Raw genomic sequence first — 51847 nt, 5'->3', positions numbered from 1 at the left:
TACCTGAGAATGTGTCACCTGGTACAGAGGTGGGCATCATTAACGTGCAGGATAGAGACTCTGAGAATAACAGACAGGTCCGCTGCTCCATTCAGCAAAACGTCCCTTTTAAGTTGGTTCCTTCTATTAAAAACTATTATTCTCTGGTGACCACAGGACAACTGGACCGTGAACTAGTGTCTGACTACAACATTACAATCAGTGCCACTGACGAGGGCTCTCCACCTCTGTCCTCCTCTAAAACTGTTCAGTTATCTGTAGCAGACATCAACGACAACCCACCTGTGTTTGAGGAACAGTCGTACAGCGCATATGTGAGTGAAAATAACAAACCTGGCTCCACTTTATGTTCCGTTACTGCTCGAGACCCCGACTGGAGACAAAACGGTACAGTGATTTATTCTCTGTTACCCGGTGAGGTGAACGGTGCCCCGGTGTCCTCCTATCTCTCTGTTAACGGAGACACGGGGGTGATCCACGCTGTGAGGTCGTTTGATTATGAACAGTTCAGGAGTTTTAAAGTCCACGTGACGGCCAGAGACAACGGCTCTCCTCCGCTCAGCAGTAACGTGACCGTCAGTGTGTTCGTATCGGATGTGAATGACAACTCTCCTCAGATACTGTACCCCACCCCGGAGGGCAACTCCTTCATGACCGAGCTGGTCCCCAAAGCTGCACACGGAGGCTCTCTGGTGTCCAAAGTGATAGCAGTGGACGCAGACTCCGGACAGAATGCCTGGCTGTCCTATCATATAGTCAAATCCACTGATCCGGGACTTTTCACTATTGGTCTCCACAGCGGAGAGATCAGGACACAGCGGGACATTTCTGAGTCTGACAGCATGAAACAGAACCTTATTGTGGCAGTGAAAGATAACGGACAGCCCTCTCTCTCTGCCACCTGCTCCATGTATTTACTTATCTCTGATAACTTGGCTGAGGTGCCAGAACTGAAGGATATTTCTTATGATGAGAAGAACTCCAAACTGACCTCTTATCTGATCATCGCGCTGGTGTCCGTGTCCACCTTTTTTCTGACCTTCATCATCATCATCCTGGGTGTGAGGTTTTGTCGCAGTAGAAAGCCCAGACTGTTGTTTGATGGAGCAGTTGCCATCCCCAGCGCTTATCTCCCTCCTACTTACGCAGATGTTGACGGCACAGGAACTTTACGCAGCGCTTACAATTATGACGCCTACCTGACAACAGGTTCTAGAACCAGTGACTTTAAGTTCGTGTCATCTTACAATGACAACACACTGCCTGCTGACCAGACTCTGAGGAAAAGTCCATCTGACTTCGCTGAAGCGTTTGCAGATTGTGATTCTTCTCCTGAGGTAGGAACATGTGTCACTTATCGTTTGACCTTTTTTCCTTCTCCCTTGCAGACAATGTTATGCTCTGTAGGTATATTCCATAGGTTGCCACTCGTCAAAGATTTTCATCAACTTTATATGTTGAATTTGGTTCAAGTTAAACGTTACTACTCTAAAGCATTGCTATTGGGTTTCTCTTCATGGTTTATTTGAATGTATGCCTACCTTGAGCGAGACAGTGGACATTTTAATATTTGAAAAATTGAAGTTATTTTTTTTGGCTATTTAGTTCCATATTTAGTAATACTTTCTCAAGTTTTGCATGATTTGTTCATGGATAAAATAACCATCTGTTTTAGCTACACTGAACACATTCTTTGCATCTCACATATGTGAGCACTTTCTTATTGTTTAGGTTGAAACATTAAGGGTTGTCCCTCTACTTTGTTATTATGTTTTTCCTCTTCTCTAGTGATCAGTCCTTGTTGTTTAACTTGATTATTGCCCTCTTACTCTAAGCTATGCACTTAATCTTTTATTTCTTGTAAGCATATATTTTGCATTATACAAGTCCATCTTGCCTTTAGAAGATTGTGATCCTTCTCCTGAGGTCCGCAAACGTCTCCTATATCATGTCTCTGACTCTTTAGACTTTGTTAATAAGGTATGATTCTCTTCTTTAAAAAATAGAAGAAAAAAAGTCATTGTCCTCATACGTTTGGGGGATTTTGGTTTGATTGTAACCATTTTAATATGAAATCTCTCCATCTGTCTTCTTTTCGTGAGGACCTGTTGAACAGCGTTGTAATCATCTGTTTGGAGGTCTTGACCTCAACCCCCCTCTCTTCCCAACATAATAATACATCCACACTCACACACTCTTGTTCAGTAGGCCCACGCTGTAACTTCTTTTGCCAAATGGTTGAAATATATGTTGTCTGTTTTTGTGTTATTGTTGTAGGTGTTTCTATTTGTCCACAAAGTTTCTCTCTTCAGGGGAAAAGCCTTTTGAAAACTGCTCCACGTTTCTCTGTCCATGGTGCTGAACACAGTTTTATCTTATAGTTGCAGTTTTTGAGCCAATTTACCTCCGTTTTCCGTGTCGTTAGTTTACAAACAGACATTGCAAAATTATGTAAAACACATTTTTTTTATTTTAACTTTTTTTTTATTTTTTTTTTTTAATTTATTTTACCCTAAATTACATGTCACTTTCATATCTCGGTTCATAGTTGTTGTATGATTCTTTCCAACGGGATATATTTCAAACCCATCTAAAGTAAACCTTGGATCTCAGTGTTATACCTCAAAAGGTACTCAAGGTGTCAGTGTGCACTAGTAAATGAGATTGCACGTTCATCCCCACCCATTTATGTCGACGAATTTAAAACCAGCAGTTACCACTATTGTGCAGCACTTGACTAAACGCGCTTGGTATTATCACTGCCATGTAACGACTTGTAATATCCAAGGAAATCAGGATTACTTCGTTGATACATTTTGTTGAAACCTTGAACGTTAGGATTTTTCATTTCGCCTTAACAATGGGAGCCTTGAGGTTTGTCCCTCAATGCTACGGCCTTGCTTTTATTTCAATTTTCCTCCACCTCGTCACTGGCGACGTGAGCTACTCTATCCCGGAGGAGATGAAACGTGGATCTGTAATTGGGAATATTGCTAAGGAAATGGGACTTGATGTGGGACGACTGTCTGCTCGTAAGGCCCGTATCGATACGGAGGATAATAACGTTCAGTACTGCAGCGTAAACCTCAACACCGGAGATTTGATCGTACAAAAAAGGATTGACAGAGAGGGGCTTTGTGCTAAAAAGGCATCCTGTGTTTTAAATCAGGAACTCGTCCTGGAAAACCCGCTAGAACTGCACCGTGTTAGTATCCGCGTCCAAGATATTAATGATAACTCACCGCAGTTTAAAGAGGAGTCCATGAAAATTGAAATCCACGAATCAGCAGACAAGGGTGCACATTTTCTACTGGGAGAGGCGCACGATGGAGACATCGGAGAAAATGCTGTTCAGAGCTACTCACTTCAGCAGAATGATCATTTTAAACTAAATGTAAACACGAAATCTGGCGGAAGGAAATACTGCGAATTAGTTTTAGACAAAGAATTAGACAGAGAGGACAACAAAGACATTATGTTGTTGCTTACTGCATTTGATGGAGGCTCTCCTCAGAGATCAGGTACTGTAGTGATACACGTCACTGTGCTGGATGCTAATGATAATGTACCAGTGTTTAGCCAGACCGTCTATAAAACCAGTCTGCCTGAAAACTCTCCTCTGGATACATTGGTGATCACAGTGAGTGCAACTGATGCAGACGAAGGTTTAAATAGCGAAATTACCTATGGATTTGATCATGTTTCAGATGAAAATAGTAACGTGTTTTCTTTGCACCCTACATCTGGAGAGGTGAGAGTAGCTGAAACTATTGATTATGAGAAAGTGTCATCTTATGAAATGCAGATCAGCGCAAAAGATGGCCTGGGATTAGTTTCATACGCAACGTTGATTATTGAGATAACTGATATAAATGACAATTCCCCAGGGATATATCTGAAATCACTGACTAACCCCATACCTGAGAACGTGTCACCTCGTACAGAGGTGGGCATCATTAACGTGCAGGATAGAGACTCTAAGAATAACAGACAGGTCCGCTGCTCCATTCAGCAAAACGTCCCTTTTAAGTTGGTTCCTTCTATTAAAAACTATTATTCTCTGGTGACCACAGGACAACTGGACCGTGAACTAGTGTCTGACTACAACATTACAATCAGTGCCACTGACGAGGGCTCTCCACCTCTGTCCTCCTCTAAAACTGTTCAGTTATCTGTAGCAGACATCAACGACAACCCACCTGTGTTTGAGGAACAGTCGTACAGCGCATATGTGAGTGAAAATAACAAACCTGGCTCCACTTTATGTTCCGTTACTGCTCGAGACCCCGACTGGAGACAAAACGGTACAGTGATTTATTCTCTGTTACCCGGTGAGGTGAACGGTGCCCCGGTGTCCTCCTATCTCTCTGTTAACGGAGACACGGGGGTGATCCACGCTGTGAGGTCGTTTGATTATGAACAGTTCAGGAGTTTTAAAGTCCACGTGACGGCCAGAGACAACGGTTCTCCTCCGCTCAGTTGCAACGTGACCGTCAGTGTGTTCGTATCTGATGTGAATGACAACTCTCCTCAGATACTGTACCCCGCCCCGGAGGGCAACTCCTTCATGACCGAGCTGGTCCCCAAAGCTGCACACGGAGGCTCTCTGGTGTCCAAAGTGATAGCAGTGGACGCGGACTCCGGACAGAACGCCTGGCTGTCCTATCATATAGTCAAATCCACTGATCCGGGACTTTTCACTATTGGTCTCCACAGCGGAGAGATCAGGACACAGCGGGACATTTCTGAGTCTGACAGCATGAAACAGAACCTTATTGTGTCAGTGAAAGATAACGGACAGCCCTCTCTCTCTGCCACCTGCTCCATGTATTTACTTATCTCTGATAACTTGGCTGAGGTGCCAGAACTGAAGGATATTTCTTATGATGAGAAGAACTCCAAACTGACCTCTTATCTGATCATCGCGCTGGTGTCTGTGTCCACCTTTTTTCTGACCTTCATCATCATCATCCTGGGTGTGAGGTTTTGTCGCAGTAGAAAGCCCAGACTGTTGTTTGATGGAGCAGTTGCCATCCCCAGCGCTTATCTCCCTCCTACTTACGCAGATGTTGACGGCACAGGAACTTTACGCAGCACTTACAATTATGACGCCTACCTGACAACAGGTTCTAGAACCAGTGACTTTAAGTTCGTGTCATCTTACAATGACAACACACTGCCTGCTGACCAGACGCTGAGGAAAAGTCCATCTGACTTTGCTGAAGCGTTTGGAGATTGTGATTCTTCTCCTGAGGTAGGAACATCATACGTAAAGTTATCAGAACAAAAAGCTACTCACTCACTTTTTTAGACTTGTGACTGACTCTGTGAAATTGATATTAACTTTTTTTAAATATCAAATCAACATTTCCTCACTCTGGTTAGAAGTTAAAGGGGAAACAATGATGTTATGAGGTTTTCCATCTCAGTTGTTTCAGTATGCTGAATTCTTTCCTGCAGGATTCCCAATTGTTCTCAGAAACATTACCATCTCATATCTCATTGATTTATTATTTGATTCATTTAGTACTTTTTATATTTCTGTAGAGATGTTTATGTGTTTGTACCCATTTCATTATATTGCAACTTACTTATTCAATACTAATTATTGTTTTTGACGCTTTTCAATCTTGGCACATGTATGCTTTCCTCTTTTTGTTAATGCTCATAAAAGGGTTTTTCACTGCCACCATGTTTACAGGAATCACAGACCAAACTTTTTATTGTTGATAATTTCCCTGCTTTTGCTCCTTATGTTGTTTTTGCACTCAATTCTTGTTGTTGTTGGTAAGATTGATCAGATTGGTTCTTTCCATTGTAAATAACCAATATTTTGCAAATGATGTTATGGCCTTTATTTAGGTATCTGAGTTGTCCTTCGTCATGTATGTTATATTTATTCTTCCTTATTCATCTCCGTTACATTTACATGCTCTTCAGATTTGAGGAGTCTTCAAGTCTAAAATGGTTTATTTGTATATTTTTGATTCTATCACAGAATTTACGGACTCAGCTTGGTTATCTATTTCCTATTATCTATATGCCGATTAATTTGCTGGTGGTTGGATTATTTTTTATTTTAAAACGAATCCAATATTAGTTTCATTTTGCAGTTAAGTCTAGCTGTTTGCCCAACTTGTTGAATTTTATAAATACACGAGTAGCCTGTGCAGGAATGTGTTAGTGTTGAGCAAAGTGATGAGTATATTCAAATGAAATCAAACTCTGTTCTTTTTTCATCCAATGAATACTTTCTTCTATTCTCCTCGTTGTTTCTCTCTACACGGTAATGGAATATCAGTTTGATAGTTTCTTATTAGCTTAAGTCATTTCTTACATTATTCAAACAATTTGGTCAGTCATGTATGGAACTATTTCGTTATTGTAGAGGACATTTCAAAGGCTGCTGTTTTGCTCACTCTTAACAAACTTTTATCCAAATCAGTTGCCGTGTATAGCTGTCACTCCATTTCAAGGAACTTTTAAGCACAAATATGTTTTCAATAACATTTATTTTAAAACAAGGATATAAATGTTCAGACAAATATGAGTATTTTTTTCAAACCTAAAAAACATTGCTTAATATAAGGTGCCCTGGTGAAACAATGGTGTGGGTGTTTTTAGAAGTGTCCTTTAAGTTTGATCCTCTTAACATGTCGCAAAACATTTCAACATATAATTTCCCGTGTAAATAAATTTGCTCTCAACATATGCTGTTTTTATAATTGTACGGCTTTGTACTGAGTTGCTGCTAGTGGAAGTATGCAATTTCTAGAAGAGACTCACGATGTCGCTATGCACCAGCTGTAATAGATTGTGTGTCGACATCCACCCACTATTGTCGACGCACAATGTGACTTAATGTGCTGCAGTTGACCGTCCAGAGAGGCAGAGACTCGGTCTTGGATTGTGTACATTTGGTTGAAATCCTTTATTGTTTGGCTTTGCTCCTGCGTGACTACTAGGGGACGTTTACTTTTTCAGATCGGCGTCATGATGGCTATCATGAGACTCACATTACAAAGCTGTGCTGTTGCTTTACTGCTATTTTCCTTGCCTCTTGTCAATGGAGATGTAAGCTTTTCTTTTCCGGAGGAGATGAAACGTGGATCTGTGATCGGAAATATCGCCAAAGATTTGGGCCTTGAAACAAGCAGACTCACCGCTCGAAAGGCCCGTATTGACACCGATGGGAGCGATAAACGTTACTGTGACTTAAACCTCCGTAACGGGGATCTGACTGTTGCCGAGAGGATTGACAGGGAGGGCCTTTGTGGAGACAAAGCATCCTGCGTTTTAAAACAAGAACTCATGTTAGAGAATCCATTAGAATTGCATAGAATTAGTCTGCATGTTAAGGACATAAATGATAACTCTCCGCAATTCAACAAAGATTTGATCGATATAGATATTAGTGAATCTGCGGATAAAGGTGCTCGGTTTCCAATAGAAGAAGCACATGATGCGGATATAGGCACATATTCAGTTCAGACGTACAACCTCCAAAGCAATGAGCATTTTATTCTGGGCGTTGGAACTAATTCTGTGCAACTTGTCCTCAACAAAGAGCTTGACCGCGAAAACTTAAAGGAAATGAATCTACTTCTTACAGCTCTGGATGGAGGTTCTCCTCAAAGGTCAGGTACTGTGGTCATTCACATCACTGTACTCGATGCTAATGATAACGTGCCAGTGTTCAGCCAGGCAGTTTATAAAGCCAGTCTGCCTGAAAACTCTCCACGAAGCACTGTCGTGCTGACAGTGAGTGCCACAGATGCAGACGAGGGACTAAACGGAGACGTTACATATGATTTTGGACACATTTCAGAAGATATTAAGTCGATGTTTACCATTGATCATAAGACAGGTGAAATAAAGTTGACGACTACTGTTGATTTTGAAATGTCCTCATCATTTGAACTGCGCGTCACAGCAAAAGATGGTTTGGGATTAACCTCTTATGCCAAAGTCATCATAGATGTTACTGATGTAAATGACAACGCCCCTATTATAAACCTAAAATCCCTCACAAATCCCATACCTGAGAATGTGTCACCTGGTACAGAGGTGGGCATCATTAACGTGCAGGATAGAGACTCTGAGAATAACAGACAGGTCCGCTGCTCCATTCAGCAAAACGTCCCTTTTAAGTTGGTTCCTTCTATTAAAAACTATTATTCTCTGGTGACCACAGGACAACTGGACCGTGAACTAGTGTCTGACTACAACATTACAATCAGTGCCACTGACGAGGGCTCTCCACCTCTGTCCTCCTCTAAAACTGTTCAGTTATCTGTAGCAGACATCAACGACAACCCACCTGTGTTTGAGGAACAGTCGTACAGCGCATATGTGAGTGAAAATAACAAACCTGGCTCCACTTTATGTTCCGTTACTGCTCGAGACCCCGACTGGAGACAAAACGGTACAGTGATTTATTCTCTGTTACCCGGTGAGGTGAACGGTGCCACGGTGTCCTCCTATCTCTCTGTTAATGGAGACACGGGGGTGATCCACGCTGTGAGGTCGTTTGATTATGAACAGTTCAGGAGTTTTAAAGTCCACGTGACGGCCAGAGACAATGGTTCTCCTCCGCTCAGCAGCAACGTGACCGTCAGTGTGTTCGTATCGGATGTGAATGACAACTCTCCTCAGATACTGTACCCCGCCCCGGAGGGCAACTCCTTCATGACCGAGCTGGTCCCCAAAGCTGCACACGGAGGATCTCTGGTGTCCAAAGTGATAGCAGTGGACGCGGACTCCGGACAGAACGCCTGGCTGTCCTATCATATAGTCAAATCCACTGATCCGGGACTTTTCACTATTGGTCTCCACAGTGGAGAGATCAGGACACAGCGGGATATTTCTGAGTCTGACAGCATGAAACAGAACCTTATTGTGTCAGTGAAAGATAACGGACAGCCCTCTCTCTCTGCCACCTGCTCCATGTATTTACTTATCTCTGATAACTTGGCTGAGGTGCCAGAACTGAAGGATATTTCTTATGATGAGAAGAACTCCAAACTGACCTCTTATCTGATCATCGCGCTGGTGTCCGTGTCCACCTTTTTTCTGACCTTCATCATCATCATCCTGGGTGTGAGGTTTTGTCGCAGTAGAAAGCCCAGACTGTTGTTTGATGGAGCAGTTGCCATCCCCAGCGCTTATCTCCCTCCTACTTACGCAGATGTTGACGGCACAGGAACTTTACGCAGCGCTTACAATTATGACGCCTACCTGACAACAGGTTCTAGAACCAGTGACTTTAAGTTCGTGTCATCTTACAATGACAACACACTGCCTGCTGACCAGACTCTGAGGAAAAGTCCATCTGACTTTGCTGAAGCGTTTGCAGATTGTGATTCTTCTCCTGAGGTAGGAACACGTGTAAATGATCGTTTGACCTTTTTTCCTTTTCCCTTTCAGACAATGTTATGCTCTGTCGGTGTATGACGTTGGTTGACACTCGTCAACGATTTTCAACAACTTTTATTTGTTAAATCAGGTTTAAGTTAAACGTTACTTCTCTAATGCATTGATATTGGGTTTCTCTTTAAATGTAGTCCTACTTTAAGCGTCACAGTGGCTATTTGAACATGTGGAATGTTTAAGTTGTTTGACTTTTTAGTTCCAGATTTACTGATCACTTTCTCATGTTTTGGTGGACGTCTGTTTCCAGTGCTTTCACTTTATTTTTTGCCAAGATTTGTTTTTGAATTTACCAAATATCAGTTTATTAGCTCCACTACACACATTCTTTGCATCTTGCATATGTAAGTACTTTCTTAGTGTTTTGGTCGAAAAATTATGGATTGTTTCTTTACTTTGTCTCGTATGTCTTTTCAGCTCCTCTATTGTTCAGGCGTTTGTGTTTAACTGTATAATAGTCTTCATACTCTAATTTATTCACAAAAATATTTTAACAGCAATATGCCTATATTTTACACCATTTTGTTGGCGTTCGTGTTGAGTCCAAGATCTGATTGAAATGAGTTAATCATCTTTGTATTTGTATCTTGAGTAGAGCTGCATATAGTTCTACGTGTCTCTGTCCTTGGTGCTGAACCTTGTTGTTGCTCCGTTTTCAGGGAAACTGACATCTGTCTTGTTACTGTGTTGCAATTTGAAAATAGAAACATATATTGTTTTAGATTGTAGTTTTCTTCATTATCAGACAAATTCATTATTTTAATTAACGTTGGATTTCTCCATGGTCTTTTATGAGGAAAAAGGGTGAAAAAACACATGAGCTGTCTCGTCAGTCAGTAAAGTTTATTGTATTTAATTGCTTCCAAATCTTCTGCCAATTTCGTCCATTCAAAGTTATCTACAGTTTATGTTGAACAAGTTTCAGTGCTAGGTCAATAATGAGTTAGTTTTCATTTAAAGAAAATAAATCACATTTTGAAAGTGGTTAACCGTGATGGGTGCATCAAGTATTTTACTTTGACAACTGCTGAACAGACAGATAGATAGACATACAGAGAAACAATAAGGCAGAAAGAGAGACAGACAGACAGACAGACATACATACTTCTCTTGGACCATGTCTGGCATTTAACCGCAACAACAAAGCTACTAGACCGGGGTGACTGGCGGTTGAACTTCTTAAATGTATTAGGTGACCGATAATATATAAAGTATTGATTGTGTACCAATACTGAGACAGTCTGTGGTCAGACATTGTTTTTACATAAACATTTAGTGAATGTGTTCTTACTATTATCACGATGAAATGCTTAAACCTGATTTGAGTTCTTGTTTGTAAAGTCTTATAACACAAATAACCACCATCTCACTTATTATTAAAACATAGAACAAAAAACATACTATTTCCTTTATGATACTGTTTAATACATTATTTAATCGTTATTTGTATTCAAACATGAAAGGTGAAATGACAGGACAGTGGATTTCAAAATAAATTGCTATATTTCATGTGTACTCACGGTGTCACTATAGACCAGCAATGGAGTCAAATGTTCATCCTGCTTTGCACACCACCCATTATTTGCATCGACCATCCCTGTCTTCTGAACAGCTTTCAACAAAGACGATACATGCTTGGGAGACTAATGCATTGGTCGAATAACGTTATTTCTAAATCTCGAAACTGAGTTGTTTTGTTTTGTGTAGTACTGTCTGAAGATGATGAATATACGGAGCTTTCTTCGAAGCTATGGCTTTCTATTTTTCTTTGTTACGGTGCAATACGCACACGGGGACCTGAGCTATTATGTGCAGGAGGAGCTCAAGCGCGGATCTGTTATTGGAAATATCGCTAAGGATCTCGGACTGGAGGTGGGCAGACTCTCTGCTCGCAAAGCTCGTGTTGACATGGAAGGAAACGACAGACAATATTGCGAGATTAATCTTCGAAACGGAGATTTAATGGTTGCGGAAAGAATAGACAGAGAGGAGCATTGTGGAGAAAAGCCTTCGTGTGTTCTGAAATTCGACTTGCTGTTAGAGAACCCACTGGAGCTTCACCGGTTGTCGCTGCAGGTGCAGGATATAAACGACAATGCACCGATTTTCCCGAAGGATATTATAAAGCTTGAAATTAGAGAGTCAGCTGTCAAAGGAGCTAGGTATCGCATTAATGCAGCACAAGATGCAGATATAGGCAAGAACTCAGTTGAAAGCTACACTTTGCAACAAAACCCCCACTTTGTGTTCAGTATTCAGACGACAAATGTTGGCAGAAAATATGGTGAGTTGGTTTTAGATAAAGAGTTAGACCGAGAGGAGCAGCAGGAAATGAAATTATCGCTTACAGCTGTGGATGGTGGTTCTCCTCAGAGATCCGGGACTGTAGTCATACACGTCATTGTACTTGATGCTAATGATAACGCCCCAGTTTTCACTGAGTCTGTATATACAGCCACGTTACCGGAAAACTCACCAATGAAAACCCCGGTTATAACTATTAGTGCATCAGACGCAGACGAAGGCGTGAACGGAGAGGTTACATATGAATTTAGTCGACTCTCTGATAAATCACAGAAGCTTTATTCACTAGATGAGAAAACTGGAGAAATCATTGTGACAGGTCACATAGATTATGAAGAGGGATCTAAATATGAAGTGTTTGTTGAGGCCAAAGATGGTTACGGACTTTCTTCAGAAGCAAAAGTGATGATTGAAATCATTGATGTGAATGATAATGCTCCAGTGGTATATCTGAAATCACTGACTAACCCCATACCTGAGAACGTGTCACCTGGTACAGAGGTGGGCATCATTAACGTGCAGGATAGAGACTCTGAGAATAACAGACAGGTCCGCTGCTCCATTCAGCAAAACGTCCCTTTTAAGTTGGTGCCTTCTATTAAAAACTATTATTCTCTGGTGACCACAGGACAACTGGACCGTGAACTAGTGTCTGACTACAACATTACAATCAGTGCCACTGACGAGGGCTCTCCACCTCTGTCCTCCTCTAAAACTGTTCAGTTATCTGTAGCAGACATCAACGACAACCCACCTGTGTTTGAGGAACAGTCGTACAGCGCATATGTGAGTGAGAATAACAAACCTGGCTCCACTTTATGTTCCGTTACTGCTCGAGACCCCGACTGGAGACAAAACGGTACAGTGATTTATTCTCTGTTACCCGGTGAGGTGAACGGTGCCCCGGTGTCCTCCTATCTCTCTGTTAACGGAGACACGGGGGTGATCCACGCTGTGAGGTCGTTTGATTACGAACAGTTCAGGAGTTTTAAAGTCCACGTGACGGCCAGAGACAACGGTTCTCCTCCGCTCAGCAGCAACGTGACCGTCAGTGTGTTCGTGTCGGATGTGAATGACAACTCTCCTCAGATACTGTACCCCGCCCCGGAGGGCAACTCCTTCATGACCGAGCTGGTCCCTAAAGCTGCAAACGGAGGCTCTCTGGTGTCCAAAGTGATAGCAGTGGACGCAGACTCCGGACAGAACGCCTGGCTGTCCTATCATATAGTCAAATCCACTGATCCGGGACTTTTCACTATTGGTCTCCACAGCGGAGAGATCAGGACACAGCGGGACATTTCTGAGTCTGACAGCATGAAACAGAACCTTATTGTGGCAGTGAAAGATAACGGACAGCCCTCTCTCTCTGCCACCTGCTCCATGTATTTACTTATCTCTGATAACTTGGCTGAGGTGCCAGAACTGAAGGATATTTCTTATGATGAGAAGAACTCCAAACTGACCTCTTATCTGATCATCGCGCTGGTGTCTGTGTCCACCTTTTTTCTGACCTTCATCATCATCATCCTGGGTGTGAGGTTTTGTCGCAGTAGAAAGCCCAGACTGTTGTTTGATGGAGCAGTTGCCATCCCCAGCGCTTATCTCCCTCCTACTTACGCAGATGTTGACGGCACAGGAACTTTACGCAGCGCTTACAATTATGACGCCTACCTGACAACAGGTTCTAGAACCAGTGACTTTAAGTTCGTGTCATCTTACAATGACAACACACTGCCTGCTGACCAGACTCTGAGGAAAAGTCCGTCTGACTTTGCTGAAGCGTTTGCAGATTGTGATTCTTCTCCAGAGGTAGGAACATGTGTCACATGTCTTTTCCCGAATTTGCACCTTAACGGTCCAGTGAATACCCTTACACAGTAATATATATATTTTTTTTTCAAACTATGATGTTAGACAATGCACTGTGAGTTGAGGTTAAATTGTGTAAATGCATTTCACGTTACAAGTTACTAAGGCTTAAATGCATAATGTGTATTTCTTTTACATTTGTTGCATCGTAGTTTGCAGATGGTTCAATTTCTGAGGTTGTTGATGTTTTCGTTCTTTTGCTGTTTTATTTACCAACTCTGGCCTATCTTTGAACACAACATCTGCGTCTCTTGAGTTTATTCGTAGCTTGTCCTTTTTGTTTCTGTCCAATGTGCTGAACATCGCTGTTACTCTTGTGATGCATTTTCAGGAGCAATTTAGTCCTGTGTTTTATTGTCTCAACTTGCAAAAGGTTTAGATTTCAATTTACTTATAATTTGTTTTCTTGACACATCTCTGTCCCACTGTCTAATGAACGTTAGGTCTCCCTATTGCAGTCATACTTTGCTTAACGGTAACATACAACAAGGAATCAAATCATATCAGTGGAAATATTTTGTGGTCAGTGATTAATGTTTAAGTGCATTGCATTCATGAATTACTTCCATTTACTGTTATTGACCTATTATTTTTTATCCCATTTAATTTTTGATCTCACGGTAAAGTTAAGTTTTAAAAAAGAATTATTTCCACCAGTATAACCCAAACGGCAATCGGTCACTTTACTCTATGTGTGTTTTGTTAGGATGCATTGTGTCTCTTTTAATTAGATTTTATTATGTTAGTCAAGTATTATATGAAAGAAAACTGGAGGCCGATTTGTGTATGTTTCAAGACAAAATGTTCCAAAGTATTTTATTTAATAGAAGCAGAGAGAGAGAGATTAATAGAAACACAGAGATAAATGCGTTTCTAAGCGAACTTTGAGTATTTAGCTTGCAACACTAAAGGACATGATGTCTGGTTGTAAATTGCGTATCAATTGGGGAGTGTTGTCTGAATATCAGTATGAAGTGCGTGAAGTGTATTTATTCAGGAGACATAATAATGTTTGTAAAGCCATATAACGCAGAGAACATGTATTTTAACTTAAAGAAAGGAACAACATAATAGGGCCTCATTATGCGTTTTAGTAGCTTATTATAATACATTTGTATACAATTGACGGAAGACGAACTTATAATGTGGTAAGAACATTTGCAGCACTTCTGTAAATATGTAATATTTAATGTGTACTCACGGTGTCACTATAGACCAGCTAAGTAGTCAGATATTCAGCCTTGTTTTGCACACCACCCATTATTTCCATCGACCACCCTTATTTTCTGTGTAGCCTTCTTCACCGGCAACACATGCTCAAACGGCTCATACAGTATATTGATCAAATAACGTCTTTTTAATGTTTGCAACTGAGTTGTTTTGTTTTGTTTAGTACTGTCTGAGGATGATGAATATACGGAGCTTTCTTCGAAGCTATGGCTTTCTATTTTTCTTTGTTACGGTGCAGTACGCACACGGGGACCTGAGCTATTCTGTGCAGGAGGAGCTCAAGCGCGGATCTGTTATTGGAAATATCGCTAAGGATCTCGGACTGGAGGTGGGCAGACTGTCTGCTCGCAGAGCTCGTGTTGACATTGAAGGAAACGACAGACAATATTGCGAGATTAATCTTCGAAACGGAGATTTAATGGTTGCGGAAAGAATAGACAGAGAGGAGCATTGTGGAGAAAAGCCTTCGTGTGTTCTGAAATTCGACTTGCTGTTAGAGAACCCACTGGAGCTTCACCGGTTGTCGCTGCAGGTGCAGGATATAAACGACAATGCACCGATTTTCCCGAAGGATATTATAAAGCTTGAAATCAGAGAGTCAGCTGTCAAAGGAGCTAGGTATCGCATTAATGCAGCACACGATGCAGATATAGGCAAGAACTCAGTTGAAAGCTACATTTTGCAACAAAACCCCCACTTTGTGTTCAATATTCAGACGACAAATGTAGGCAGCAAATATGGTGAGTTGGTTTTAGATAAAGAGTTAGACCGAGAGGAGCAGCAGGAAATGAAATTATCGCTCACAGCTGTGGATGGTGGTTCTCCTCAGAGATCCGGGACTGTAGTCATACACGTCATTGTACTTGATGCTAATGATAACGCCCCAGTTTTCACTGAGTCTGTATATACAGCCATGTTACCGGAAAACTCACCAATGAAAACCCCGGTTATAACTATTAGTGCATCAGACGCAGACGAAGGTGTAAACGGAGAGGTTACATATGAATTTAGCCGAATATCTGATAAATCACGAAATATGTTTTCACTCGATGAGAAAACTGGAGAGATAATTGTGACAGGTCACATAGATTATGAGGAGGGATCTAAATATGAAGTTACTGTTGAGGCAAAAGATGGTTACGGTCTCTCTTCAGAAGCAAAAGTGATTATTGAAATCACTGATGTGAATGATAACGCCCCGATGGTATATCTGAAATCACTGACTAACCCCATACCTGAGAACGTGTCACCTGGTACAGAGGTGGGCATCATTAACGTGCAGGATAGAGACTCTGAGAATAACAGACAGGTCCGCTGCTCCATTCAGCAAAACAGTCCCTTTTAAGTTGGTTCCTTCTATTAAAAACTATTATTCTCTGGTGACCACAGGACAACTGGACCGTGAACTAGTGTCTGACTACAACATTACAATCAGTGCCACTGACGAGGGCTCTCCACCTCTGTCCTCCTCTAAAACTGTTCAGTTATCTGTAGCAGACATCAACGACAACCCACCTGTGTTTGAGGAACAGTCGTACAGCGCATATGTGAGTGAAAATAACAAACCTGGCTCCACTTTATGTTCCGTTACTGCTCGAGACCCCGACTGGAGACAAAACGGTACAGTGATTTATTCTCTGTTACCCGGTGAGGTGAACGGTGCCCCGGTGTCCTCCTATCTCTCTGTTAACGGAGACACGGGGGTGATCCACGCTGTGAGGTCGTTTGATTATGAACAGTTCAGGAGTTTTAAAGTCCACGTGACGGCCAGAGACAACGGTTCTCCTCCGCTCAGCAGCAACGTGACCGTCAGTGTGTTCGTATCAGGATGTGAATGACAACTCTCCTCAGATACTGTACCCCGCCCCGGAGGGCAACTCCTTCATGACCGAGCTGGTCCCCAAAGCTGCACACGGAGGCTCTCTGGTGTCCAAAGTGATAGCAGTGGACTGCAGGACTCCGGACAGAACGCCTGGCTGTCCTATCATATAGTCAAATCCACTGATCCGGGACTTTTCACCATTGGTCTCCACAGCGGAGAGATCAGGACACAGCGGGACATTTCTGAGTCTGACAGCATGAAACAGAACCTTATTGTGGCAGTGAAAGATAACGGACAGCCCTCTCTCTCTGCCACCTGCTCCATGTATTTACTTATCTCTGATAACTTGGCTGAGGTGCCAGAACTGAAGGATATTTCTTATGATGAGAAGAACTCCAAACTGACCTCTTATCTGATCATCGCGCTGGTGTCCGTGTCCACCTTTTTTCTGACCTTCATCATCATCATCCTGGGTGTGAGGTTTTGTCGCAGTAGAAAGCCCAGACTGTTGTTTGATGGAGCAGTTGCCATCCCCAGCGCTTATCTCCCTCCTACTTACGCAGATGTTGACGGCACAGGAACTTTACGCAGCGCTTACAATTATGACGCCTACCTGACAACAGGTTCTAGAACCAGTGACTTTAAGTTCGTGTCATCTTACAATGACAACACACTGCCTGCTGACCAGACTCTGAGGAAAAGTCCATCCGACTTTGCTGAAGCTTTTGGAGACTGTGATGCTTCTTCTGAGGTATGGACTCATTTCATATTCCTCAACTCGTGTTTTTTTAATGGGTTTTAATGGGTCTGACAGCTGTTAAGAATTCATGTTAGTGCCGAAAGAGTTTAGACTTCAGCTCCTCTCAGTGCAGTTTTTTGTCATACAATCGATGCTCATACTGAATACCAGCAGCTCCTAAATTAACTTTTATAGGGCTTCCTAACGACCTCCCATCTTCCTATTTCACCCGAGAACACACGGTTATCTAAAAGTGCATATATGCCTATATTCTCGTTGAATAAGACTAAACTATTAATTCTTCGGAATGTTTAACATATTCTCAGATTTATTTTTACAATAACATTAAAGGTTTTAAAATCTATTCGTCACTATCTTGTTGCCCAAACTCTCTTTTTCATTTTCTAGTGAGGGAACATTTTTCGGGTTGCACTCCCTCTTCTCTGTCCTTGGTGCTGAACCCTGTTTGATCTTCTGATGAATTGTTAGTGACCGCTTTCTTCTGTAATGTATGCTGTTGACATTTCACCCTTGCTGAATTTTGTGCAGTAAATGTGTTATTATACAGACTTTACTAAAATAGTTTTTTCTTGTTTTGATGTCGCTTATGAATCTCCCGTTGCTCTAATCTGATGCCATTATATCCTCTTCCTTTGCATCAACTGCTGATCACTGTCAACCCATTGTTAACGTTTGCTAAACTTCATCATTGAATAATGTATCATAGAACAATAGCACACATCATGTTTAAAACTGTATCTCGATGTTTAGATCGTCAAGTTTTCAATCTTTAGAATTACAAAGAGAATAGTTTTTTCTCAAAGGTTTTGAGCACTTCAAAGTATTTACATGTATAAAGAAAATTATGAATTTCATCTTTTTTTACTTTCTCCCATCTTAACCCAGTATGGAATTTAAGAAAAGTAGCCTACTGGAAAAAATATATATGTATATATGAGCACAACTTTACTCAATGAGTGACATAACATTGTTGGACATCGGTTCTCATGCGTGTTTGAGATCAAATATAACAGTAGCAGAAGTAATCTAGAATGAAAGTGGTCCCCTTTGGTCTTCATGACATAGTTTCTGTACTTTTTCTAATTTTTTGGAAAGCTGTCTCTTCCTGAGAAACAGTCAAACAACTTCAAGTTTGTATTACTTAAATCCATCACAAGTGGTCCAATGGTTTTACATCTTGTCTCAGTAGTCATGTTTAAAGTAACCATAAGATATTAAGCACTTTTTATTGTTTCTTTACTGACAAATAAGTGTAATTTAACTGATATTATAAATGTGGAAGAAAAAAAAAACCAACATCGTCTTGTTATACCTAAACTAGCACTCATGGTGTCAGTGTGTACCAGCAAACGAGAGGGCACGGTCATTCTCCACCCTTCTGTCTCAACGAATTTAAAGACTGACTCTGCTGTTGTAGCATAGTTGAAGAAACGCTTCTTGTAGGACTGCGATGTGACCGTTATTTTATTGGAAGACATTACGAATACATCGTTGATATATTTTGATCTATTTCGTAATATTTGTTTTAGTGTGTATGTGTTGATCCTTGCAGTACCAATGGATTACAGCAGATTTGCGCTGCTCTACGGCCTTGCTTTTATTTTTCTTGTCCTCCACCCCATCTATGGAGACATGAGCTACTCTGTCCCGGAGGAGGTGAAACGTGGATCTGTAATTGGGAATATCGCTAAAGATCTGGGACTTGATGTGGGCAGACTGTCTGCTCGTAAGGCCCGTATCGATACGGAGGATAATAACGTTCAGTACTGCAGCGTAAACCTCAACACCGGAGATTTGATCGTACAAAAAAGGATTGACAGAGAGGGGCTTTGTGCGAAAAAGACAGCATGTGTTTTAAATCAGGAACTCGTCCTGGAAAATCCACTTGAACTGCACCGTGTTAGTATCCGCGTTCAAGATATTAATGATAACTCACCGCAGTTTAAAGAGGAGTCACTTAATTTTGAAATTCAAGAATCAGCGGACAAGGGTGCACGTTTTCTTCTGGATGAGGCGCACGATGGAGACATCGGAGAAAATGCTGTTCAGAGCTACTCACTTCAGCAGAATGATCATTTTAAACTAAATGTGAATACAAAGGGCGGTGGACGAAAATATAGTGAATTAGTTTTAGACAAAGAATTAGACAGAGAGGACAACAAAGACATTATGTTGTTGCTCACTGCATTTGATGGAGGCTCTCCTCAGAGATCAGGTACTGTAGTGATACACGTCACTGTGCTGGATGCTAATGATAATGTACCAGTGTTTAGCCAGACCATCTATAAAACCAGTCTGCCTGAAAACTCTCCATTAGATACGATTGTACTTGTAGTGAGCGCTTTTGATGCAGACGAGGGAGTGAATGGTGAAGTTATTTACGGATTTGATCACGTTTCAGATGAAAACCAAGATTTCTCTCTTAACCCTAAAACGGGAGAAGTTAAAGTGGCTGGATCTATTGATTATGAAAAAGAATCTTCATATGAAATGCAGATCAGCGCCAAAGATGGTCTAGGATTGGCGTCATATGCAACGTTAATGATCGAAATTACAGATATTAATGACAACGCCCCAGTGATATATCTGAAATCACTGACTAACCCCATACCTGAGAACGTGTCACCTGGTACAGAGGTGGGCATCATTAACGTGCAGGATAGAGACTCTGAGAATAACAGACAGGTCCGCTGCTCCATTCAGCAAAACGTCCCTTTTAAGTTGGTTCCTTCTATTAAAAACTATTATTCTCTGGTGACCACAGGACAACTGGACCGTGAACTAGTGTCTGACTACAACATTACAATCAGTGCCACTGACGAGGGCTCTCCACCTCTGTCCTCCTCTAAAACTGTTCAGTTATCTGTAGCAGACATCAACGACAACCCACCTGTGTTTGAGGAACAGTCGTACAGCGCATATGTGAGTGAGAATAACAAACCTGGCTCCACTTTATGTTCCGTTACTGCTCGAGACCCCGACTGGAGACAAAACGGGACAGTGATTTATTCTCTGTTACCTGGTGAGGTGAACGGTGCCCCGGTGTCCTCCTATCTCTCTGTTAACGGAGACACGGGGGTGATCCACGCTGTGAGGTCGTTTGATTATGAACAGTTCAGGAGTTTTAAAGTCCATGTGACGGCCAGAGACAACGGTTCTCCTCCGCTCACCAGCAACGTGACCGTCAGTGTGTTCGTGTCGGATGTGAACGACAACTCTCCTCAGATACTGTACCCCGCCCCGGAGGGTAACTCCTTCATGACCGAGCTGGTCCCTAAAGCTGCAAACGGAGGCTCTCTGGTGTCCAAAGTGATAGCAGTGGACGCAGACTCCGGACAGAACGCCTGGCTGTCCTATCATATAGTCAAATCCACTGATCCGGGACTTTTCACTATTGGTCTCCACAGCGGAGAGATCAGGACACAGCGGGACATTTCTGAGTCTGACAGCATGAAACAGAACCTTATTGTGGCAGTGAAAGATAACGGACAGCCCTCTCTCTCTGCCACCTGCTCCATGTATTTACTTATCTCTGATAACTTGGCTGAGGTGCCAGAACTGAAGGATATTTCTTATGATGAGAAGAACTCCAAACTGACCTCTTATCTGATCATCGCGCTGGTGTCCGTGTCCACCTTTTTTCTGACCTTCATCATCATCATCCTGGGTGTGAGGTTTTGTCGCAGTAGAAAGCCCAGACTGTTGTTTGATGGAGCAGTTGCCATCCCCAGCGCTTATCTCCCTCCTACTTACGCAGATGTTGACGGCACAGGAACTTTACGCAGCGCTTACAATTATGACGCCTACCTGACAACAGGTTCTAGAACCAGTGACTTTAAGTTCGTGTCATCTTACAATGACAACACACTGCCTGCTGACCAGACTCTGAGGAAAAGTCCATCCGACTTTGCTGGAGTATTTGCAGATTGTGATTCTTCTCCTGAGGTAGGGACGATATATATTTTTAATAGTGTTCACAATACATTATGATGATGGCTAAAGGATTTATATATCAGTATCATTTCAGAAAGTTTTTTAGGGGATATAAGTCTAAAGATTGCCGTGTATCTGCTGACATGATATCCATTTATGCTCTACTAAAAGGACATCATTTTAAATGATGTTGCCTTTGCTCAGTCCATGGTGCTGAACTCTGATATTGTGATGTATTTTAGCGGCTTATTTACCTCTCCCTTTAATTCTGTTGTCATTTTCTCCTACTTGAGTTGTATTTCATTGAATTTGCATTTTCTAAAATATTTCGGTTTCCCACATTGTCTCTGTTTGAACATGCTGTTGCTCATATTTGATATAGTTGTATCAAGATCTTTAGAATTGACACTCAGATAGAGCTGCTTAGTTTTTATTGATATTGAAACATTGTCAGAGTCTTAGTGACTTGAAGAATTAGCCTCTGTGTCCATTCTGCTTGAGTATAGTTTTCTTTTTCTGTGGTGGCCTTGAGTGATGTACATAAGAAAAACGTCTTATCCCTTTAATTAATATAATACAACTTATTCATATAATATGTATCCTTTGTTATGGTTTTGCATGATTTCGTATTAATGTATTATTTTCCTTGGTACATAATATTATATTGTATTGTCCATGGTCAAACCTACAAAACTGACTCGATAAGTTATACTCACAATCATTTTGGCTTTGAATAATCATTATTCTCCTGGAATCAATTTATAAAATATTAGATGTGCTTTATAAAGGTCTGATGTTTATAGGGCATATTTAAGGCACATTTGTCATGTAGAAATTAAACTTTTCTTGACAGTGATACTGGAGTGCACAAAAGTGCGCTTGAGAGGGACAGAAAGTGTTCAAATCATATCTCTATTCAAATACAAAGAAATGCAACCACTTGTTTGATAAAGCACAAAAGCAGAACTTGATATTTTTTTGGTCAAACTCGGATAAAGTCCTATCTGATGTATTTTACAGTTCCAATGTAATACTTCAAATGGAAGCATTGTTTTCCTGATCTTTGTAAAAGCTGTTGGTCAGCCTGTCTGAAAGTATGAAACATTTCAGATTTATATTAGTGAATATAGCACCATATTTAAAGCTCTTTCTTAAAACACGTTTCTTCTTTCACTGATGTTTACAACAACAACAACAACAACAACAAAAGTACTATTGTGCTGCTCATCAGGGTAGATTCAAGCATTTATACAAATACCTTCTTTTGGAGAGAAATATATATCTGGTGTTTTTGTCTCCATGTCGTCAAAAACATTTCAGGACGATCAATAAACCATTAGACCTGTATCACTACAGTGCATTATTATAAAGTAAAAAACTGTCTGTGATATAGTCAGAGACACAAAATGCTTCAATTTACACTCTTAACATTAAACTTATGGTTGAATCTCTTTAATCACATTTGCTGTAATGCTGAAATAATGTTGTTTACATATGTTAAATCTTACCCATCACAAACTAGAGTGTCAACACAAATATGATACAAGAAGATATCTAATAACAATTTCCCTATTTTACGTGATCCCATCTTTACCCATACAGGTGGAAATTGGAAGGCAAGCACATCAAGGGAAGGGGAACAAATCTGACGTCAGTTTAAGCAGTGAGGGAGGGACATAACATTTTTGGGATATCATAGCTTTTCACACGGCATGTACATATTTTATTTTAAAGGAAACATCTGTTGAAGTGTTTCTCCTCTTAGTGTATGTGCGGTATCTATATTGTCGACTTGCCAAATATCATTTGAAAGTATTGGATTGTTTTGGAGACACCGTTTGATTAGTTTTATGTTGATCCCAACTATGTGTTGCTTTTATTTTACATCACAAGGTGGCAAAGCAATCCTTGTGTCTTGTTATACCCAGAGAAATACTCATGGTGTCAGTGTGTACCAGTAAACGAGAGGGCTCGGACATTCTCCACCCTTCCGTGTCAGCGAATGTAAAGACTGACGCTGCTGTTGTACCGTAGTTGACAAAAAGGCTTCGTGATATGACCGTAATGTGAAGATTTTGTATATAGGAGGAACTCTCAGCTGTATATCTTTGTGATACTTGGTAGCAGTAATGGTCTTACTTCTAGTACCAATGGATTACAGCAGATTTGCGCTGCTCTTACGGCCTTGCTTTTATTTTTCTTGTCCTCCACCCCATCTATGGAGACATGAGCTACTCTGTCCCGGAGGAGATGAAACGTGGATCTGTAATTGGGAATATCGCTAAAGATCTGGGACTTGATGTGGGCAGACTGTCTGCTCGTAAGGCCCGTATCGATACGGAGGATAATAACGTTCAGTACTGCAGCGTAAACCTCAACACCGGAGATTTGATCGTACAAGAAAGGATTGACAGAGAGGGGCTTTGTGCTAAAAAGGCAGCATGTGTTTTAAATCAGGAACTCGTCCTGGAAAATCCACTAGAACTGCATCCGTGTTAGTATCCGCGTCCAAGATATTAATGATAACTCACCGCAGTTTAAAGAAGAGTCACTTAATTTTGAAATTCACGAATCAGCAGGTTAAGGGTGCACGTTTTCTACTTGGATGAGGCAAAAGATGGAGACATTGGAGAAAATGCTGTTCAGAGCTACTCACTTCAGCAGAATGATCATTTTAAACTAAATGTGAATACAAAGGGCGGTGGACGAAAATATAGTGAATTAGTTTTAGACAAAGAATTAGACAGAGAGGACAACAAAGACATTATGTTGTTGCTCACTGCATTTGATGGAGGCTCTCCTCAGAGATCAGGTACTGTAGTGATACACGTCACTGTGCTGGATGCTAATGATAATGTACCAGTGTTTAGCCAGACCGTCTATAAAACCAGTCTGCCTGAAAACTCTCCTCTGGATACATTGGTGATCACAGTGAGTGCTACTGATGCAGACGAAGGTTTAAATAGCGAAATTACATATGGATTTGATCATGTTTCAGATGAAAACCAGGTGTTCTCTCTCAACCCTAAAACATGGAGAGCTTAAAGTGGCTGGATCTATTGATTATGAAAAAGAATCTTCATATGAAATGCAGATCAGCGCCAAAGATGGTCTGGGATTGGCGTCATATGCAACGTTAATGATCGAAATTACAGATATTAATGACAACGCCCCAGTGATATACCTGAAATCACTGACTAACCCCATACCTGAGAACGTGTCACCTGGTACAGAGGTGGGCATCATTAACGTGCAGGATAGAGACTCTGAGAATAACAGACAGGTCCGCTGCTCCATTCAGCAAAACGTCCCTTTTAAGTTGGTGCCTTCTATTAAAAACTATTATTCTCTGGTGACCACAGGACAACTGGACCGTGAACTAGTGTCTGACTACAACATTACAATCAGTGCCACTGACGAGGGCTCTCCACCTCTGTCCTCCTCTAAAACTGTTCAGTTATCTGTAGCAGACATCAACGACAACCCACCTGTGTTTGAGGAACAGTCGTACAGCGCATATGTGAGTGAAAATAACAAACCTGGCTCCACTTTATGTTCCGTTACTGCTCGAGACCCCGACTGGAGACAAAACGGTACAGTGATTTATTCTCTGTTAGCCCGGTGAGGTGAACGGTGCCCCGGTGTCCTCCTATCTCTCTGTTAACGGAGACACGGGGGTGATCCACGCTGTGAGGTCGTTTGATTATGAACAGTTCAGGAGTTTTAAAGTCCACGTGACGGCCAGAGACAACGGTTCTCCTCCGCTCAGCAGCAACGTGACCGTCAGTGTGTTCGTATCGGATGTGAATGACAACTCTCCTCAGATACTGTACCCCGCCCCGGAGGGCAACTCCTTCATGACCGAGCTGGTCCCCAAAGCTGCAAATGGAGGCTCTCTGGTGTCCAAAGTGATAGCAGTGGACGCGGACTCCGGACAGAACGCCTGGCTGTCCTATCATATAGTCAAATCCACTGATCCGGGACTTTTCACCTATTGGTCTCCACAGCGGAGAGATCAGGACACAGCGGGACATTTCTGAGTCTGACAGCATGAAACAGAACCTTATTGTGGCAGTGAAAGATAACGGACAGCCCTCTCTCTCTGCCACCTGCTCCATGTATTTACTTATCTCTGATAACTTGGCTGAGGTGCCAGAACTGAAGGATATTTCTTATGATGAGAAGAACTCCAAACTGACCTCTTATCTGATCATCGCGCTGGTGTCCGTGTCCACCTTTTTTCTGACCTTCATCATCATCATCCTGGGTGTGAGGTTTTGTCGCAGGAGAAAGCCCAGACTGTTGTTTGATGGAGCAGTTGCCATCCCCAGCGCTTATCTCCCTCCTACTTACGCAGATGTTGACGGCACAGGAACTTTACGCAGCGCCTTACAATTATGACGCCTACCTGACAACAGGTTCTAGAACCAGTGACTTTAAGTTTCGTGTCATCTTACAATGACAACACACTGCCTGCTGACCAGACTCTGAGGAAAAGTCCAGCTGATTTTGCTGAAGCGTTTGCAGATTGCGATTCTTCTCCAGAGGTAGGAACACGTGTAAATGATCGTTTGACCTTTTTTCCTTTTCCCTTTCAGACAATGTTATGCTCTGTCGGTGTATGACGTTGGTTGACACTCGTCAACGATTTTCAACAACTTTTATTTGTTAAATCAGGTTTAAGTTAAACGTTACTTCTCTAATGCATTGATATTGGGTTTCTCTTTATGGTTTCTTTATATTTATAGTCCTACTTTGAGCGTGACAGTGGCTATTTGAGCATGTGGAAATTTGAAATTGTTTGACTTTTTAGTTCCTGATTTACTGATCCCTTTCTCATGTTTTGGTGGACATCTGTTTCCAGTGCTTTCATCTTATTTTTTGCCAAGATTTGTTTTTGAATTTACCAAATATCTGTTTATTAGCTCCACTACACACATTCTTTGCATATTGCATATGTGAGTACTTTCTTAGTGTTTGGGTCGAAACATTAGGGATTGTTTCTTTACTTTGTCTCGTATGTCTTTTCACCTCCTCTATTGTTCTGGTCTCTGTGTTTAACTGTATAATCGTCTTCATACTCTAATTTATTCACCTAATATTTTAACAGCAGTATGCCTATATTTTACACCATTTTGTTGGTGTTCGTGTTGAATCCAAGATAGGATTGAAATGAGTTAATTATCTTTGTATTTATGTGTTTAACCAGCACTGGTGTGTTCGTCTGTGTATCTTGATTAGAGCTGCATCGTGTCTCTGTCCTTGGTGCTGAACCTTGTTGTTGCTCCGTTTTCAGGGAAACTGACATCTGTCTTGTTACTTTGTTGCCATTTGAAAATAGAAAAATACATTGTTATAGATTGTAGTTTCCTTCATGATCAGACAAATTAATTATTTTAATTAACGTTGGATTTCTCCATGGTCTTTTATGAGGAAAAAGGGTGAAAAGAAACACATGAGCTGTCTCGTCAGTCAGTAAAGTTTATTGTATTTCATTTGCTTCCCAATCTTCTACGAATTAACTCAGTTCAAAGTTATCTACAGTTTATGTTTAACAACTTTCAGTGCTAGGTCAACAATTAGTTAGTTTTCATTTCAAGAAAATAAAGCACATCTCAAAAGTAGGTGCATTAGGTATTTTCCTTTGACAACTGCTGAACTAGTTTTGTCCCGTTTCATAATGTTGTCTTTATTCATTTATTTTATATTGTATAATTATTACTGTTATTATTATGACAAATATTTAACAATGACTGTATTGCTTAGTTTTACATTTCCAAACATTGTACCAATCACCAACTTACATATGTTTGTAACTTTCAAAACCATTACACACAAATGTCTTTAGCTCTTGGCAGAGATTTCTGACAGATCTGAAATACAAGCTGAAGAACATCCACTAATATCCATCTAGTAGCTCAACCTATTACTTTTAGTGTGTCAGTTGACTTGATTACCTACATCTCTCGAAAAGTTGTGATGTGCGAATCCTGCATCTACACGGACAGTCCAACAGCCAGACATACAGACAGGCAGGCAGACATACATACATACTTCTCTTAGACATTATCTGGCATTTAATCGCAGAAACAAAGCTACTAGACCGGGGTGACTGGCGGTTGGATTTGTTAAATGTAAAGTGACCGATAGTATATCAAGTATTGATCGTGTAACAATAATGACACAGTCTGTGGTCAGACATTGTTTTTACATAAACATTTAGTGAATGTTTTCTTACTATTAACACTATGAAATGCTTAAACCTGATTTGAGTTCTTGTTTGTAAAGTCTTATAACACAAATAACCACTATCTCACTTATTATTAAAACAAAGAACAAAAAACATATTATTTCCTTTATGATACTGTTTAATACATTATTTAATAGTTATTTGTATTCAAACATGAAAGGTGAAATGACAGGACAGTGGATTTCAAAATAAATTGCTATATTTCATGTGTACTCACGGTGTCACTATAGACCAGCAATGGAGTCAAATGTTCATCCTGCTTTGCACACCACCCATTATTTGCATCGACCATCCCTGTCTTCTGAACAGCTTTCAACAAAGACGATACATGCTTGGGAGACACATGCATTGGTCGAATAACGTTATTTCTAAATCTCGAAACTGAGTTGTTTTGTTTTGTGTAGTACTGTCTGAGAATGATGAATATACGGAGCTTTCTTCAAAGCTATGGTTTTGTGTTTTTCTTTGTTACGGTGCAGTACGCACACGGGGACCTGAGCTATTCTGTGCAGGAGGAGCTCAAGCGCGGATCTGTTATTGGAAATATCGCTAAGGATCTGGGACTGGAGGTGGGCAGACTGTCTGCTCGCAGAGCTCGTGTTGACATGGAAGGAAACGACAGACAATATTGCGAGATTAATCTTCGAAACGGAGATTTAATGGTTGCGGAAAGAATAGACAGAGAGGAGCATTGTGGAGAAAAGCCTTCGTGTGTTCTGACATTCGACTTGCTGTTAGAGAACCCACTGGAGCTTCACCGGTTGTCGCTGCAGGTGCAGGATATAAACGACAATGCACCGATTTTCCCGAAGGATATTGTAAAGCTTGAAATCACAGAGTCAGCTGACAAAGGAGCTAGGTATCGCATTAATGCAGCACACGACGCAGATATAGGCAAGAACTCAGTTGAAAGCTACATTTTGCAACAAAACCCCCACTTTGTGTTCAGTATTCAGACGACAAATGTTGGCAGGAAATATGGTGAGTTGGTTTTAGATAAAGAGTTAGACCGAGAGGAGCAGCAGGAAATGAAATTATCGCTCACAGCTGTGGATGGTGGTTCTCCTCAGAGATCCGGGACTGTAGTCATTCACGTCATTGTACTTGATGCTAATGATAACGCCCCAGTTTTCACTGAGTCTGTATATACAGCCACATTGCCGGAAAACTCACCAATGAAGACGACAGTTATAACTATTAGTGCATCAGACGCAGACGAAAGCGTGAACGGAGAGGTTACATATGAATTTAGCCGACTCTCTGATAAATCACAGAAGCTTTTCTCACTAGAAGAGAAAACTGGAGAAATTATTGTGACAGGTCACATAGATTATGAAGAGGGATCTAAATATGAAGTGTTTGTTGAGGCCAAAGATGGTTACGGTCTCTCTTCAGAAGCAAAAGTGATTATTGAAATCACTGATGTAAATGATAACGCCCCAGGGATATATCTGAAATCACTGACTAATCCCATACCTGAGAACGTGTCACCTGGTACAGAGGTGGGCATCATTAACGTGCAGGATAGAGACTCTGAGAATAACAGACAGGTCCGCTGCTCCATTCAGCAAAACGTCCCTTTTAAGTTGGTTCCTTCTAATTAAAAACTATTATTCTCTGGTGACCACAGGACAACTGGACCGTGAACTAGTGTCTGACTACAACATTACAATCAGTGCCACTGACGAGGGCTCTCCACCTCTGTCCTCCTCTAAAACTGTTCAGTTATCTGTAGCAGACATCAACGACAACCCACCTGTGTTTGAGGAACAGTCGTACAGCGCATATGTGAGTGAAAATAACAAACCTGGCTCCACTTTATGTTCCGTTACTGCTCGAGACCCCGACTGGAGACAAAACGGTACAGTGATTTATTCTCTGTTACCCGGTGAGGTGAACGGTGCCCCGGTGTCCTCCTATCTCTCTGTTAACGGAGACACGGGGGTGATCCACGCTGTGAGGTCGTTTGATTATGAACAGTTCAGGAGTTTTAAAGTCCACGTGACGGCCAGAGACAACGGTTCTCCTCCGCTCAGCAGCAACGTGACCGTCAGTGTGTTCGTATCGGATGTGAATGACAACTCTCCTCAGATACTGTACCCCGCCCCGGAGGGCAACTCCTTCATGACCTGAGCTGGTCCCCAAAGCTGCACACGGAGGCTCTCTGGTGTCCAAAGTGATAGCAGTGGACGCAGGACTCCGGACAGAACGCCTGGCTGTCCTATCATATCGTCAAATCCACTGATCCGGGACTTTTCACTATTGGTCTCCACAGCGGAGAGATCAGGACACAGCGGGACATTTCTGAGTCTGACAGCATGAAACAGAACCTTATTGTGGCAGTGAAAGATAACGGACAGCCCTCTCTCTCTGCCACCTGCTCCATGTATTTACTTATCTCTGATAACTTGGCTGAGGTGCCAGAACTGAAGGATATTTCTTATGATGAGAAGAACTCCAAACTGACCTCTTATCTGATCATCGCGCTGGTGTCCGTGTCCACCTTTTTTCTGACCTTCATCATCATCATCCTGGGTGTGAGGTTTTGTCGCAGTAGAAAGCCCAGACTGTTGTTTGATGGAGCAGTTGCCATCCCCAGCGCTTATCTCCCTCCTACTTACGCAGATGTTGACGGCACAGGAACTTTACGCAGCGCTTACAATTATGACGCCTACCTGACAACAGGTTCTAGAACCAGTGACTTTAAGTTCGTGTCATCTTACAATGACAACACACTGCCTGCTGACCAGACTCTGAGGAAAAGTCCATCTGACTTTGCTGAAGCGTTTGGAGATCCTGACATCTCCCCAGAGGTACGAATAACTGTAAATCTATGATTTTGTTAGGTTTTCATCCAAAGTCACACTGCATTTTTTTTTATAACCTCAACAAATTGGTGCAAATTCAATGTTTTAAAATCGAAATTTTCTCTTTTAATCAGTTGATACAATTTCAGCAACACGTATTTTATTACATCATTCCTAAAGGTTTTATTTGCCCATTTTCTCAGGTGTTCAATAGATTTCCAATAAGTTTCTTTTTGTATCTGACACTTTGCTTGATTTGTCATACAAAACCTGCCAATCATAGAAATGAAGTGACAACTTGCGTCAAATACAAGGGTTGTAAAAAAAAAATTCACAATATTGACAACACCTGATAGTGTCAGAAGCTAAATCTCTCTCAAGTTAAGTTTCAAGTTTTATTTGTCATATGCAAGTTAACACAGGGTCAACAGTACAATGAAATGTGTGCGAGAGAGACAGCATGTCAGCTCAGCAAAATCAGCTAAATTAAATTATATATATGAAATATTTTAGTACTATATGCAATTGAGTTCAACAATAATAATTACAAAAAAAAACGTATGTACATATATGAAGTAGAACAAAGGGGTGTTGTACAGTACATAATTATATTTACTTATATTTACTTTGTGCATACAGCAAGTGAGTGAGTGTGTCTGTGGGTCTGGAGGTTGAGAAGCCTGATGGCTTGGTGGTAAAAACTGTCCCTGAGTCTGGTGGTGCGTGCAGCCAGGCTCCTGTATCCAGGCTCCAGTATCGTCTGCCTGACGGTAACAGGGAGAACAGTCTGCGTGCTGGGTGGCTGTGGTGCTTTATGATGCTTTGTGCCTTCCGAAGGCACCGCTGGCTGTTGGAAATTGTCCTGAATGGCCGGGAGATTGTTGCCAATGGTGTGCTGTGCCGCCTTAACCACTCTCTGAAGTGTTTTGCGGCTTTGAGCAGAACAGTTCCCGTACCAGACCGCTATACAGCCCGTCAGCAAACTCTCGATGGTTCCTCTGTAGAAGTTTGTGAGGATGCTGGTGTTCATGCCAAACTTCCTCAGTCTTCTCAGGAAATAGAGCAGCTGACGAGCTTTCTTGGTCACTGTGTCTGTGTGGAGTGTCCAGGAGAGGTCCTCAGTGATGTGCACACCGAGGAACTTAAAGCTGCTGACCCTTTCAACCTCAGCATCACCGACATGGATGGGGAGGTGTACACCCCCCTTCTGTCTCCTGTAGTCCACGATCATCTCTTTAGTCTTGCTGACATTAAGAGAGAGGTTATTTTACTGACACCAGCTGTGCAGTATCTTCACCTCCTCTCTGTAGGCCATCTCATCATTGTTCGTGATGAGGCCCATGATGGTCGTATCGTCAGCAAACTTGAAGATGATGTTTGAACTGTGCTTGGCAGCACAGTCGTAGGTGAACAGGGAGTACAGGAGGGGGCTGAGCACACAGCCCACACAGTTCAGTGTCAGCGAGGTAGAGGTGTGGCTGCCGATTCTCACCACCTGGGGCCTGCCCGTCACGAAGTTGAGTATCCAGTTGCAGATGGAGGCCTCCAGTCCAAGATCAGCGAGTTTAGTGATCAGTTTAGAGGGAATAATCGTGTTAAATGCGGAGCTGTAGTCTATGAAGAGCATTCTCACATATGTATTCCCCCTGTCCAGGTGGGTGGGTGTCTCAAAGTGTTTGGGAGGATACAGACAGACAGTATTATGGGTGCAAGGTTTGTTTTCATGATTAAGACCGTGTGAGGTCAACTTATAAATCATTACACTTGTCTTGTAAACATTAGACTCATAATGATCTACTAATTTCCAGTCAGATAAAATTCAATTAAATAAAATATATCATGAAGTTATACTTAAGTTTTCATAATGTTATCATTATATTTGTATATTTTAGTGAATTCTGAAGAACAAATTGATTCAGGCCTCCATTTAGCAAAACACATCAAATATATATGGTGTTGAAAAATATTCCATAAACAGTAGGATTTCTAATTTGGACCAACTGACTCTCTAGATTTCTTTTTACTTTCTTTTAATAGGATTAAGAGAGAATATAGCACGCTCATTCGAGAATAAATGTGCGTCATATCTTTCTCACCTGTGCACATATTCATCTCTCTCAGAGCAGAGTAATGTTTAGGTAAGCTGTGATTTTATGCAGCAGTCCTTTGCAGTATGTCCACTTTGTAAGTGTTTAAATGTGTCTGTACGCCTTTCAACAGATATGATTTGTTTATATGTTTTACTCTCTTTCTTTGCATCTTGATACATTATAAGGACATGTTTTTTATTTGAGGTTACCAAGTGCCTAACTGTACCAGGGCAATGACATGTCAGTGATACACTTTACTGTGGCTGCATGCTCATATTTCATTATGAGACTTTGCGTTTTATTTTCAGTCAAACATAGTTTCATACACCCATTACCTGTATTGTGTTGTGACAGTGCATAGAAGGGAACATTAATTGACATAATTCCTCTATCAGTTTAAGATGCAACTTGTACTATAATACCAGTTAAACTACTGCTACTACTGTAACTAGTAATCGTAATAATTGTATAAATACATTCTGCTATTTCTTCATTCCACTCATGGTGTCGCTATTGGCCAGTCTACGTGAAACATTTCCACTCCACCCTCTGGTCTATAGACCAATAAACGGGTGATTTTGCAAATGCTTTTAGTCCTAGGATGCAACCAGAGTAACGGAGGTGCTGTCAGTTTTCTTTGACTGAACTGTGTAGTCTTTGTTGAATTTGCAATACAAACGAGGACAGTTTTCTCTAACAAACGCATCACCATGATGGGGCTCAGACTGAGCTGCTTCGTTTTCTTTCTATTGTGGCAAGCAGTGAATGGGGACGCGAGCTTTTCCTTTCAAGAGGAAATGAAGCGCGGATCCATTTTTGGGAATATAGCGAAGGATCTTAACCTGGACTTGGGTAAACTGTCTGCAAGGAATGCCCGTGTTGATGCTGCAGGGAATCGCAAACGTTATTGTGACATCAATCTCAGCACTGGAGATTTAATTGTTGCCGACAGGATTGACCGCGAGGAGCTTTGTGGAGAAAAGCTGTCGTGTGTAATAAAACGCGATCTTGTACTGGAGAATCCTCTGGAACTGCATCCGTTCAGTTTACACATTCAAGATATTAATGATAACTCTCCACAATTCAAAGAAGAATCAATACATATTGAAATTCGAGAGTCTGCAGTCAGGGGAGCTCGTTTTGTGATTGAGGAGGCGCACGATGCGGATGTAGGACAGAATTCAGTTCAGCAGTACAACCTTAAAAATAATAATAATTTCATTTTGGCCGTTGATGAAAACACAATAGAGCTTGTTCTTGAAAAGGAGCTTGATCGTGAAAAACAACAAGAGATCAATTTGCTCCTCACAGCTTTAGATGGAGGCTCTCCTCAGAGATCAGGTACTGTAGTCATACACGTCACTGTGCTGGATGCTAATGATAACGCCCCAGTGTTTAGCCAGGCCGTTTATAAAGCCAGTCTGCCTGAGAACTCTCCTGTAGACACTGTAGTGGTCACAGTGAGTGCGACTGATGCAGACGAGGGAGTCAATGGAGATGTGACGTATGAATTTGGACATGTTTCAGAGGATGTGAAGAGAATTTTTAGTATTGACCGTAAAAATGGCAAAATTAAAGTTAATGGTGCGATTGACTTTGAAACTGCGACAACGTATGATTTGCGTATTAAAGCAAAGGATGGATTGGGATTATCGTCATACACAAAGGTAACCGTTGTTGTTACAGATGTCAATGACAACATACCTGTAATCTATGTTAAATCTCTGACTAATCCAGTACCTGAGAATGTTTCACCTGGTACAGAGGTGGGCATCATTAACGTGCAGGATGATGATTCTGATCATAACCAATTGGTCCGCTGCTCCATTCAGCAAAACGTCCCTTTTAAGTTGGTTCCTTCTATTAAAAACTATTATTCTCTGGTGACCACAGGACAACTGGACCGTGAACTAGTGTCTGACTACAACATTACAATCAGTGCCACTGACGAGGGCTCTCCACCTCTGTCCTCCTCTAAAACTGTTCAGTTATCTGTAGCAGACATCAACGACAACCCACCTGTGTTTGAGGAACAGTCGTACAGCGCATATGTGAGTGAAAATAACAAACCTGGCTCCACTTTATGTTCCGTTACTGCTCGAGACCCCGACTGGAGACAAAACGGTACAGTGATTTATTCTCTGTTACCCGGTGAGGTGAACGGTGCCCCGGTGAACTCCTATCTCTCTGTTAACGGAGACACGGGGGTGATCCACGCTGTGAGGTCGTTTGATTATGAACAGTTCAGGAGTTTTAAAGTCCACGTGACGGCCAGAGACAACGGTTCTCCTCCGCTCAGCAGTAACGTGACCGTCAGTGTGTTCGTGTCGGATGTGAATGACAACTCTCCTCAGATACTGTACCCCGCCCCGGAGGGCAACTCCTTCATGACCGAGCTGGTCCCCAAAGCTGCACACGGAGGCTCTCTGGTGTCCAAAGTGATAGCGGTGGACGCGGACTCCGGACAGAACGCCTGGCTGTCCTATCATATAGTCAAATCCACTGATCCGGGACTTTTCACTATTGGTCTCCACAGCGGAGAGATCAGGACACAGCGGGACATTTCTGAGTCTGACAGCATGAAACAGAACCTTATTGTGGCAGTGAAAGATAACGGACAGCCCTCTCTCTCTGCCACCTGCTCCATGTATTTACTTATCTCTGATAACTTGGCTGAGGTGCCAGAACTGAAGGATATTTCTTATGATGAGAAGAACTCCAAACTGACCTCTTATCTGATCATCGCGCTGGTGTCCGTGTCCACCTTTTTTCTGACCTTCATCATCATCATCCTGGGTGTGAGGTTTTGTCGCAGTAGAAAGCCCAGACTGTTGTTTGATGGAGCAGTTGCCATCCCCAGCGCTTATCTCCCTCCTACTTACGCAGATGTTGACGGCACAGGCACTTTACGCAGCGCTTACAATTATGACGCCTACCTGACAACAGGTTCTAGAACCAGTGACTTTAAGTTCGTGTCATCTTACAATGACAACACACTGCCTGCTGACCAGACTCTGAGGAAAAGTCCGTCCGACTTTGCTGAAGCGTTTGCAGATTGTGATTCTTCTCCTGAGGTAGGATCAGGTGTCACTTATTGTTTGACCTTTTTTGCTTCTCCTTTTGATCCACATTTAGACGCTGTAGGTGTATTCTGTTTGACACTCGTCAAAAATGCTCTTGTTAAATGTTACTACTCTGAAACATTGCTATTGGGTTTCTCTTCGTGGTTTCTTTAAATGTATGCATACCTTGAGCGAGACAGTGGATATTTCAACATTTGAAATATTGAAGTGGTTTATTGGCTTTTTAGATCCAGATTTAATAATCATTTTCTCAAGTTTTGATAATGGATTCAGAAAGCATCTGTTTTAGCTACACTCTACACATCTCACATATATGTGAGCACTTTCTTAGTGTTTAGGTTGAAACATTAAGGGTTGTCCCTCTACTTTGTCTCATATATTTTTCCTCTTCTCTATTGTTCTGTCCTCGGTGTTTAACTTTATTATTGCCCTCTTACTTTAAGCCAGGGGTTTCATCAGAGGAAACCTTTCCAAGGTCCGATAGAAGTCGGGTAGGGACAGAAGCTGATGTTGATTCTTAAGGGAATTATCACACTGCATTTCGATAAGTTCTAATTGCAGACTCTCTTCCACTTCTCCTGCATTTGTCAGGAAGGGAGTGGAGATCAGATTGATTTCTTTCTCAATGAAAGAAAAATCTTGGAATCGCTGACTGAATTCTGTCATGAGAGGCGTGATCACAGACACACAATTCTCCTTTTGATCAGAAACGTTGGCCTTTGGAAAGGCAAGTTTGATTTTGAACAGCGTGGGGACGTGCGCAACATTGAAGTTGTGTAGTTGTGTCTCGCAGAGACAGAGTACCAGCTGGTCTTTGCCTTGTAGGGTCTTATTCACTGCGTTGAGATGACCAGTAAGATCAACTAAAAATGGCAGGTCTGCCAACCATAGAGGGTCACTCAGCTCATGAAGACGTCGGTCCTTCTCTTTCAAAAACAGCTCGATTTTTAATCTCAGGGAATAAACCGTAATTTAGCCAGTGCACATCAGAATGGTAGAGAACCTTCCCGGTATTCAGCATCAACATCAGATGGGAAAGCTTGAAATTCTCTGTGGTAAAGTCCTCGTGCTCGAATTATGTTGACAGTATTCACAACAGTGTTCATCACATCGCCTAGCTGGACTGTCTTGGCACAGAGGGCTTCTTGGTGGATGATGCAGTGCATTTTAACAGCCTCACCTCCACTCTCTCGCACCTTGGTGCGCACCATAGAGGTCATTCCTTTGCGCTTGCCTGTCATAGCTGGAGCCCCATATGTTGTTATTCCACATAGTTTATCCCATTTAAGTCCCATTTTGTCAATTGCAGCTGACACAGCTTCAAACATATCCTGACCCGTTGTTGTGCCCTTTAGACTCCTAAGATCAAGCAGCTCTTCCATAATGCAAAAAATTATCGTCAACTCCCCGCAAAATAAATAACAGCTGTGCGTTGTCTGTGGCATCTTTGCTCTCATCACATGCGGTCAAGTAACAATCAAAGCACAAGCTTTATCTGACACTTGATGTTTTAAGTTAGTCGACAAGTATTTGATTCGCCGTACATTCGTTTCTGGACATGTTAACGTTGTTTAATTCCTGCATTTCTTTCAGGGTACATTATCCCTGCGACTTTAGTGAGACACTGTTTTATGAAGTCACCGTCTGAGAAAGAGTTGAGCTAGCTCGTTGCTGGCTATTGTGGCATTTTCTTGTGTTTTGTTAGCACGGGAAAAACACTGTTGTTGAGCTAGCAGGCTAGCTGACATTTGCTCGCAAGTTTCATATCTGGGCCATATTCCATTATACTTTTAGAATTTGCTGCGGGCCAAACACAAATGGATCAAGGGCCGGGGGGGCGTAGTTTGGACAACGCAACTCTAAGCTATTCACCTAATCGGTTATTTCTGGTAAACATATATTTTACATTATACATATATTTAGAAAAGTCCATCAGGCTTTGCTGGTGCCTTTTGAAGATAGTGATCCTACTCCTGAGGTAGGCAAACGTTTCCCATAATCTCTCTCTGACTCTTAAGACTTTGTTAATAAGGCATTATTCTCGTCTTTTTTTCCAAAACAATTTAATTGTTAATTGTCCTCATACGTTTTGGGGATTTTGGTTTGATTGTAATCATTTTAATATTAAATCTCTCCGTCTATCTTCTTTTGGTGAGGACCTGTTGAACAGCGTTGTAATCATCTGTTTGGAGGCCTTGACCTCAACCCCCCTCTCTTCCCAACATAATAATACATCCACACTCACACACTCTTGTTCAGTAGGCCCACGCTGTAACTTCTTTGGCCAAATGATTGAAACATATGTTGGCTGTTATGTCTATGTTTTATTGTAGTATACAGTATGTGTCTATTTGTCCACAAAGTTTCTCTCTTCAGGGGAAAAGCCTTTTGAAAACTGCTCCACGTTTCTCTGTCCATGGTGCTGAACACAGTTTTATCTTATAGTTGCAGTTTTTGAGCCAATTCACCTCCGTTTTCCGTGTCGTTAGTTTGAAAAGAGAGGTTGCAGTATTATGTAAAATAAATTATTTATATTTTAATAATTTTATTGTGTATTTTTATTTATTTATTTTACCCTAAATTACATGTAACCATCATATCTCGGTTCATAGTTGTTGTATGGTTCTCTCCAAAGGTATCTCTTTCAAACCCATCTAAAGAAAACCTTGGATCTCAGTGTTATACCTCAAAAAGTACTCAAGGTGTCAGTGTGCACTAGTAAATGAGATTGCACGTTCATCCCCACCCATTTATGTCGACAAATTTAAAACCAGCAGTTACCACTATTGTGCAGCACTTGACTAAACGCGCTTGGTATTATCACTGCCATGTAACGACTTGTAATATCCAAGGAAATCAGGATTACTTCGTTGATACATTTTGTTGAAACCTTGAACGTTAGGATTTTTCTGTTTCGCCTTAACAATGAGAGCCTTGAGGTTTGTCCCTCAATGCTACGGCCTTGCTTTTATTTCAATGTTCATCCAGCTCGTCAATGGAGACATGAGCTACTCTATCCCGGAGGAGATGAAACGTGGATCTGTAATTGGGAATATTGCTAAGGAAATGGGACTTGATGTGGGCCGACTGTCTGCTCGTAAGGCCCGTATCGATACGGAGGATAATAACGTTCAGTACTGCAGCGTAAACCTCAACAACGGAGATTTGATCATACAAGAAAGGATTGACAGAGAGGGGCTTTGTGCTAAAAAGGCATCCTGTGTTTTAAATCAGGAACTCGTCCTGGAAAACCCACTAGAACTGCATCGTGTTAGTATCCGCGTCCAAGATATTAATGATAACTCACCGCAGTTTAAAGAGGAGTCACTGAAAATTGATATTCAGGAATCTGCGGACAAGGGTGCACATTTTCTACTGGGAGAGGCGCACGATGGAGACATCGGAGAAAATGCTGTTCAGAGCTACTCACTTCAGCAGAATGATCATTTTAAACTAAATGTAAACTCGAAATCTGGCGGACGGAAGTACTGCGAATTAGTTTTAGACAAAGAATTAGACAGAGAGGACAAACAAGACATTATGTTGTTGCTCACTGCATTTGATGGAGGCTCTCCTCAGAGATCAGGTACTGTAGTGATACACGTCACTGTGCTGGATGCTAATGATAATGTACCAGTATTTAGCCAGACAGTTTATAAAACCAGTCTGCCTGAAAACTCTCCTCTGGATACATTGGTGATCACAGTGAGTGCAACTGATGCAGACGAAGGTTTAAATAGCGAAATTACCTATGGATTTGATCATGTTTCAGATGAAAATAGTAACGTGTTTTCTTTACACCATAAATCGGGAGAGGTGAGAGTAGCTGAATCTATTGATTATGAGAAAGTGTCATCCTATGAAATGCAGATCAGCGCAAAAGATGGTCTGGGATTAGTTTCATACGCAACATTGATTATTGAGGTTATTGATATAAATGACAATTCCCCAGTTATTTATGTGAAATCATTGTCAAATCCCTTTCCTGAGAATGTGTCACCTGGTACAGAGGTGGGCATCATTAACGTGCAGGATAGAGACTCTGAGAATAACAGACAGGTCCGCTGCTCCATTCAGCAAAACGTCCCTTTTAAGTTGGTTTCTTCTATTAAAAACTATTATTCTCTGGTGACCACAGGACAACTGGACCGTGAACTAGTGTCTGACTACAACATTACAATCAGTGCCACTGACGAGGGCTCTCCACCTCTGTCCTCCTCTAAAACTGTTCAGTTATCTGTAGCAGACATCAACGACAACCCACCTGTGTTTGAGGAACAGTCGTACAGCGCATATGTGAGTGAGAATAACAAACCTGGCTCCACTTTATGTTCCGTTACTGCCCGAGACCCCGACTGGAGACAAAACGGTACAGTGATTTATTCTCTGTTACCCGGTGAGGTGAACGGTGCCCCGGTGTCCTCCTATCTCTCTGTTAACGGAGACACGGGGGTGATCCACGCTGTGAGGTCGTTTGATTATGAACAGTTCAGGAGTTTTAAAGTCCACGTGACGGCCAGAGACAACGGTTCTCCTCCGCTCAGCAGCAACGTGACCGTCAGTGTGTTCGTATCGGATGTGAATGACAACTCTCCTCAGATACTGTACCCCGCCCCGGAGGGCAACTCCTTCATGACCGAGCTAGTCCCCAAAGCTGCACACGGAGGCTCTCTGGTGTCCAAAGTGATAGCGGTGGACGCGGACTCCGGACAGAACGCCTGGCTGTCCTATCATATAGTCAAATCCACTGATCCGGGTCTTTTCACTATTGGTCTCCACAGCGGAGAGATCAGGACACAGCGGGACATTTCTGAGTCTGACAGCATGAAACAGAACCTTATTGTGTCAGTGAAAGATAACGGACAGCCCTCTCTCTCTGCCACCTGCTCCATGTATTTACTTATCTCTGATAACTTGGCTGAGGTGCCAGAACTGAAGGATATTTCTTATGATGAGAAGAACTCCAAACTGACCTCTTATCTGATCATCGCGCTGGTGTCCGTGTCCACCTTTTTTCTGACCTTCATCATCATCATCCTGGGTGTGAGGTTTTGTCGCAGTAGAAAGCCCAGACTGTTGTTTGATGGAGCAGTTGCCATCCCCAGCGCTTATCTCCCTCCTACTTACGCAGATGTTGACGGCACAGGAACTTTACGCAGCGCTTACAATTATGACGCCTACCTGACGACAGGTTCTAGAACCAGTGACTTTAAGTTCGTATCATCTTACAATGACAACACACTGCCTGCTGACCAGACTCTGAGGAAAAGTCCATCTGACTTTGCTGAAGCGTTTGGAGATCCTGACATCTCCCCAGAGGTACAAACAACTGTAAATCTATGATTGTATTCGGTTATCGCATTAGATCATTCCTAAAGGTTTTCTTTGCCCATGTTGTCAGGTGTTCAATAGATTTCCAATAAGGTTCCTTTAGGATCTTACAGTGTGCTTGCTTGTCATACACACCTGCCAATCATAGAAATGAAGTGAGAACTTGCATCAAATACAAGTGTTAGGACCCTTTCTTTGGTCTAGGGGTGCACAGGGAGTAACATAAAAAGGTAATGTAAATAAGAAAGGGTCACACCCTTTAAAGTGTAACAAGGTAACTTAATTTATTCAAAAACAGGTTGCAAGCAAAAACATGTAACACACAAGCAACTCAGCATCTGGGTCTCAGAGGCCACAATAATAAACAAAAACCCACACTATGTGGAAACGAAAGCTCACTAACCTGTCAAATTAAAATCACAATACTAAGCTCCCTACCTCACAGTAAACAGGAGACAAGGGAACAAGGCAGAGAACCCCTACCAGCTTCTTTAAACAACACTAAAACTAGTAAACAATGAACCACACAGTCCTATAGCACGAGCAAGGCCGACAGCTCCTGTGCCAGCAAGGCAGGGAAATCAAAAGAGAGAGATCAATGGCTCCACAAAGGTTATATGGCCCCACTGATTACTAATGGAGCTCAGGTGTGGGAAGAGGCGTGGCCAACCTGAAACAGGAGAAAATAAACGCACAGCTCTCTTGCAAGAGGCTAGGAGAGGCAGTGGAACGTAACAACAAGTGTTGTAAAAATAACAATGTTTCACATTATTGGCAACACCTGATAGTTTCAGAAGCTTGATCTCTCTCAAAGTGTTTGGGAGGATATATGACAGACAGTATTCAGGGTGCAAGGTTTGTGTTCATGGTTAAGACCGTGTAAGGTCAACTTATAAATCATTACAGTTGTCTCGTAAATATTAGACTATTAACGATCTACTAATTTCCAGTCAGATAGGTTTCAATTAAATAAAATATATCATTAAGTTATACTTAAGTGTTCATATTGTTATCATTATATTTGTATATTTTTAGTCAATTCTGAAGAAGAAATTGATTTAGGCCTCCATTTAGGGAAACACGTCGCACATTTAAGGTTTTTAAAAATATCCCATAAACAGTGGGATTTCTAAGTTGGAGGAACTGAATATCTAGAATTTTTTTGTTTTAACTTTCTTTTAGTAGGATTAAGAGAGAATATAGCACGTTCATTCAAGAATAAATGTGCGTCACATCTTTCTCACCTATGCACATATTCATCTCTCTCAGAGCAGAGTAATGTTTAGGTAAGCTGTGATTTTATGGAGCAGTCCTTTGCACTATGTTCACTTTGTAAGTGTTTAAATGTATCTGTACGCCTTTCAACAGATATGATTTGTTTTATGTGTCACTCTCTTTATTTGCATATTGATGCATTATAAGGACATGTTTTTTATTTGAGGTTACCAAGTGCCTAACTGTACCAGGGCAATAACATGTCAGTGACACATTTTACTGCGCTGCGTGCTCATATTTCATTAGGAGACTTTGCGTTTTATTTTCAGTCAAACATAGTTTCATACACCCATTACCTGTATTGTGTTGTGACAGTGCATAGAAGGGGAAATTAATTGATATAATTCCTCTATCAGTTTAAGATGCAACTTGTACTATAATACCAGTTAAACTACTGCTACTACTATAACTAGTAATCGTAATAATTGTATAAATACATTCTGCTATTTCTTCATTCCACTCATGGTGTCGCTATTGGCCAGTCTACGTGAAACATTTCCACTCCACCCTCTGGTCTATAGACCAATAAACGGGTGATTTTGCAGTTGCTTTTAGTCCTAGGATGCAATCAGAGTAACGGAGGTGCTGTCAGTTTTCTTTGATTGAACTGTGTAGTCTTTGTTGAATTTACAATGCAAACGAGGACCGTTTTCTCTAACAAACGCATCACCATGATGGGGCTCAGACTGAGCTGCTTCGTTTTCTTTCTATTGTGGCAAGCAGTGAATGGGGACGCGAGCTTTTCGTTTCAAGAGGAAATGAAGCGCGGATCCGTTTTTGGGAATATAGCGAAGGATCTTAACCTGGACTTTGGTAAACTGTCTGCAAGGAATGCCCGTGTTGATGCTGCCGGGAATCGCAAACGTTATTGTGACATCAATCTCAGCACTGGAGATTTAATTGTTGCCGACAGGATTGACCGCGAGGAGCTTTGTGGAGAAAAGCTGTCGTGTGTAATAAAACGCGATCTTGTACTGGAGAATCCTCTGGAACTGCATCCGTTCAGTTTACACATTCAAGATATTAATGATAACTCTCCACAATTCAAAGAAGAATCAATACATATTGAAATTCGAGAGTCTGCAGACAGGGGAGCTCGTTTTGTGATTAGAGGAGGCACACGATGCGGATGTAGGACAGAATTCAGTTCAGCAGTACAACCTTAAAAATAATAATAATTTCATTTTGGCCGTTGATGAAAACACAATAGAGCTTGTTCTTGAAAAGGAGCTTGATCGTGAAAAACAACGAGAGATCAATTTGCTCCTCACAGCTTTAGATGGAGGCTCTCCTCAGAGATCAGGTACTGTAGTCATACACGTCACTGTGCTGGATGCTAATGATAACGCCCCAGTGTTTAGCCAGGCCGTTTATAAAGCCAGTCCTGCCTGAAAACTCTCCTGTAGACACTGTAGTGGTCACAGTGAGCGCGAACTGATGCAGACGAGGGAGTCAATGGAGATGTGACGTATGAATTTGGACATGTTTCAGAGGATGTGAAGAGAAGTTTTAGTATTGACCGTAAAAATGGCAAAATTAAAGTTAATGGTGCGATTGACTTTGAAACTGCGACAACGTATGAGTTGCGTATTAAAGCAAAGGATGGATTGGGATTATCGTCATACACAAAGGTAACCGTTGTTGTCACAGATGTCAATGACAACATACCTGTAATCTATGTTAAATCTCTGAATAATCCAGTACCTGAGAATGTGTCACCTGGTACAGAGGTGGGCATCATTAACGTGCAGGATGATGATTCTGATCATAACCAATTGGTCCGCTGCTCCATTCAGCAAAACGTCCCTTTTAAGTTGGTTCCTTCTATTAAAAACTATTATTCTCTGGTGACCACAGGACAACTGGACCGTGAACTAGTGTCTGACTACAACATCACAATCAGTGCCACTGACGAGGGCTCTCCACCTCTGTCCTCCTCTAAAACTGTTCAGTTATCTGTAGCAGACATCAACGACAACCCACCTGTGTTTGAGGAACAGTCGTACAGCGCATATGTGAGTGAAAATAACAAACCTGGCTCCACTTTATGTTCCGTTACTGCTCGAGACCCCGACTGGAGACAAAACGGTACAGTGATTTATTCTCTGTTACCCGGTGAGGTGAACGGTGCCCCGGTGTCCTCCTATCTCTCTGTTAACGGAGACACGGGGGTGATCCACGCTGTGAGGTCGTTTGATTATGAACAGTTCAGGAGTTTTAAAGTCCACGTGACGGCCAGAGACAACGGTTCTCCTCCGCTCAGCAGCAACGTGACCGTCAGTGTGTTCGTAGTCGGATGTGAATGACAACTCTCCTCAGATACTGTACCCCGCCCCGGAAGGGCAACTCCTTCATGACCGAGCTGGTCCCCAAAGCTGCACACGGAGGCTCTCTGGTGTCCAAAGTGATAGCGGTGGACGCAGACTCCGGACAGAACGCCTGGCTGTCCTATCATATAGTCAAATCCACTGATCCAGGTACTTTTCACTATTGGTCTCCACAGCGGAGAGATCAGGACACAGCGGGACATTTCTGAGTCTGACAGCATGAAACAGAACCTTATTGTGGCAGTGAAAGATAACGGACAGCCCTCTCTCTCATGCCACCTGCTCCATGTATTTACTTATCTCTGATAACTTGGCTGAGGTGCCAGAACTGAAGGATATTTCTTATGATGAGAAGAACTCCAAACTGACCTCTTATCTGATCATCGCGCTGGTGTCCGTGTCCACCTTTTTTCTGACCTTCATCATCATCATCCTGGGTGTGAGGTTTTGTCGCAGTAGAAAGCCCAGACTGTTGTTTGATGGAGCAGTTGCCATCCCCAGCGCTTATCTCCCTCCTACTTACGCAGATGTTGACGGCACAGGAACTTTACGCAGCGCTTACAATTATGACGCCTACCTGACGACAGGTTCTAGAACCAGTGACTTTAAGTTCGTGTCATCTTACAATGACAACACACTGCCTGCTGACCAGACTCTGAGGAAAAGTCCATCCGACTTTGCTGATGTATTTGGGGACTGTAATGGCTCTCCTGAGGTAGGGACATGCTTCATATAATCTGTCCAGTTTTTTTTGATTAGTGAATTTTGTTATCTCCACTGTTTTCAACCAGCCGGATACATTTCACGTCTCTGTCCTTGGTGCTGATAGCATTGTACTGATACATTGTTGTGGCCCTTGAATACTTTACAATATTCTGTTGTTGTTTTTTGTCTCGCTGAAATTTCTTTCTCAAGGCTACATTTTCGAAAAATATTTAGGTTCTCTTGTTTTGATACTGTTAATTGAATAAGTTGTTTCTCTGATCTGGTTTCATTGTCAGTCCTTGACCTAGGTGACCTTTCTGAATGTCTAGTTTAATTCAACAAATGCTCGTGACCATACTCTGAGGAAAAGGCCATCTGACTTTGCTGAGGTTTATAATATCTGCCAACTTTTCTTGAATGTGTCTTATACACGGTAATCCTGCACATAATTATTCTATGGGGTCTTTCTGTTTGAATTAATAGTTTTGAGGATGAACTTAAAAAGTTTATCAAATTAACTTAATTCATGAAAAATCCATTAGTTTGATTTTGAGAAGGACTTTAATATCAACTACTGTAGGTTTGATTGTGTTTGCTGCGTGTCACTTCCTGTGAATGTATATAGTTTGAAAATAGCTCATAGTTAGAACTTTGTTTTAAAATCCTTGCTTTCAATCTGTCTTGACATAGTTGACTGACTCTTCATATGTACATTATTCTCAAAAAGACAATGAGGCTTGTTGATACTTGAAAAAAAGTCATTATTTTCCATGTGAGTACATTTCTCGTGTTGAGATGTTATTTAAGTAAACCAGGAAGTTGTGGGGATGATGCTTGTGTCCTTCGCAGTGTGGTAATGCTCCAGTGATTGAAGGAATTGTGATTAAGGGATGTTCTGCATTGTTTTCTGAGTTATTTACTCAAAGGAATCTTTTACTTGTATGTGTTTACATTTTAAAGATTCTGTATGAGCAGACACTTTGTTCAGCTCAAGATTAATTTTGGATCTATTGTTGTTGTTGTTTGACCTGCATAAAAGAGGACACAGTGCCATTCCTTATTGAAGCCCTCCAGTTCTTGTTTGATATTGTAAGTGTTTAGTCTTTATATCTTATTACATGAACATTAACCATAGTACATATTCTGCAGCAACTTGTATCCACACACATTGAATACAGTTACCTATAGTGCCATGACATTTTGAAAGAAACACATGTTTTAATAACAATAAAAGAAATAGGATTTACATCACAAATCAGCTTGACATGGTCATGCAGTGTAACTAGTCAGTAATGAGCTTCAAAATATTGACCGTCACGATGTCTCTTATGCAATCACATGGTAACTCTGGAAGACGGAAATAATTTATGTGATTATATCTGCTACCATATGCCATCATCTGTCATTTATAAACGGTATCTTTGTTGCTAAATTTCATGTTTGGCTGATCCAGAGAAATGTGTCAGTCTGGTATCTGGCAGAATGTTAGATGCATCTTTTGATTTGGAAGACTTAGTCAGTCATGGCGTTGTTGTGTAATCGCAGCATTTATACCACAGGTGGAAGACACTGTCTGAAGAACATAAGTCTTTATATTTAAAGCGAGTCCACTCCTCTTCTAAAAAATGCACACTTCATGCCGCTCTCTTTTGAGCTTTGTTGTGTTTGAATACTGTCTGATTTAAACTCAGGTTAAGATGGAAGTAAATATAGAGAGAAGTTAGTGATTTGTTTGTATTATACATTTAGTTTGTCGGTTTGTATATAAGTGGTGGAGATATATTCAGTGCTCGCGCTAACTCGGTCCTTTATAACATTATGTCTCTTCTTTGCGTTCTTGAGAAGAACGACTGTTACTTGGTATTTTGTATCTCTATTCCGTGACTTGGGAGGTGAAGGCTGGGCCCTATTTCATCTTCATCTTATGTGAGAAGTATGATCATATAACTGTTCAAACTAAACCGCATCATATTTGTATTTTGGCAGTGTTATATAACTTTATAGTTGTTTAGTGGTGGAAGTTTAGTGTTAATAGTAGTATGCCCCCTCTGCAAGTTTTCTGACTTTTTGCATTGTGTTTTGTCTTCATTGTTTGCAGTTCTTTGTCCGATGCTAATAGTGGTACTAAAAGTTGTTTCTTTGTCAGAAATTAAACAAATGTTATGTATATAAACGTAATGCATGCATCTTTCTATTTCTGGAAGTTGAATAATGAAACTTTTGTCCACACAAGTTGAAGCTGATTGTAGGATGTCAGGCCAAGTGTAGTCAAAGACAGCCCTGCTTTCTACTCTTTTACTAACTTGGTGATGTCAGGACTTCAAGAGCCTCTATAACTGTGATTTAGTTCACTCACATGTAAGGTATGATGTAGTAAATCCAACTCTTTATAACAATACATGATGTAATTGAATTGCTTTATTTTGAGATAAGACTTGAAGCAATTAGAAATTCTCAAAACAAAAATCTAAATAATCCCTCTGAACTGCACCTCTATGGGGAAATACTATCTTAATCCCACTGGATACAATAGTGTTCAGTATAACACACGTGTAGAGCCCCGGGAAATGATGACAATGATGACTGAGGTGTGGTGTACTTTTAATATGAATAACATGCTTTGTAATACAGTACTAGCACCTCTCTGCATATTTGCTTGTGCTGCAGTACATTTAGATAAAGGTTACTTTAAAGAAAGTACAACCTGTTGAAAGTCCAGGAATCACACAACTGATGTACACAGCCTTTCAGCTTTACTTGTTTTATCATACCACATATGGTGAAGATGTGTCATGATCTCCTGCTTTCAATAATGTCCCTCTGATTAATTGACAAAAACTAAATGTATTTCCCTCTTATTAGAATATTGTTAGATGATAGTTATCTCCTTATGGCTGGGATGTAGTTACACATGAAGACAACTATGATATTTATAATTCCCTTGTATCCAACAAAGATTATTTTCCGTACTTATAGACATTCAATAGTTGCAAATGTTGTAAAAACCGACGTAAATGTATCTTCTGTGTTATTTAAAGGTCCAGTGGACCACGTTATGCAGGCATCAATATTTTTAAATAGTTTTTCTTTGTATTGTTTTTAAATGCAGTGTTATTGTTGAAATCAACTCACGGTGTCGCTATACACCAGCCTTAAAATGGTTTAATTCCTGTGTGCTTTGTGGACAGACGTTCTTGTACGTCCATTGCGTGGTCTAGAAACGACAGGCATACTCACGGAGAATCGCTGTTACTATCCGTGTTATTTGGTTGAACTGTGCGTGTTGCTTTGATGGTTTCACGTCTTAGAAAATCTTCCTTGACGATGGATTTAAAAATGGTCGTGTGCGTTCCCTATTTCCTCTTTCTTTTTTTGCATTGCGCATATGGAGACATGAGCTATTCTTTTCCGGAGGAGATGAAAAGAGGATCAGTTATTGGAAATATGGCCAAGGACCTCGGGCTGGACAGTGGCGCGCTGTCTGACAGAAGAGCCCGCATTGACACTGATGGGACTGATACACGTTACTGTGACATAAACCTGAATAACGGAGAGTTGATTGTTGCCGACAGGATTGACCGAGAGGGGCTTTGTGGAGAAAAGGCTTCGTGCATCCTAAAACAGGAGCTGGTGCTAGAGAATCCTCTCGAGCTCCATCGGATTAGTCTTCACATTCAAGATATTAATGATAACTCGCCACAGTTTAAGGAAGACTTTATGAAGATAGAAATTCATGAGTTGGCAGTCAGGGGAGCTCGTTTTGTGATAGAGGAGGCGCACGATGCAGATGTAGGACAAAATTCAGTTCAGCAGTACAACCTTAAAAAGAATGATAATTTCATTTTGGCCGTTGATGAAAACACAATAGAGCTTGTTCTTGAAAAGGAGCTTGATCGTGAAAAACAACAAGAGATCAATTTGCTCCTCACAGCTTTAGATGGAGGCTCTCCTCAGAGATCAGGTACTGTAGTCATACACGTCACTGTGCTGGATGCTAATGATAACGCCCCAGTGTTTAGCCAGGCCGTTTATAAAGCCAGTCTGCCTGAAAACTCTCCTGTAGACACTATAGTGGTCACAATGAGAGCGACTGATGCAGACGAGGGAGTCAATGGAGATGTGACGTATGAATTTGGGCATGTTACTGATGACGTGAAGGAATATATTTAGTATTGACCGTAAAGTTGGTGAGATACGAATAATTGGCAATGTTGATTATGAAACTACGACATCATTTGAAATACGTGTTAAAGCAAAAGATGGGTTGGGGCTTTCATCGTATGCTAAAGTCATAATTTCTATCACTGATGTTAATGACAACGCCCCTGTAGTTAACTTGAAATCACTGACTAACCCCATACCTGAGAACGTGTCACCTGGTACAGAGGTGGGCATCATTAACGTGCAGGATAGAGACTCTGAGAATAACAGACAGGTCCGCTGCTCCATTCAGCAAAACGTCCCTTTTAAGTTGGTTCCTTCTATTAAAAACTATTATTCTCTGGTGACCACAGGACAACTGGACCGTGAACTAGTGTCTGACTACAACATTACAATCAGTGCCACTGATGAGGGCTCTCCACCTCTGTCCTCCTCTAAAACTGTTCAGTTATCTGTAGCAGACATCAACGACAACCCACCTGTGTTTGAGGAACAGTTGTACCGCGCATATGTGAGTGAAAATAACAAACCTGGCTCCACTTTATGTTCCGTTACTGCTCGAGACCCCGACTGGAGACAGAACGGTACAGTGATTTATTCTCTGTTACCCAGTGAGGTGAACGGTGCCCCGGTGTCCTCCTATCTCTCTGTTAACGGAGACACGGGGGTGATCCACGCTGTGAGGTCGTTTGATTATGAACAGTTCAGGAGTTTTAAAGTCCACGTGACGGCCAGAGACAACGGTTCTCCTCCGCTCAGCAGCAACGTGACCGTCAGTGTGTTCGTATCGGATTTGAACGACAACTCTCCTCAGATACTGTACCCCGCCCCGGAGGGCAACTCCTTCATGACTGAGCTGGTCCCCAAAGCTGCACACGGAGGCTCTCTGGTGTCCAAAGTGATAGCAGTGGACGCGGACTCCGGACAGAACGCCTGGCTGTCCTATCATATAGTCAAATCCACTGATCCGGGACTTTTCACCATTGGTCTCCACAGCGGAGAGATCAGGACACAGCGGGACATTTCTGAGTCTGACAGCATGAAACAGAACCTTATTGTGTCAGTGAAAGATAACGGACAGCCCTCTCTCTCTGCCACCTGCTCCATGTATTTACTTATCTCTGATAACTTGGCTGAGGTGCCAGAACTGAAGGATATTTCTTATGATGAGAAGAACTCCAAACTGACCTCTTATCTGATCATCGCGCTGGTGTCCGTGTCCACCTTTTTTCTGACCTTCATCATCATCATCCTGGGTGTGAGGTTTTGTCGCAGTAGAAAGCCCAGACTGTTGTTTGATGGAGCAGTTGCCATCCCCAGCGCTTATCTCCCTCCTACTTACGCAGATGTTGACGGCACAGGAACTTTACGCAGCGCTTACAATTATGACGCCTACCTGACAACAGGTTCTAGAACCAGTGACTTTAAGTTCGTGTCATCTTACAATGACAACACACTGCCTGCTGACCAGACTCTGAGGAAAAGTCCATCCGACTTTGCTGATGTATTTGGGGACTGTAATGGCTCTCCTGAGGTAGGGACATGCTTCATATAATCTGTCCAGTTTTTTTTAATTAGTGTATTTTGTTATCTCCACTGTTTTCAACCAGGCGGATACATTTGACTGTCTCCGTTCTTGGTGCTAAACAGCATTATACTGATACATTTTTGGGGCCCTTGACTTCTTTACAATATTCTGTTGTTGTTTTTTGTCTTGCTGAAATTTCTTTCCCAAGGCTACATTTTCAAAAAATATTTAGGTTCTCTTGTTTTGATACTGTCAATTGAATAAGTTGTTTCTCTGATCTGGTTTCATTGTCAGTCCTTGACCTAGGTGACCTTTCTGAATGTACATAATCCTGCACATAATTATTCTATGGGGTCTTTCTGTTTGAATTAATTGTTTTGGGGATGAACTTAAAATTTTTATCAAATTAAATTAATTCCGGAAAAATTCATTAGTATGATTTTGAGAAGGACTTTAATATCAACTACTGTAGGTTTGATTGTGTTTGCTGCGTGTCACTTCCTGTGAATGTATATAGTTTGAAAATAGTTCATAGTTAGAACTTTGTTTTAAAATCCTTGCTTTCAATCTGTCTTGACATAGTTGACTGACTCTTCATATGTACATTATTCTCAAAAAGACATGAGGCTTGTTGATACTTGAAAAAAATGCATTATTTTCCATACAAGTACATTTCTCGTGTTGAGATGTTATTTAAGTAAACCAGGAAGTTGTGGGTATGATGCTTGTGTCCTTCGCAGTGTGGTAATGCTCCAGTGATTGAAGGAATTGTGATTAAGGGATGTTCTGCATTGTTTTCTGAGTTATTTACTCAAAGGAATCTTTTATTTGTATGTGTTTACATTTTAAAGCTTCTGTATGAGCAGACACTTTGTTCAGCTCAAGATTCATTTTGGATCTATTGTTGTTGTTGTTTGACCTGCATAAAAGAGGACACAGTCCC

The 51847-nt window shown here is 41.5% G+C and overlaps 2 protein-coding genes and 3 pseudogenes across 2 annotated transcripts; all 5 read left to right on the top strand.

Annotated features, from left to right (window-relative positions):
* Positions 1–18806: 18806 nt before the first annotated feature.
* Positions 18807–21404, top strand: LOC115015057 (protocadherin beta-15-like). The gene has a single exon (XM_029442221.1). The coding sequence runs from the start codon at positions 18972–18974 to the stop codon at positions 21402–21404; it is 2433 nt and encodes an 810-aa protein (XP_029298081.1). The 5' UTR covers positions 18807–18971.
* A 1881-nt stretch (positions 21405–23285) lies between these two features.
* LOC115015056 (protocadherin beta-15-like) lies at positions 23286–26652 on the top strand (annotated as a pseudogene).
* A 1364-nt stretch (positions 26653–28016) lies between these two features.
* LOC115015055 (protocadherin beta-15-like) lies at positions 28017–30434 on the top strand (annotated as a pseudogene).
* Positions 30435–38502: 8068 nt separating this feature from the next.
* LOC115015054 (protocadherin beta-16-like) lies at positions 38503–40920 on the top strand. Its single transcript, XM_029442219.1, has one exon. The coding sequence runs from the start codon at positions 38503–38505 to the stop codon at positions 40918–40920; it is 2418 nt and encodes an 805-aa protein (XP_029298079.1).
* A 1919-nt stretch (positions 40921–42839) lies between these two features.
* Positions 42840–45246, top strand: LOC115015052 (protocadherin beta-16-like; annotated as a pseudogene).
* The last annotated feature ends 6601 nt before the right edge of the window (positions 45247–51847 follow it).

This window comes from Cottoperca gobio, chromosome 10, assembly GCF_900634415.1.
Source record: "Cottoperca gobio chromosome 10, fCotGob3.1, whole genome shotgun sequence".
NCBI lineage: Eukaryota > Metazoa > Chordata > Actinopteri > Perciformes > Bovichtidae > Cottoperca > Cottoperca gobio.
The sequence above is the reverse complement of the archived record's forward strand: the minus strand, read 5'-3'. Positions and strand labels throughout refer to the sequence as shown.

Bases quoted from the DNA above. Each gene is read 5' to 3' on its own strand.
- LOC115015057 (XM_029442221.1), top strand. From the start codon at position 18,972: ATGGATTACAGCAGATTTGCGCTGCTCTACGGCCTTGCTTTTATTTTT.
- LOC115015054 (XM_029442219.1), top strand. From the start codon at position 38,503: ATGAGAGCCTTGAGGTTTGTCCCTCAATGCTACGGCCTTGCTTTTATT.